The sequence below is a fragment of the Schistocerca nitens genome, chromosome 4 (assembly GCF_023898315.1).
Source record: "Schistocerca nitens isolate TAMUIC-IGC-003100 chromosome 4, iqSchNite1.1, whole genome shotgun sequence".
NCBI classification, from domain to species: Eukaryota; Metazoa; Arthropoda; class Insecta; order Orthoptera; family Acrididae; genus Schistocerca; species Schistocerca nitens.
This window is the reverse complement of record NC_064617.1, coordinates 91,924,276-91,996,364: the sequence shown is the minus strand read 5'-3', so window position 1 is coordinate 91,996,364 and position 72,089 is coordinate 91,924,276.

Sequence of the window (72,089 nt, the reverse complement as noted above, 5' to 3'; positions counted from 1 at the left end):
TGGAAAAGCGATCTTTCTCTGTAACTATTATTCTGCCAACGGTTGTCACACGGGTGTTGTCTGTTTTGATCACGATTTACGTTGTAAGAATAGCCTTGTCGTGTCCATTTATTATTACTGTCATCGCGGAACTGCGACGGATGTGACCTGTAATTGTTGTGTTCCTGTTTTCGCGTTCCGCGATTGTCAGTGTCAATTTCTAATTCTTGTAAGAATCCCTGAAAAGCTTCAATGTCGTCTTTGCAACGTCCTGCCAAAGTAATATGTCGTAAATGTTCAGGTAGTTTGATTAAGCAATGCGGATGAGTTCTGAGGGGCTGTATGGGTTTGACAGATACTGATTCCTGTGCAACATGTCTCAAAATATTCACAAGACTGGAAAATTCAGATTGTTCGAAATGTTTCATCATTATGATGCTATGTTTTACTCGGTCTTGTGTAGCTTGAGACCAATATGCTGAGAGGAAGGCATGATAAAATTCTCCTTCACTGTGACAATCGTGAATGACCGATCGCATTCTTACAGCTGGTTCATTCTCTAAATAGCCACACATAACTTCTAATCTGTGCTCTAATGACCAGTTGGGGGGGAAACAATGAGAGAATTGATGGAGCCACGCTTGTGGATGAATGTCGTTGCCGGAATTCTTAAATGTTTTGAATTTACGTTTAGTAATAAACAGCTTATAGTCAAAATCATCGTGTCGGCGAGTCTCATGTCGGTCATTGTTGCGTCGTTTCGGCGGTTCCATTTCAAAATTCTGTGCACCTTGCTAATTTCTCGCATAATTTCCGAAATGCGCTGTGTTATTATTTTGCGGCTTTTACGTATTTCTAAGTCCCTCTGCCCGTGTTGGAGCGCGAGTGTCCTCTGAAATACGTAATTCTTGTATTACCTGTGTCAGCTGATCTTGTACTTCCCGGATTTCTCTTTGGTGTTGTGTATTAATTTGATTCTGATTTTGTTTGAAATTCCTAATTTGTTCGTACTCTTCTGTGTCATTAAGGGCTACCGGTCTTGCGTCATTCAGATTATCATCTACATTCGTAGATAAATTATTTAGCTGATCCGAAAGTTCAACTACTTTCTCTGATAATGAACTAATTTCCTCCGTGTGTCTTTCTGAACCAATTTTCAGAGCATCTACTGTGTCCTTAAAGTTTTCCTGAGTTTTTGCAAGTTGCGTAACCGAATCGGTAGATGCAACTGAGTCAATTTTAGCTTGCAAGGTCTCGTGATTTTCATGAACAATAGTTTGCAGTTCTTTTATGGCTGCTTCGTGATTCTGTAATGCATTTTCATGCCGCGAAAAAATAGGTTGAAAATGCTCACAAATTTGTGTTTTTACGTCATTACAAACTATTTGACATTTCGATTCAATGTTATGTAACTCAGTAGTTAAATCTTCACGTGTTTGTTCAAGTGTAGTGTCTAACTTTTGAAGCTTTTGCTGTGTTTGTCTCTGGTGTTGTTCCATTGTGTCTAACTTTTGAAGCTTTTGCTGTGTTTGTCTCTGATTTTGTTCCATTGTGTCTAACTGTTGTTGTGTTTGTCTCTGATTTTGTTTCATTTGCTGCATTAATTGCAATAATAATGTATTAGTGTCTGCAATCTGTTCCTCTATGCTTTTCGGCAGTGCATTTGCACCGGCAACATTTACATTTTGACGAGCAGAAAATGTGTCTTGACTTATTTGAGAAAACGGTGAGGACCCAAAACCTGAGTCTACAGTATTTGCAATATTGTGTTCTGTCATTTCGGATTCCTGAGGCGAGCTGTTGCCGACCGATCGATCGATAATGCTTCCCTGTTCACTACTTGTTTCACTGTCTACACCATTATTTGCCTCCCGCTCCATTTCCCTATGCACAATTACCAAATTACTAGTTTGAACATTAGTTAATTCACTACACGGTGGCGCTAACACACTGCTTTCGTCTTCACTGTCATTTCTCAGTTTACTTTGGAGCCTAGTATTACGTTTTTCACACGCCATTATTGTCACAATATTTCACACAACAACACAGAAAAGCACAATTTGAAGAGCAAAATAAGAAAACACATTAACATAGCACTGAAAATAATATCTAGTTAATTGCAAGCGCAGCTGCGAAATACTTGGTGCAAATCTACATGCATGCCACAAATGTTTTACTGTACAACAATGAAAAACTGCAACTACAAAGAAGATTCTCTCTACAATTACGCGCTAGCAATAAACTAAAGCTACACTAATTACACAAACTACAAGAAAAAATCAGAAGATTCCAGTGAGGTATCCTCGGCTAAGGGTCAACATATGAAACGTCCCCTTAGAAAAATTATACATAACTGTGCTTAAACTGACACACTATATTTTTAGCGAAACGCAATCTGACTTTCAGTAATCGCTACAAAGAATGGCCCTGACTAACATTAACCTATACCTTTCACAAATCACTTACTTCACCAAAAATCTTCGTTACTCGAAGTACTGCAATACAGCGAGCGCCACTACTGCCAGCTAAATACAAGATTCTAACTACGGAAGGCACTAACTACTGATAGGCACAGTTAGCAAATGAAAGATTTTGATAGAGAACAAACAATGTATTTACCTTACTAGTGTTCAAAAGTCTTAATTTATATACACTCCTGGAAATGGAAAAAAGAACACATTGACACCGGTGTGTCAGACCCACCAAACTTGCTCCGGACACTGCGAGAGGGCTGTACAAGCAATGATCACACGCACGGCACAGCGGACACACCAGGAACCGCGGTGTTGGCCGTCGAATGGCGCTAGCTGCGCAGCATTTGTGCACCGCCGCCGTCAGTGTCAGCCAGTTTGCCGTGGCATACGGAGCTCCATCGCAGTCTTTAACACTGGTAGCATGCCGCGACAGCGTGGACGTGAACCGTATGTGCAGTTGACGGACTTTGAGCGAGGGCGTATAGTGGGCATGCGGGAGGCCGGGTGGACGTACCGCCGAATTGCTCAACACGTGGGGCGTGAGGTCTCCACAGTACATCGATGTAGTCGCCAGTGGTCGGCGGAAGGTGCACGTGCCCGTCGACCTGGGACCGGACCGCAGCGACGCACGGATGCACGCCAAGACCGTAGGATCCTACGCAGTGCCGTAGGGGACCGCACCGCCACTTCCCAGCAAATTAGGGACACTGTTGCTCCTGGGGTATCGGCGAGGACCATTCGCAACCGTCTCCATGAAGCTGGGCTACGGTCCCGCACACCGTTAGGCCGTCTTCCGCTCACGCCCCAACATCGTGCAGCCCGCCTCCAGTGGTGTCGCGACAGGCGTGAATGGAGGGACGAATGGAGACGTGTCGTCTTCAGCGATGATAGTCGCTTCTGCCTTGGTGCCAATGATGGTCGTATGCGTGTTTGGCGCCGTGCAGGTGAGCGCCACAATCAGGACTGCATACGACCGAGGCACACAGGGCCAACACCCGGCATCATGGTGTGGGGAGCGATCTCCTACACTGGCCGTACACCACTGGTGATCGTCGAGGGGACACTGAATAGTGCACGGTACATCCAAACCGTCATCGAACCCATCGTTCTACCATTCCTAGACCGGCAAGGGAACTTGCTGTTCCAACAGGACAATGCACGTCCGCATGTATCCCGTGCCACCCAACGTGCTCTAGAAGGTGTACGTCAACTACCCTGGCCAGCAAGATATCGGGTCCCCCATTGAGCATGTTTGGGACTGGATGAAGCGTCGTCTCACGCGGTCTGCACGTCCAGCACGAACGCTGGTCCAACTGAGGCGCCAGGTGGAAACGGCATGGCAAGCCGTTCCACAGGACTACATCCAGCATCTCTACGATCGTCTCCATGGGAGAATAGCAGCCTGCATTGCTGCGAAAGGTGGATATACACAGTACTAGTGCCGACATTGTGCATGCTCTGTTGCCTGTGTCTATGTGCCTGTGGTTCTGTCAGTGTGATCATGTGATGTATCTGACCCCAGGAATGTGTCAATAAAGTTTCCCCTTCCTGGGACAATGAATTCACGGTGTTCTTATTTCAATTTCCAGGAGTGTAGCAGTTCATGACATCCAGACTTACAAATTTCAGAACTACGCCATTTCTCTCCCCACATCCACCACTGCTGGCGGCTCACCTCCAACTGCGCAACGCTACACGCTGTTAACAGCCAACTGCCCAACACTACAATGGCCAACAACAAAGCACACCAGCCACAGACTGCACATAGCACAGCCAGTGATTTTCATACAGAGCGCTACGTGGCGTTACCAATATAAAAACCTAAACAGCCTACTTACAAGTCGCCTTTCGTCCTCGATGCAGAATTAAATGTCTCAGCCTGTGGTTCGAGCTACTCAACGACCTAACAACTTGGAATTCCATACTGGACTTGTGTTTTTCCATTCATCTGCAGTTGGACATGACAAATTAGAATTTTCTTTTAAATAAAAATAAAAAAAATAAAAAAAAATAAAAAATAAAATAAAAAATAAAATAAAAAAAATATTAATCAATGGATTTCTTTGTTGAAAACTTCAGCTGCTGATATTACAGTCGTACATTATTTTAGTTTTAAAGAAAACTGTATTTTCATTACTCTTTCTAGCTCTTAGATAGCTACTTATTAACAGTTATTTATCAATAATATCTGATATTACTATGGAAATGTTACTACATAAAGTTAATAGCATGCACATACAATAATGTGACAGCAAGTTTTTCTTTTCGACTGAAGTTAGGCTGACCAGTTATGTCTTATAAGCTTTCAAGAATGTGGTCCATCGTTACTTTGGTCATAAGGTGCTAAATGGTTATTAGTGGGTGAATGGTTATCTGGAAGGTGATCTGCATACACGAACTGGGGAAAATTAGCCATTGTGGAACTCCGCAGTCTATTGTAGGTTTCGTGTGTCACAACATTTTTCTGGGTCGCCATCCAGTTTCATTAAAACTGGAAAAATTGATATAAGAACTGAATTAATTACTGAATTGGTAAGCATAACTAACGTGTTAGTATTAATAAAAAGATCCAAGGTGAATGTATGGAATGAGCATATGCGAACAATGTGAGTACAAACTTTAAATCAAATAATTCAGAACAAGCAGGAGCTTAAGCCTCAACGAAATGAAAAAGATAATCAGACAAAAGTTTACAAATACAAGACGTACCTTTTGCGCTTCAGAAACGCCAGCTGCGATGTATTAGAAATAACCTTACGAAAGGGGACGGATTTGTCTAAGAAACAGTCATCACAATTTAACATAGTATATTAAAATAAAATATCGCATTATAAATTAACGAAATAATTCTAAACTATGATCTGCCGTCGCTTGTTATTTACTTAATTAACTCACTCATGTTCGAATCCTGCCTCGGGCATAGATGTGCGTGATGTCCTTAGGTTAGTTAGGTTTAAGTAGTTCTCAGTTCTAGGGGACTGACAACCTCAGATGTTAAGTCCCATAGTGGTCAGAGCCATAACTCACACCTATTGTTATTATAAATTAACGAAATAATTCTAAACTATGATTTGCCGTCGCTTGTTATTTACTTAATTAACTCACTAAGGTTCGAATCCTGCCTCGGGCATTGATGTGTGTGATGTCCTTAGGTTAGTTAGGTTTAAGTAGTTCTCAGTTCTAGGGGACTGACAACCTCAGATGTTAAGTCCCATAGTGCTCAGAGCCATAACTCACACCTATTGTTATTATATTGAGTGCTGAGATGCATTGCGGTGATAAACGAAAATGAAATCTTAGTCGCGCATGGGGAAAGTTCACACAAACATACACGATTCACATGTACAAGAATAGAGATAAAAAGAATTTTGCCCATCACAAGAAGTCAGAGGTTCATCCCTATCGCTGTGTTTCAGTTATTGTGAATAATAATACTATGGAACACTTCCCGACAAAAAAATTTATCTGCATCACCTTCCCCATGAAACTAAGACACGCTGGCGTGAAACACGCGAAAATCCGTCAATATTCATGAACAAAGCAAAACTGCTAAGACTCGTGAAAATTTGAAGAACATAAATGTAATCCGTATAGACACAAGAAAAAAGAAAATATCACGCGGAATAAAGAATAAAACTTATTTAAATGGTACTGAAATTACACACGGTGGAATCACAACCACGTGCTATGAAAAAAGCCACAAATCTTAAAATTAAAACTTAATGAAAAGTACAAGAAATTAAACACCTACACGATTATTCTGCGAAAAAATTAATATCCAGGTCAGCATTCGTGATACTTCAATTCCTCTCTCTCAAACCCCACCCTATGAGCAGACAGGGAGAATTTTAGTTTTAGCGAATCAAAATTTGCAAAGTAGGTAAGTATTTTTTATTTATCTGTAACCATTTTCCACGCAAAAATGGGAACATGGATTTTCTTGAATTACAGCGCCAACTACCAAGAATCAAAACAAATGTTTAAGAGAAAATATACGTAATTTCTTATGTAGAATCTGATTCTGCAATAAAAATTGGGGTTCCCATTTGAAATTTTAAAGTTGCCTCCCGCCCCACCCCTATGGGGCTGGGGTGGCGAGCTAATTTTAGCACCAGCAGATGTCCCCTTCGAAAATAATCAACTTTGGATTCTACACATTTTTTCGTGTGAAACCTATTTTGAGAGTGATTCTGGTTTGTCAACTTAAAATTTACACCATGTATATTTTCAATTTCATGACCGTTGTCCAATTACTGTTTTTAATTATGTCATATTTGCATGTTGTCACTTCAAGTAATATTTTAAAAATATGTGAAGCCATAATGGTACCAACACTAATCAAGAGTATTTCATGGTATGCATTCTGTAATTGATTCGTGTATATACTCTACAACCCTGCTACTATATTATGTGCAATTCTGTAAGACGTTTTATGATGCTAACAAGAGAAAAAATCTTTTTTATGTCTCACATCTCAGAAGATGGCTCGGTTGTTAGTCGGAACTAGTTATCAACCCAAATAAATGAGATTTTTTTGCAATCATGACAGCCGTGGTAAAAATTGCTGTTTTGAAGAGCACGCCGCAGCGCGTAGTGTGAAGCAGTCGCCCTCCGTTTCTGGCGGTGGCGCCGCTGTGGCAATTACAGCTTTGGTGTCTCCCTGTGGTGGGAAAGGGGAAAGGTTGCCTGTTCACGTGCATTTAAGGGGCGCTATGAGCTCGCTAGGCACCACCGTGCCAATTGGGATGCCTACCGGGAATCCATTGCCTTACAGGTCGAAAGCCACCCCCTCACCGTTCACCACCATGATGACATCACCCATGCCTCTTCCTTCACTGACGCTGTGGAGGCTCATGTCCCTACCAAACTCATCCACCTTCACTGCCCTACGCTTCCTCCACAGCCCATCCTTCTTCTGCGTGAATGTCGCAGGCTCTACCGCTCCTTCCTCCGCACTCGTGATCGGGATACTCTCACCCGCTACCGACATATCTGGAACCTCCTTAGAGCAAAGAAACGCCGGGACTGGCGCCAGACATGCACATGCCTCAACTCCACCCTCCCTGTCAACTCCTCCAGGTACTGGTCAGCCTTCCACCGCCTTACTGGTAGCCATCCCACTCCGCATTACCCCATCCTCCGTGACGATTGACCCTCTCCTGACAACCTCAGTAAGGCTAACCATTTTGCTTCCCACCTATCCGAGGTCTTCTCCATTCCTGACGATCCCCATTTTGATTACTCCCTCTTCCCCACCGTCCTTGACCGCACTGACACCTCTGTCCCCCTGCTCGCCCCTAGCTTCCAGTACTTGGATCGGTTACCCCCCTCAGACATCAACACTCCCATCACCACGCAAGACATCACACTCGTCCTCTGCTCCAAACGCAACACCGCCCCTGGTCATGATGGCGTCACCTACCATCACCTCAAGGAATCCCCTCCATCCTTCCTGTCTGTCCTTGCTGCCCTGCACAATGTCCTCCTCTCCACGGGATTTTACCCTGACCTGCGGAAGACTTCCCTTGTCCTGCTGTTCCCTAAACCTAACAAACCCCCTCTCTGATACCTCTTCCTATCGTCCAATCTGCCTCACCTCGGTGTTCAGTAAGGTCTTCGAGACCATCCTCTCTCGCCGTATTCACCGCCACCTTAACCAGCACCGCCTCCTTCCTCTTACCCAATGTGGCTTCCGGCCTTCCTTCTCTGCCGACGACCAGCTCCTTAACCTTACCAATCTTCTTTCCCTCCAACTTACCTCCCGTCGCTCCACTATCTTTGTTTCCCTTGATCTACAGAACGCCTATGACTGTGTCTGGCATCCCGGGCTCCTCTTCGAACTCCAGACCTATGCTCTCCCCATCAACATCGTCCGTCTCGTTGCTTCCTTCCTCTCCCATCGTCCCTCCTATGTGACTATCCACAATCCCAACTCCCATACTTTCTACCCCTCTGCCGGCGTGCCCCAAGGTTCTGTCCTTTCCCCTCTCCTCTATCTCCTGTACACTGATCATATGCCCAGACCTCCCCCTCCTGTTCATCTTCTCCAGTTCGTTGATGACACCGCCTTCCTAGCCCTTTATCCTACCCTTCAACGGTCCCAACGTACCCTCCAAACCCACGTTGACCAATTCACCGCTTGGTGCAACCAGTGGTTCCTCTGTGTTAATCCCTCCAAGACCCAGGCGATCATCATAGGCAGCACCACCCGCTCCTTCCGCCTCCATGATTTCTACCTCACCATTTATGGCCATCCTATCCACCTCACTCCTACCCTCAAATACCTTGGCCTCACACTCGACTGCCACCTCACCTGGGCTCCCCATCTCCTTACCATCCAAAACAAAGCTCACAACCGCCTCCACCTCCTGAAACTCCTGTCCGGCCGGATGTGGGGTCTGCATCCTTCCACCATCCTTCACACCTACAAATCCATGATCAGCCCCATCCTTTGTTATGCCAGCGTCGCTTGGATTTCGACCCCTCCGTGGTTCTATAAAGCCCTCCAAATCCTCGAACGCCATACACTCCGCCTCACCTTCCGCATCCGCCTTCCGTCCCCCACGCGCATCCTCTATGACCTCATCCGCTTCCCCCACCTCCTTTTCCTTGAACATATCCGCACACTATATATTGTCCGCCGCCTTGATCCCCCTCACCCCCTGGTGTCTCCCTTGCTCTCCGCACCCAACCAGCTGCCCCACCTTTACCGTTGTGTCCCTCCCTATCTCCATCTCCACACCCTGAATCTCCTTTCCCAACACAACTTCCACCGTCTACCCCTCCCGGATGATGAGCTTCGCCCTGACATCTACCCTTCCTACCAACTCTAACACCCTCTTCCTGCCTCCTCCTCAGGGCTCCCTCTCCTCCCCCCTCCCTCCTCCTGAGCGGCTTCCCCCTCCTACTCCCCCTCCATCTCTTGTGCCTCCTTTCAGTGTCTCTGTGCTCCCTCCTGCCCTGTCTTCCCTTTTCCTCTCCCACCCCACATGTCTCCTGCCTCTTCGTGAACTCATGGATGCCCCTCTTCATCCTGCCACTTCCCCAGCTGCCCCATGCTCTCCCCTCCTTTTCCATCCTCTCTGCCCTTTCCCTCGGCAGGTCCCACCTGGTAGTTCTATTCTTCGTCGTGTGTGCTCCAAATGGGTTTTAAGTGTGTTGTTTTCGAGTGTTTTTAATACTGTGGCCGACTTTTAAACTGCGCATGTGCATTCAGTGTCTTCTCTGTGTTTTAAAGATCGCCAACTGTGTTTTTTAACTTTCTGGTGACTTTTTTGTCCCCCATGAACGTCTTCATGTCAGTGTATTTTTACCTCCATTTTCTCCCCTTACTCTGTTTTATGTTCCCCTTTTTTATCTCCTTATGTATGTATCATTTTATTCTTGTTTTAGTTGTAGTATCACTCAGCTGAAGAGCGGCGGATTGTGCCGCTGACAGCCCTCCCCTGCCTATATGGGGCAGGGGAATGAAATCACAGTAAAGAAAAAAAAACTGGCTAGGCGGCGGTGGGGTCTGGCCAGTTAATCAACCGGGTCAGTGTGGGGCAGTCAGTGTCTGTCTGTCGTCGGGAGTGCTAGTATGTGTTAGTTCGCCAGTGATCGGTTGCTCGGTTGTGCAGTGGGACACAAGATGAGTTAACCGTCTTGAGTGTCAGCGCATGTGAAGTTGCCATGTCAGTCCAGTGGGCCGCGCAGTATATCGAGGGGTAGTGGCTTCGCGGACGACACGAGAGTAACAGGAGTCAACCCACGACATCAGTCTGGCCGGCGCGAGCTGTGACGTCGTGAGATGGGAGATCAGCGCCTTCCTGAGTCCGTTGAAGTGGCTGGCAGCGGACGGTTTGGGAGAGCGTTTTCGGGGGTGCTGCGCCAGGTCTTCGCCAGACATCGTTGTTTATTAGAAGTTAAGGGATTCGTTATATGTTGTTCCATTTACTTGCTAAATTCTACTTGTTTTCTTGGTCAGTCTTTCGTCCCCAGCTTGCTCGTTGGTCTCCCGTCCACATTTGATAGGCAGTTAGTGTCTGTCTGTCTGTCTGTCTGTCGGTCTACCGTATGTTAATAGCTGCCTGTGTCATGTTTGTCGGATTCAGTGTTAACGAATTTATTCCTTGAAGTGTAACGGCTGAATTCCTGAAATATGTTTTTATCTTGCGTATCATCTTGAGAGGCGGTATATGTGTAATGTAGAGCATGTTTGTATATTTTATGTAAGACTGCATTTCATGGGTTTTATTTAAATGGTCATTTTAGTTGCCACCCTTCCACCGTAAGAGTTTTCTTTTAAAAACAAGTTGCGCTTTCGGTGGCAAGTAATTTTTTTGTCTATTAATGTGAGTGTTTTGCACCATTTCCATCCCTCCTACGGGGTGCATAGTTTATGTGTTTGTGTGAGTTGTTAAAATTTTTAGTTTAAAGTAATCTGGTGTGTTGCAGATTTGCACCAGTGTAGACTTTCAGAGGTTGTTGTGAGCGGTTGTGACTACGGCGGTGTTTAAAAAGGAGTGGCAAGTTTCTCAGCCCGAAAGCTCATATTGTAAAAAAAAAATTGTTGTTATTTCTGCCTCTGATTAAATTGTAACTTGATATTTAGAGGGTGCTTCCTGATTATAATTTCCAAATATTTTATTTTATTTTTTTTTAAAAAAGAAAGGGTTTTTAGGTTAAAATTTCCATTTGCTTAAAGAAATTTCTTTTCATCAGTTACCAATTGGCAACTATTTCCACGCTGACATAGTGTGAGTAAATGTGCTAATGTTCTTGATGAATCGATAGTAAATAAAGTAAATTCTTTAAGAAAAGATTTTGAAGGTAAATCCACGGTTCATTGACTTCATGGGTTTTCAGACCCTAACATAAATAAGAATTTAATTGAGCAGTACAAGAAAATATTATCAGAGTGCAGTACGAGTTATTAATTAGAGTGGCTGGGTGAAGTGTGCAGAACGTGGTACGGTGAACGTCGGCGGTGTAGAGGTGAGAGTGGGGCAGGTCCCGCACAGTTTGCAGTGGCGTGGCCGGCCATTGTTAGCGGCTCCGGCTCAGCGCCTGCTCGGCTGCCGCTCTCTCGGAGCTGCCCCTGGCGGTGCGTTAATTACCCTCCGCCACTCTGCGGCCGGCCTCTTTGTTTCGCCCCGGGCTCCCGCGGCGCCCCGGCGCAGCTGATGGACGCCGCTGCTCCGTGGAGCTCGTGCGGTCCGAGGCGCCTGCCACTGCGCGAGTTCTCTCGCACACGCTGGGGAAATCAGCAGCAGAGCGGCGGTTCCGCTCGTGTGGCCAACTTCCCAGTCCCCGGCGACCGGGACAGCTGTCGATCAGGGACAGCAAGTTGCGCGCTTAGTTAACCAAGTTGCTGAACCTCCAAAGCTGACAGTGTGTCGAGCTCAGTACATCATCATCCGTTTGTCTACCATTTCTGGATTAGAGGTCTCTTCCAGAATCGTTCATACATTACAATCTCCAGCTTTCGCCTCTAATTTTGACTTCCTTCTTTGTCAGCAATCCATCTTCCATCAGGGGTAATTCATTTCACGAGTCAATCTCCCATGATTTCCGATCACTCCATGTCCAACCGATTTCTACATCTGCATCTACGTGATTAATCTGCTATTCACAATAAATTGCCTGGCAGAGGGTTCAATGAACCACCTTCAAGCTGTCTCCCTATCGTTCCACTCTCGAACGGCAAGCGGGAAAAACGAGCACTTAAATTTTTCTGTGCACGTCCTGATTTCTCTTATTTTATCGTCATGATCATATCTCCATATGTAGGTGGGTGCCAACACAATGTTTTCGCAATCGGAGGAGAAAACTGGTGATTGGAATTTCATGAGAAGATCCCGTCGCAACGTAAAACGCCTTTGTTTTAATGATTGCCACGCCAATTCACGTATCCTGTCTGTGGCACTATCTCCCCTATTTCGCGATAATACAAAACGAGCTGCCCTTCTTTGTACTTTTTCGATGTCATCCGTCAGTCCCACCTGATGCAGATCCCAAACCGCACAGCAATACTCCAGAATAGGGTGGACAAGCGTGGTGTAAGCAGTCTCTTTAGTAGACCTGTTGCACCTTCTAAGTGTTCTGCCAATGAATCGCAGTCTTTGGTCTGCTCTACCCACAATATTATCTATGTGATTGTTCCAATTTAGATTATTTGTAATTTTAATTGAATTTACAGCCTTCAGATTTGTGTGACTTATCGCGTAATCGAAATTTAGCTGATTTCTTTTAGTACTCATGTGAATAACTTCACACTTTTCCTTATTCAGGGTCAACTGCCACTTTTCGCACGATACAGATATCTTATCTAAACCATTTTGTAAGTCGTTTTGATCATCTGATGACTACAAGACAGCATCATCTATAAACAATCTAAGACGACTACTCAGATTGTCTCCTAAGTCGTTGATATAGATAAGGAACAATAGAGGGCCTATAACACTTCCTTGGGCGACGCCGCATATTACTTCCGTTTTCCCGGCCGAAGTGGCCGTGCAGTTGTAGGCGCTACAGTCTCGAACCGCGCGACCGCTACGGTCGCAGGTTCGAATTCTGCCTCGGCCATGGATGTGTGTGATGTCCTTAGGTTAGTTAGGTTTAAGTAGTTCTAGGTTCTAGGGGACTGATGACCTCAGAAGTTAAGTCCCATAGAGCTCAGAGCCATTTGAACCAGCTTCCATTTTACTCGATGACTTTCCGTCTTTTACTCCGAACTGTGACCTTTCTGACAGGAAATCACGAATCCAGTCGCACAACTGAAGCGATACTCCGTACGCACGCAGTTTGGTTAGAAGACGATTGTGAGGAACGGTGTCGAAAGCCATCTGGAAATCTAAAAATATGGAATAAATTTGACATCCCCTGTCGATAGCACTTATTACGTCATGAGTATAAAGAGCTCGTTGTGTTTCACAAGAACGATATTTTCTGAAACCGTGCTATGTGTCAATAAATCGTTTTCTTCGGGGTACTTCATAATGTTTGAATACAGTATATGTTCCAAAACCCTACTGCAAATCGACGTTAGTGATATAGGCCTGTAATTTCAATTTCCTTACTGTCAACACCATGTCTTCAGCTCTTATCCTGTTGGTTTTTCTGTCCCATTTTGTTACCCCCCCCCCCCCTTATCCTAATCCCTGTTGCTCGTTGAGAAAACTTCAGTTATATGGTTTCGTACGTCAGTTAGTAAAAACGGAACCCTTCTACACTGAAGAGTCAAAGAAACTGGTACACCGGCCTAATATAGCCTAGGGCCCCTCCGAGCACTAATGTTCAAGTCTGGGGAGTTTGGTGGCCACTGGAAGTGTTTAAACTCAAAGGGTGTTCCAGGAGCCGCTCTGTAGCAGTTACGGACGTGTGGGGGGGTCACATCGTTCTGTTGGAATTTCGCAAGTCCATTGGAACGCACAATGGACATGAATGGATGCAGGTGATCAGATAGTATGCTTACGTACGTGTCACCAGTGAGAGCCGTATCTAGACGTGTCAGCGGCCTCATATCACTCAGACTGCACACGTCCCACACCATTGCAGAGCCTCCACCAGCTTGAACAGTCCGCTGCTGACATGCAGGGTCCACGGATTCGTGACGTTGTTTCCATATCCGTACGCGTCCATCCGCTCGATAGAATTTGAAACGAAACTCGTCCGACCAGGCAATATGTTTCCAGTCCGGTGTCGGTGTTGACGGACCCAGACGAGGCGTAAAGCCTTGCGTCGTGCAGTCATCAAGGGTACACGAGTGGGCCTTCGGCTACCAACGCCCATATCGATGATGTTTCGCACACTGACACTTGTTGATGGCCTAGAATTGAAATCTGCAGCAATTTGCCGAAGGGTTGCACTTCTGTCACGTTGAACGATTCTCTGCAGTCGTCATCCGTCCAGTTCTTGTAGGATCTTTTCCCGGCCGCAGCGATGTCGGAGATTTGTTGTTTTCAGGATTCCTGATATTCACGGTGGACCCGTGAAATGGTCGTACAGAAAAAACCCCACTTCGTTACCTCGGAGATGCTGTGTCCTATCACTCGTGCGCCGACTATAGCACCACGTTCAGGCTCGCTTAAATCTTGATAACCTGCCATTGTAGCAGAAGCAACCGATCTAACAACTGCGCCAGACAAATGTCTTAGATAGGCGTGTGGCCCGAGTAAAATGGGCTTTGGAAGTCAAGAAATGGTAATGATGTGCCATAAAGCTGCATAGCAAAAGTCAATCAGCTAATATTCCATCGTAGTCTCAGAGTTCTTGAAAGTTAACAGCCAGGTCAGGAATCCTGAATTATACAATCATTCGTAATTCTTAATTTATTGTGGACCGAGGTTGTTCATTTTCTTTTAAGTACTGCTGACTAATGTGGTAATTTCGTAGAGGTTAACCACCATCATTGTATCGATGGCCAAGAACGTATATTTCGTATGAAAATTAAAACAACTGCTAAGATTTTTAATTGCATTTATGCAGCTCATGTACCTAATACTTCATTAATGTTCATATATGTATATATACGAAAGTTTAATTATAATAACTATCAAGCTGCTTCAGAAATAACACCACTTGTCAGAATGACGTCAAATTGCAACGGAACATTATCGGAGAAGGGGGGAAACGTATGGTAGAAGAAAAATAAATAGTTACAAAATATAGTAGCAGATGGCGCTGTAAGCATCATAATTTAATAGTGGTCGACTACAAATGAGAAACGAATCATACACAATCCAAAAGGTGTACATTTGACGTTAAATAAACTGTGTACAGCTCTGATACTGCTATTTGCATAAGCCCGTCCACCACGGCAACATCATATCACTTCGGATGGGAAAAATTGGTTTTTAATTGTCCTGAGGCCAAAAACCGCGTACAAAGCATCAATCAAAATCAAATCACATTATTAATTTCCGTGTCACTGGCGCAAAATATCTTCAATATGCTGTCCATGGTTTTCTGCAACAAGCTGAAATCGAGAAACAGCATGTTCCATAACTGATCGAAGTGTTTCCGGGGTCACGTTCAGAATGTGTTGCGCAATGCATGCCTTCAATGCAGCTAAGTTAGCAATCGGAACACTGAACACAGCATCTTCCAGATAGCCCCACAGCCAGAAGTCACACGGATTAAGATCAGGTGAGCGGGACGGCCAGGCTGTAAGGAAATGGCGGCTGATAATTCTATCATATCCGAACTGGCGCTTCAGCAGCTGCTTAACTGGATTTGCAACGTGCGGAGGTGCGCCATCTTGCATTAAAAATGATCCCATCCACACAACGACGCTGTTGGAGAGCTGGAATGACGTGGTTGCGCAAAAGATACTCATAGCGCTTACCAGTGGCGGTACAGGTAACAGGACCGGAAGCACCTGTCTCTTCGAAAAAATATGGCCTTATGATAAATGATGCCGTAAACCCGCACCACACGGTGACCTTTTCAGGATGAAGTGGTACTGGTTGATTTGCGTGTGGATTTTACGTTGCCTGTATTTGACGATTCTGTACATCCACATGCCTTGTCAGATAAAAGTGGGCTTCGCCTGTCCACAAAATATTCCACGGCCTATCATTGTCCACTTCCATGCGAGCAAGAAATTCTAAAGCAAAGGTCTCTCCTGCTGGCAGGTTAACAGGAAGCAACTCGTGCACATGGGTAAGTTTGAATGGATAGCAAAGAAGGATGTTTCGTAGGATTTTACGCACCATGATCACGGGTATTTCCAATGTTCGGGCAATTCTCCGTGCACTACACGTCTGCACAGCACCACTCGTCTCCTCCTGCATTGCTGTGGCCGCTGCTCCTACTGATGTCGAACCAATTCGTTTCCTCCCTCTACCAGGTTGCACACCAAAAGAATCCGTCTTTTAGAATTTCCGATTCATTTTCTCCTGACCTATGGCAGTCATCGGACCAACACCTTTCTTCAAACCCTTCAGTGTTCGGAACTTCTGCAGAGCGACGAGTGCCCATTCATCATTCTTGTAATACAGCTTTAAAAGCAGAGCAGGGACCTGCATTGAGACAGTCATGGCGAACGTCGCAGACACGAAAAAAGGAAAAGCCGTGTACCCGGGTATTTATACCAACTTCAGTGGGACGTGCACATGACAGGTGTCTTCATTTACGTATTCTGACACACACAACGCGATCTATTGGTCAATTTTCACACAATTTTTTTCTTCTGCCATATGTTTTCCCCCTTCTCCGATAATATTCCGTTGCAATTAGACGTCATTCTGGCCAGTGGTGTTATTTCTACAGCGTTTTGAAAATTTAACTTCAATTATAATCACCCTGTACAAAGCCACTACGTGGTACATGTCGGAGGGCAACTTGTATTACAACTAGTCATTTCCTTTGCTTTTTGACTCGGAAGTGGAGTGGGGGAAAACTACTATCCATGTGCTTTCACACGAGCAATAGTTTCTCGTATCTTGTCTTCGCGGTCGTTACGGGAGGTGTATGGTGGCATGAATAGGAGCGTTCTGTGTGTACCAAATCCGTTTCTCTGAAATTTCTCAGCGTTGTTCCGTGAAAAGAACGTCTTCTTCCTTCTAGGAATTCACGTAGAAATACTAGTTTTCTTATCTAATCTACTGGTAACAAATCTAGAAGCAAGGCTCCCATTGCTTCCATGTCTTCATTTAATCCGGTCGGTCTGGGATCCTAGAATTGTGCAGTACGCAATAATAGGTCGCGGGAGGGTTCTGTATGCGGTCTGCTTTACGCACAGTAATCCGAAGAAGACCAATCGCATTCCCCACAACCGTTCCATTTCATGTTGACTTCCAACTTACGTCTAGATATTTAACTGACGCGACCATATCAATCGGTACACCACTGATGCAGTATTTGATCATTAATGAACTTGTTTTCCGCAGCCGTCTTACATGGACTGAAACGCCATACGACATTACTGTACATTAATCAGTCCTGTTGCAACTTCCTAGCCTATATACATTCATTTCAACTAAGAACTGCCAGTAACATAACGTTATAAAGCTCTATAAATGGACTACAACATATATAACGTAACCAAAGTCTCATTTACGAAGAACACCGAACTAAACAGCAACATAACGTTAAAATAAAAAGAACAAAAATACTCTACAGTTAACAGTGAGATGTGTGAACATTATGAGCCACTTACCGTTTGAAATTCTCTGCAATACCAAGACACAGTGGGGACTTCAGGGAATTTTCGCCTAAACCTTTGTAGAAAGCTCCGATCATCAAGAACTGTAAACTACGTAATCCTCTGCCATGCTGATCAAATGTTGATGATGGAAATCGCGTGCCCCATCATGACTACAACGACTACTTCATGATGGTATACAATAGCGGCCGAGGCTACGAAGGCCAATGGAAGCGACATGAAAGAGACGAAATATTAACGAGAACCAAGCGAGTAAATATCATGTCATTGGAGTCAATTTCTACGACATAGTACAATTTTACGAAAGCGATTGGAGTTTAGTGTCAAGCAAGCATCCATTGCTGCAGCCCGCATTGTGTTCCTCGTTCTCTGGTCATTAGCACTATTCACAGTGGCGTGTGATAAAGTAGCAAGGCTTGCAGGAACTCAGTCAGTTGCATACGTTTGCCGTGTTGCCTGGTGTTCATGATGATAGCTGCTCGTGCTGGAGAGGTAACGTCTGCGGAAGATGGTAGTCGGAGCTCTGCAAAACATCGGGGAGCGTATTTGCTGGAAATTCTAAAAGGTAAGTACGCACGCCGTGTAGTGTTTCTGGTCCTAGACGTATTAGTCATTGTAACGTTTCCGTTATCGCGTGCGCATCGGCGCAACGTACAGTATTCTGTTAGAATACTGTATGTATGCCAGAGGAACATGACAAGTGACTACGCTCATTTGGCAGCAGAAATATGGACAACATGAGGGTGCAGCGTGACGTTAACAAAGAACTGCGACGATGGGAGTTTTCAATGTTGATTTTCCAATAGAAAAAGTTTTCGTGTTTACTCCTTCGTACATTCGATTCCATGATGATCTACGTTCTTTCACACATGACATACAAGCTACTCTTTCTTACTTATTAGGAAGAAAAAACCTTTTGTAATATTTTCAGTCTTCCTTTTTCCATAGTGAGTTTTTTTTCCATTTTCGTTGGAACACATGTTTTTTTTTTTTTTTATTCGCAGTCTTGTTATTCTGGTTGTGGATGGATACATTTTCGAACGATCCAACTGATCTTCACCCTAAATTTAGTTGTCCGCCACATTTTCGTAATGTTTACGCTTTTTTGGTATTACAAATCAACTCTGCTACGAATTCCAATCATTCGAAACTGATGGACGATTCGCACTATGAACACCGTTTACACATGTACGTTGTCGGTCATTATACTCGAGTCGATGGCGTTATCTTAGAGATAATATACCCGGATATTCTCATATTTTGACTGTACACACTTCCGGCGAGTTCAGTTTCTGTAGTAGAATCTTTAGTCTTAAGGCTGTCGAACAGCTTTTCTGGCAGATTCAGCAAATGCGAAGACTCAATACGAAAGATTGCACTTTTATTTTCATCGATAGTTGTATCGAGCGAAGTGTGTACTTGCCATGTAACAGGAATCAGCTCTTAGACTCCCTGTTGGTATCATTGACAATTTCGTTTTACTAGCGTAGAATGGCTCTGTTGCGTAAGTATTCTGAGTAGATGTTTGGGTATATTTATGGAATAGTTGTTCGGGTCTCTCAACTATCTTGAAAAAATAGGACATCAGTAAGCGTTTATGAAAATATTTCTGTACAAGACTGTTTCCTTTCCCCAATTTGCAGTAGTTTTTCGACAAATAAGTGCACTCGTTACCACTCGAGACTTGCTGCATCGTACCTGTTGTTTGACTTTTTTCTGCTTGCGATTCCAGATGTTCAATTGTTTCACGCACTCATTTATATCTTCGACGTGTCAATCTGGGTATGACTGGCACAATTTGGCGAAAATCACCCGATGATATTAGCAAGGCGCCTCCGATCATAACCGCGTAGGAAGTCGTGGAGCGTTTTAGTGCATTGCATCACACAGATTAGCCAACCTTGCCCATCTTTATATATATATATATATATATATATATATATATATATATATATATATATATATATATATTTGATGTGGTTTACGAAATATATCCAGCGGTAACGTTAGGTGACTCACCCTATATATATATATATATATATATATATATATATATATATATATATATATATATAGGGTGAGTCACCTAACGTTACCGCTGGATATATTTCGTAAACCACATCAAATACTGACGAACCGATTCCACAAACCGAACATGAGGAGAGGGGCTAGTGTAATTGTTTAACACGTGCCATACAAAAATGCACGGAAGTATGTTTTTTAACACAAACCTACGTTTTTTTAAATGGAACCACGTTATTTTTGTTAGCACATCTGAACATATAAACGAATACGTAATCAGTGCCGTTTGTAGCATTGTAAAATGTTAATTACATCCGGAGATATTGTAACCTAAAGTTGACGCTTGAAACCTCCGACGTTCAGTTGCGTGTTGTAACAAACACGGGCCACGGTCTGCGAGCAGCATCTGCAGGGACATGTTTACGATGACGACCGTGTTTACGAGTGTGGCTGTAGTGCACTGTTGTGGTTTGGTCTGGCTGTCGCAGTGTCCGCATGTAGCGCTTGCTGCTATTGTTATTCTGCATTCGTCTCCGCACGCAGACCAACTGTAGTACACCGTGTTACCAGACGTCTGTGATAGTGTAGTGTTGTAGGAACTGTGACCATGGTGTATTCGAACTCTGAAAAGGCGGAGATGATACTCATCTATGGCGAGTGTCGACGAAATGTAGCTGAAGCCTGCAGGGTGTATGCAGAATGGTACCCGGACAGAGAGCATCCAACGGCCCGCACATTGCAAAACATCTACCGCCAACTGTATGCAACGGGTATGGTCGTAGCACGCAATCGGGTTCGTAACAGGCCCGTCGCAGGAGAAGCGGGTGCAGTTGGTGTGTTACCTGCTGTTGCCATGAACCCACACATGAGTACACGGGACATTGCGAGAGCCGGTGGACTGAGTCAAAGTAGTGTCATGCGCATAATGCATCGTCACCGCTTTCACCCGTTTCATGTGTCGCTACATCAACAATTACATGGTGATGACTTTAATCATCGAGTGCAATTCTGTCAATGGGCATTAACAGAGAATGCGTTGCAGCTCTACCTGTTTACCGGTGAAGCGGGTTTCACAAACCACGGGGCAGTGAATCTACGGAACATGCATTACTGGTCCGGGGACAATCCTCGCTGGCTCAGACAGGTAGAGCGACAGCGACCGTGGACTGTAAATGTATGCTGCGGAATCATTGGCGACCACCTCATTGGTCCTCACTTCATTGCAGAGGCCCAAACAGCTGCAACATACATCGCGTTTCTACAGAATGATCTGCCAACGTTGCTCGAAAATGTCACACTGGAAACGCGTCGACGTATGTGGTATCAGCATGATGGTGCACCTGCACATTCCGCAATTAACACTAGGCTGATCTTTGACAGGATGTTCGACGAGCGTTTCATAGGACGTGGAGGACGCATAAATTGGCCAGCCCGTTCTGCTGATCTTACACCTCTGGACTTCTTTGTGTGGGGAACGTTAAAGGAGAATGTGTACCGTGATGTGCCTACAACCCAAGAGGATATGAAACAATGTATTGTGGCAGCTTGCGGCGACATTACACCAGATGTACGGCGGCGTGTACGACATTCATTACGCCAGAGATTGAAATTGTGTGCAGCAAATGAAGGCCACCACATTGAACATCTATTGGACTGACATGTCGGGACACACTCTATTCCACTCCGTAATTGAAAACGGAAACCACGTGTGTATGTGTACCTCACCCCCCATGGAAATGTACATGTGCGTCAGTGAAAAAGACCAATAAAAAGGTGTCAGCATGTGGACGTAATGTGCTGTTGCACTCTCTTCTGTACCTAAGGTCCATCACCGTTCCTTTTGGATCCCTACGTAATTCGGTGCTCTCCGATACACACGATCGAAGAGCGGAGGACTGGTACTCAAGCGTCAACTTTAGGTTACAATATCTCCGGATGTAATTAACATTTTACAATGCAACAAACGGCACTGATTACGTATTTGTTTATTTGTTCAGATGTGCTAACAAAACTAACGGGGTTTCATTTAAAAAAACGCAGGTTTGTGTTAAAAAACATACTTCCGTGCATTTTTGTATGGTTTGTATTAACCAGTTACACTAGCCCCTCTCCTCACGTTCGGTCTGTGGAATCGATTCGTCAGTATTTGATGTGGTTTACGAAATATATCCAGCGGTAATGTTAGGTGACTCACCCTATATATATATATATATATATATATATATATATTGTACAGCCTCAAGAGTGTATTACATGTTTTTCTTAAGTAAAAAAAAACTTGCACCCAGAGGATACAGCATGACATCGACGAAAGGCCTTTCGCGGAGTGGGAGGCCGTTGGTGAGAGCTCTGAAGGCCACAATTTTCAGCCTTGAATTAAATTTCAAAAACTGGTTTGAAACTGACATTGTCTAACGTAGTATGTACAGATACTAAAAAAATTCTTTTTAATAAAATCACGGCACTGAAATAAAAGTCAATGTTTTCCCATAAGAAAGTCGTAAAAATGTGCACAATAACTCGGAATTAAAATATATTGCAGAAATCGTTAGTACAGAAGTCGAAAAAACGCCAACTCTTGAGTTATGGCTCCTGTCAACATGAAAAAAATATTGTTGTGGAAGTCGCCGATCCGGCTTAGACGTTTGGCGTGGCGTTGTACCAAGTTTCCAATACCATCGTTATAGAAGGCAGCCGCCAGTGCTTTCCGCCAATTCTCCACGCTGGTCTACAGCTCGTTGTCTGTGCCAAAATGTTGTCTTCATAGCTAGCGGGTCATGTGAGCAGAGATGAAACTCAGAGGGAGACAATTACGAGCTGTATTGTGGGTAATCAAACATTTCCAATTGAAAACAATGCAAGGAGCATCTTCATTGCCCCTGCAGAATGCGGCTGAGAATTGTCTTAAAGAAGAAAATGCACGACAGTCATGTAATGTTGGCTGCAGAGCTTCAGGCGAAGTTTCTCACCAGACCCTCGTACATGGCGGGAGACAGTATTGTTCTAGGTATCTTTATGCGCTCCCTGTGTGCTCAGAACTAAGAAGAACGACGTAATGCGATCGACTGGCATACTACAGACACTGTGCAAAACGTCATCGGATTTTCACTGTGGTTTCCATTTCGTGAGCGATCGTTCCTTACTTTCCGAATAAGCCTCGTACTTCATATAAAAATTTAGCGAAATATGTTAAGCACACACGAGACGAGCAGGTACTTTCAGACTGTTTACCATAAACCAATCATGTTACTACGAGAAATCTTGTTGAGAAGGGTATTTTAGTTGATACTAACGCCCTCTGTTATCTTCTGAAACTAAAAGGACCTCTGTTCCATCAGTTACTATTATAGTATTACATCTGTTGTATTCAAGCGCTCGATGTGTCAGACCCTGCCCCCCCCCCCCCCCTTTTCAACCAAGCAGTAAATCGCGCTTTTAATTTATTTTAAAGTTTATGGAACAATTTATGTGAAAAATGGTTCAAATGGCTCTGAGCACTATGGGACTCAACATCTTAGGTCATAAGTCACCTAGAACTTAGAACTACTTAAACCTAACTAACCTAAGGACACCACACACACCCATGCCCGAAGCAGGATTCGAACCTGCAACCGTAGCAGTCCCGCGGTTCCGGACTGCAGCGCCAGAACCGCACGGCCACCGCGGCCGGCAATTTATGTGAATGAATCTTAAAATCAGAGTCTCCAAGGAATAATTTAGGCCAATAAAAAATTAGGCTCAAAACGAAAAATTTTGCACACTGGTCTACCAACTTACTTAGTGAACGTTGATTACTAAGGCACATACACTCACCAACTAGAACTTTATGACCGCCTACGTAATAGGCACAGATAACATTGACGACTTCGTAACTTAGAAGCAATGAGGCCTTTGTAGGTTGCTGCAGGGAGCTGGCACCACATCTCCACACACGTATCACCTAATTCCCATAAATTCTGGGGAGTGGGGCGATGAGATCTGACGCCACGTTCAATTAAATCCCAGATGTGTTCGATCGGGTTCAGATCTGGTGAGTTGGGGGCCAACACATCTAATGAAACTCACCACTGTATTCGTCAAATCACTCCATCACACTCCTGGACTTGTAAAATGGCTCATTATACGAGGTGTGGCTAGAAAAAAACCGGACTAGTACTGGTGAAACGATAAAACGAATGCAATAAGGCTGAAAGTCGCGTGGCCTGTCACGTGACTCTCGCTCCGCCTACTGCTCGAGTTTCATCTGCCTCCTGCACTCAGTCTGCCCGTGGCGTCTGTTTTAAGTAGTTGACGTTTTGTCTGTGCGTCGGAAAATGTTGAGTGTACAGAAAGAACAGCGTGTTAACATCAAATTTTGTTTCAAACTAGGAAAATCTGCAAGTGAAACGTTAGTAATGTTACAACAAGTGTACGGCGATGATTGTTTATCGCGAACACAAGTGTTTGAGTGGTTTAAACGATTTAAAGATGGCCGCGAAGACACCAGTGATGACACTCGCACTGGCAGACCATTGTCAGCAAAAACTGATGCAAACATTGAAAAAATCGGTAAACTTGTTCGACACTTTCCTTGTCAACTCCTGTTAACTCAGACACTGCTCTGATTGTTAAACGGCGATCTTGTCGAACAAGTTTACCGATTTTTTTCAATGTTTGCATCAGTTTTTGCTGACAATGGTCTGCCAGTGCGAGTGTCATCACTGGTGTCTTCGCGGCCATCTTTAAATCGTTTAAACCACTCAAACACTTGTGTTCGCGATAAACAATCATCGCCGTACACTTGTTGTAACATTACAAACGTTTCACTTGCAGATTTTCCTAGTTTGAAACAAAATTTGATGTTAACACGCTGTTCTTTCTGTACACTCAACATTTTCCGACGCACAGACAAAACGTCAACTACTTAAAACGGACGCCACGGGCAGACTGAGTGCAGGAGGCAGATGAAACTCGAGCAGTAGGCGGAGCGAGAGTCACGTGACAGGCCACGCGACTTTCAGCCTTATTGCATTCGTTTTATTGTTTCACCAGTACTAGTCCGGTTTTTTTCTAGCCACACCTCGTATTGCTGATAAACGCTATATGATCGTCATGAAGGGACGTTTCTGGTCTGCATCCTTGGCCGTCATGGTACTTTCTACTTCGCTGGATCCACAGATGCTCATGTGAAGGTTCCCCAGAGCATAATGGAGCCGCCGCCATCTTGTTTCCGCGCCACATCACAGGTGTCAAGGAGCTGTTCCCCCGGAAGACGATGGGTACACGCCACCCCCGCCCCCCTCTCCCCTCTTCACCCCCCACCCTCCTTCGGCATTATGAATAAGGTATCGGGATTCGTAAGACCATGGAATGCTCTACCACTGAGCCAATGTCGAGTGCCGGTGATCACGTGCCCATTTCAGTCGTAGTGGCGTTAACGTTGCAGAGGCCTGTCGTTAGGAGAGTACGGTGCACTGTGCGTTCATGCACGCTTCTACTTCGCCTAGTATTAACTTCTGATGTTAGTTCTGCCACAGCTCGTCTCCTGTCTTGTTTCACCAGTCGGCCAAGCATACGACGTCCGACATCTGCATTGAGGGGTGGCCTCCCAACCGCACAACATCTGGACGTGGTCTCATTTTAATCGTGGTTTCGCCACGTGTTGAAGACACTCACCACAGTACTTCTCGAACATACGACAAGTCATGCTGTTTCCGAAATGCCCGTACTGAGGCTCTGACAAGGGAACCTACCCATCGCCCCCCTCAGATTTAGTTATACTCTGGCACAGTGGATAGGCCTTGAAAAACTGAACACAGATCAATCGAGAAAACAGGAAGGAGTTGTGTGGAACTATGAAAAAAATAAGCAAAATATACAAACTGAGTAGTGCATGCGCAGGATAAGCAACATCAAGGATAATGTGAGCTTAGGAGCGCTGTGGTCCCGTTGTTAGCGTGAGCACCTGTGGAACGAGAGGTCCTTGGTTCAAGTCTACCCTCGACTGAAAAGTTTAATTTTTTGTTTTCAGACAATTATCAAAGTTCAGGCACTCACACATAATCAACTTCGCTCTCCAAAATTCTAGGACATGTTCAGATTTGCTTGGACATATGCAGGATTTGACGGTCTACACACGGAAAAATTTGAAAACGTTAAAAACATATGTTTTGATGGAGCACAGGCAAAACTGTGCGACTGTGAAACTGTTGCATTCATTTGTTGCAGTTTATGTGGCAAACTCTTATGTTTTCATCACTTTTTTGGGAGTGATTATCACATCCACAAGAAAACCTAAATCGGGAAAGGTAGAAGAATCTTTTTACCCATTCGCCAAGTGTACAAAAAAAGGTGGGTCGACAATATATTCCTGTCATGTGAAGCACATGCCGTCACCAGTGTCGTATAGAATATATCAGACGTGTTTTCCTGTGGAGGAATCGGTTGACCTATGACCTTGCGAACAAATGTTTTCGGTTCCCATTGGAGAGGCACGTCCTTTCGTCTACTAATCGCACGGTTTTGCGGTGCGGTCGCAAAACATAGACACTAAACTTATTACAGTGAATAGAGACGTCAGTGAATGAACGGACAGATCATAACTTCGCGAAAATAAAGAAATTAAAATTTTCACTCGAGGGAAGACTTGAACCAAGGACCTCTCGTTCCGCAGGTGCTCACGCTAACCAAGGGACCACGGCCCTCCTGAGCACACACTATCCTTGATGTTGCCTATCTTTCACATGGACTACTCAGTTTGTATGTTTTGCTTATTTTTTTCATAGTTCCACACAACTTCTTCCTGTTTAGTCGATTAATCTGTGTTCAGTTTTTCAAGGCCTATCCACTGTGCCAACTTATAACTAAATCTGAGGGGGGTGCGATGGGGAGGTTCCCTTGTGAGTCATCACAATCTGCTCTTGGCCAAACTCAGATAGATCGTGCGCCTTCCCCATTCTACACACGGAGAGCACGGCCACTGATACTACGAACACAGTGCGTGTGTCAGGCGAGCAGTCATTCCTCGCCAGGTGACGCTGCTTTCGCCTGGACGGGTTAATAACGCTAGTTCTGGCCGATCAGTTTAATGACTACACGTAGCACGCGTTGGCTGTAGCACTGGGTTCAGCATTTGGATGTGACGACGTCGAGTTTGGAAGCGGTTCCAATGCCGGATGAATTGGTTGAGCGTGTGCTTTTAGAGGAAAAGTATGTAATGATCGTATTAAAAAGTTTCCAACATTTGGTTACAGTTATTCAAAACACCTATTTCATCATGAACGACTAAAACGCGAAAGGAAACAAACAGTAGAATACTGTGTCCAGTTTACTCGTTTCTTACCGCTGAATTTACCGTCTTGTAAAGTCACCAGATGATCAAAACGACTTGCAAAATGAATGAGATAAGATATCTTTATGGTGCGAAAAGTGGTAGTTGACTCTGAATAAGGAGAAGTGTGAAATTATTCATATTAGTAGTAAAAGAAATCAGCTAAATTTCGATTACGCGGTAAGTCATACAAAGCTGAAGGCTGTAAATTCTACACTCCTGGAAATTGAAATAAGAACACCGTGAATTCATTGTCCCAGGAAGGGGAAACTTTATTGACACATTCCTGGGGTCAGATACATCACATGATCACACTGACAGAACCACAGGCACATAGTCACAGGCAACAGAGCATGCACAATGTCGGCACTAGTACAGTGTATATCCACCTTTCGCAGCAATGCAGGCTGCTATTCTCCCATGGAGACGATCGTAGAGATGCTGGATGTAGTCCTGTGGAACGGCTTGCCATGCCATTTCCACCTGGCGCCTCAGTTGGACCAGCGTTCGTGCTGGACGTGCAGACCGCGTGAGACGACGCTTCATCCAGTCCCAAACATGCTCAATGGGGGACAGATCCGGAGATCTTGCTGGCCAGGGTAGTTGACTTACACCTTCTAGAGCACGTTGGGTGGCACGGGATACATGCGGACGTGCATTGTCCTGTTGGAACAGCAAGTTCCCTTGCCGGTCTAGGAATGGTAGAACGATGGGTTCGATGACGGTTTGGATGTACCGTGCACTATTCAGTGTCCCCTCGACGATCACCAGTGGTGTACGGCCAGTGTAGGAGATCGCTCCCCACACCATGATGCCGGGTGTTGGCCCTGTGTGCCTCGGTCGTATGCAGTCCTGATTGTGGCGCTCACCTGCAAGGCGCCAAACACGCATACGACCATCATTGGCACCAAGGCAGAAGCGACTCTCATCGCTGAAGACGACACGTCTCCATTCGACCCTCCATTCACGCCTGTCGCGACACCACTGGAGGCGGGCTGCACGAAGTTGGGGCGTGAGCGGAAGACGGCCTAACGGTGTGCGGGACCGTAGCCCAGCTTCATGGAGACGGTTGCGAATGGTCCTCGCCGATACCCCAGGAGCAACAGTGTCCCTAATTTGCTGGAAAGTGGCGGTGCGGTCCCCTACGGCACTGCGTAGGATCCTACGGTCTTGGCGTGCATCCGTGCGTCGCTGTGGTCCGGTCCCAGGTCGACGGGCACGTGCACCTTCCGCCGACCACTGGCGACAACATCGATGTACTGTGGAGACCTCACGCCCCACGTGTTGAGCAATTCGGCGGTACGTCCACCCGGCCTCCCGCATGCCCACTATACGCCCTCGCTCAAAGTCCGTCAACTGCACATACGGTTCACGTCCACGCTGTCGCGGCATGCTACCAGTGTTAAAGACTGCGATGGAGCTCCGTATGCCACGGCAAAGTGGCTGACACTGACGGCGGCGGTGCACAAATGCTGCGCAGCTAGCGCGATTCGACGGCCAACACCGCGGTTCCTGGTGTGTCCGCTGTGCCGTGCGTGTGATCATTGCTTGTACAGCCCTCTCGCAGTGTCCGGAGCAAGTATGGTGGGTCTGACACACCGGTGTCAATGTGTTCTTTTTTCCATTTCCAGGAGTGTACTAAATACATAAGTATTACTATTACAAATAACCTAAATTGGAACGATCACAAAGATAATATTGAGGGTAGAGCAAACCAAAGACTGCGATTCATTGGCAGAACCCTTCGAAGGTGCAACAGGTTTACTAAAGAGACTGCTTACACCACGCTTGTCCGCCATATTCTGGAGTATTGCTGTGCGGTGTGGGATCTGCATCAAGTGAGACTGACGGGTGACATCGAAAAAGTACAAAGAAGGGCAGCTCGTTTTGTATTATCACGATGTAGAGGAGATAGTGTCACAGACATGATACGTGAATTGGAGTGGCAATCATTAAAACAAAGGCGTTTTTCGTTACGACGGGATCTGCTCATGAAATTTCAATCACCAGTTTTCTCCTCAGACTGGGAAAACATTCTGTTGACACCCACCTACATAGGGAGAAATGATCATCACGATAAAATAAGAGAAATCAGGACCTGCACAGAAAAATTTAAGTGCTCGTATTTCCCGCGTGCCGTTCGAGAGTGGAACGGTAGAGACACAGCTTGAACCATATGCCAGGCACTTTATTGTGAATAGCAGAGTAATCACGTAGATGCAGATGTAGATGTATTTATATTCTGTTGATCATAACGTCGTAAACTGCAGCTACATTCAACTTCACAAGTATTTCTACATGATCACCTTGCAGCTCTGAGTCGTACATTTCAGGTCCACACGCTTAATATGGTATGACACGCATCTCTAGATTTTAGAGTAATCCTCGAATGGTGAAAATTGGAGAATTAATTCGTGAATTATGTAGAGAAAGAATGAAAAAGAACGCCGTACTTAGGAAGTACATGGTATCAACTGAAGGCGTGTTTTCTCGTCGCTTGAAGCGCGAGTACACTTCAGCACTCAAACGGTACAAAATTTCACAGCAGAGCGTGTCACGGCGTTACGTGCTACACTGTGAAATTAGATACGTGCGCTAGCTCTGGATTCCGATCAAAATGAACAGAGCAAATAAAATATTTGTTGTTGCGATTTGCTGTCTAGCATCAGCACGATTAGGGATTTTTGCGGAATAACTCTCAACGAGTATTCGAGTACTTCGTGTTGCGTATACATCACCCTGCTTTGCCTTGCGTTACGGTGGATGATAACAAAAGGAGGTGACAGCCTTTAGCTCTGCGGGGAAGAACACGTAAGCATTACATTCAACCGAGCAGCTTAGTTATTATTCTAGTTGGTCTTCGTATAGCTACGTTCCTCCCTCAGTAGCATGCAACTCACTTTTGTTCCGGAAGAGAGGTGTTAAAATTACTGTCTGACAATGCGTTCTTCAATTTTCCCACACCGTCCCTCAATCGGTTCAAGTGCAGGTCGAGATAACAGTGGAAACATTGGTGAGTCCAGTGCTTCCTGAAAACAAGTTCAGTGGCGCACGAGAACGCATACTTAAATGTTCGAATTCGCGAGCGTGATCGGCGGAGATGCGAACACTGTGAACATAGACACAAACCCCGGATGCGGACTGCGTCAGAAAGTGACTACAGCACCTACCATGCGGAGACCCACTTGGAGTAGTCAAACTCTTCGTTTGCCAGGCGCAGCGCTCCAGTAGTAAACTACAAGAAAAACCGAAATGGCTCTAAGCACTATGGGACTTATCATCTGAGGTCATCAGTCCCCTATACTTAGAACTACTTAAACCTAACTAACCTAAGGACATCACACACATCCATGCCCGAGACAGGATTCGAACCTGCGACCGTAGCAGCAAGAAAAACCGAGAGAGCTAGTATTTCGATGTAAGATGTCTGATACGGTGCTTAACCATTAGCTTCATGCCGAGTATACTGACTTCAGCAACCGGCGTTATATCGTGTTTTCTGGCAGGGATTGTCGCTTGCGCCTCCTTGAAGTAAGGGCATCAACCGTAGATCGCTGTAGCTTGTTTCCTAGTAACCACAGTATATGCATACCAAATATCAGGATATGTGGTTGTAATTAAGATTTAACAATGAACAGAAGTCACTATGGTTCTCAGAATTCATTCTTCATTGTGAGGAATCATCTTAACAGACATTAGCGCCTGACATCCTTTGAAGTCGTTTAATAAGGCCGCATTTAAATATTTTTATGGCTTCTTTGGACAGTAATTTTCAGGTCATTTTCTCTGACAAGTGCATGTTTCTTTCATTACGAACGGCTCATTATCTACTTATTCGTTCTGATCTACCTTTGGTGTCTTTCCTCATCTGTAAATACCCTTTTCACTGCGTCTCATTTGCCTATTTTTGGTTTAAGCCTTATTTTATCGTTTTTCAGTTTATTTTCATTTTCAGTTTTGGTTTGCAGATCATCCCAGATTCTTTCTCGTTCTTCTATATCCTCTCTAATTTCCTCGTTCAACCCAATTACTGCTTCAGATTCCAGAACTTCTGTGTAATTCTTCTTGTCAATCTGGTTTCTGATGTCCGCATGATACAGAAAAAGAAAGAAAATCTCTTCTTAAGTATTGTATCTGTAACAGGCTCGATTTTGCTGTGGATCACTTCATTTTCAACTACCCACCGCTGTCCTTCTTTTTGATAATTTTTACACTGGTCAGCCAGAAAATTATGACCACCGACCTACTGCTGATATAAACCCGTCCAGGCGACAGCAGCATCACCTGCCAAGGGATGACTGCTAGTCCGACACACGCATGGTGCGGGTACTATCAGTGAGCGGACTGCCCGCGTGTCGAATGGGGAAGGCGCGCAATCTGTCTGACAAGGGGAGGCCGTCAATTGTGAAATTCAGATTCGATTCATATTGCGCATAATAAAAGCTCATAGCCAGAGGTTTAATGTGGCAAAGCACCAAGATGCACTTCTCAGCCGTTGTCGAGAAAATCGACAGTTAAAAGAAACCGTTGAGGGGAAATACTCTCTACTAGTTATAACGTCCTGCAGCGTCGTGGCGCAGCGGTAAGCGCTTGGGTTCGTAACCCGAAGGACGCCGGATCGAATCTCGCGCCATGCAACTTTTTTTTTTAGTATTTGTTATTTGTAATTAAATATATATATATTTTAATTACAAATAACAAATACTAAAAAAAAGTTGCATGGCGCGATATATATATATATATATATATATATATATATATATATATATATATATATATATATAAAATTTGCGGCAATCAGTTGCAACAATTATGCATATAATAAGTTGTTGAAAGTCGTTTGTCGTGGAAAAACTGGCGACTTCGAACATGATTATGTTTTCTGCAAACAAAGTTGTATTTCACAAATGTTATTAATTGTCTTCATAATGTTTACACGTGTGGTTAACGGAAGACGTAGAAACGATATTCCGAAACGAATACGTATATATATATATATATATATATATATATATATATATATATATATATATATATATATATATAATATTTGAATTACAAAAAACAAATACTAAAAAAAAATTGCATGGCGCGAGATTCGATCCGGCGACCTTTGGAGTACGAACCCTAGCGCTTACCGCAGCGCCACAACGCTATAGGAAGTTGTATATCGTAGAGAGCATTTCACCGCAACGGTTTCTATTAACAGTCGATTTTCTCGACAACGGCTGAGAAGTGCATCTTGGTGCATTGCCACATTACACCTCTGGCCATTAGCTTTTATTATGCGCAGTATGAATCGAATCTGAATTTCACAATTGGCGGCCTCCCCTTGTGAGTGTGATCGAGGGCAAACTGTGATGGCCCGGAGGCTGGGCACGAACATTTCGGAAACTGCGCGACTTGTTGGGTGTTCGAGGTGTGCTGTAGCGAGTGTCTTCAACACGTGGCGAAACCGAGGTGAAACCACGTCTAGACGTCGTGGGCTTGGGTAGCTACACCTCATTACAGATGTCGGAAGTCGCAGGCTGGGCAGATTGGTAAAACATGAAAGGCGGCGAATTGTGGAAGAACTAACATCAGAGTTTGATGCTCGGCAGAGTGCAAGTGTGCCTGAACACACGGTGCACCGAACACTGCTAAGGACGAGCCTCCGCGACCGGCAACCCATGCATGTACCAATGTTAACACCGCGACGTCGGCAGCTGTGTCTGAAATGAGCACGTGACCTTCGCTACTGGACGTTGGCGCCGTGGCAGAGAGTTGTATGGGCTGATGGATCCGATGCCTTCTTCATCTTGCCCATGGGATGCTGCGAATCTGTTTTCGTCCAGGGGAACAGCTCCTTGACACCTGAACAGCAGGGCGGAGACAAGCTCCATTACCCTGTGGGAAACATCCACATGGGCGTCCATGGGTGTCTAGTGCAGCTCGTGCAAGGCTCTGTGATGGCCAAAGAGAGTCATATGCTGGTTTCAGACCACGTACACCACTTATGACGATCATATTTCCCGACACCAGTGGCATTTTTGAAGGGAGTCATATGCTGGTTTCAGACCACGTACACCACTTGTGACGATCATATTTCCCGACACCAGTGGCATTTTTGAAGGGAGTCATATGCTGGTTTCAGACCACGTACACCACTTGTGACGATCATATTTCCCGACACCAGTGGCATTTTTGAAGGGAGTCATATGCTGGTTTCAGACCACGTACACCACTTGTGACGATCATATTTCCCGACACCAGTGGCATTTTTGAAGGGAGTCATATGCTGGTTTCAGACCACGTACACCACTTATGACGATCGTATTTCCCGACACCAGTGGCATTTTTGAAGGGAGTCATATGCTGGTTTCAGACCACGTACACCACTTGTGACGATCATATTTCCCGACACCAGTGGCATTTTTGTAGGGAGTCATATGCTGGTTTCAGACCACGTACACCACTTGTGACGATCATATTTCCCGACACCAGTGGCATTTTTGAAGGGAGTCATATGCTGGTTTCAGACCACGTACACCACTTGTGACGATCATATTTCCCGACACCAGTGGCATTTTTGAAGGGAGTCATATGCTGGTTTCAGACCACGTACACCACTTGTGACGATCATATTTCCCGACACCAGTGGCATTTTTGAAGGGAGTCATATGCTGGTTTCAGACCACGTACACCACTTATGACGATCATATTTCCCGACACCAGTGGCATTTTTGAAGGGAGTCATATGCTGGTTTCAGACCACGTACACCACTTATGACGATCATATTTCCCGACACCCGTGGCATTTTTGAAGGGAGTCATATGCTGGTTTCAGACCACGTACACCACTTGTGACGATCATATTTCCCGACACCAGTGGCATTTTTGAAGGGAGTCATATGCTGGTTTCAGACCACGTACACCACTTGTGACGATCATATTTCCCGACACCAGTGGCAATTTTGAAGGGAGTCATATGCTGGTTTCAGACCACGTACACCACTTGTGACGATCATATTTCCCGACATAAGTGGCATTTTTGAAGAACATAATGAGCCATGTCACAAGACCAGGAGTGTGATGGAGAGGCCCTAGGAACACAGCGGCAAGTTCTAATTGTTGTGCTGGCCCTCCAACACACTAGATCTGAACCCGACCGCACACATATGGCATCTGATTCAACGTGTCGTTAGAAAAATGTTTGTGGTAAGTTCCTATGGGACCAAGCTGCTGAGGTCATCGGTCCCTAGGCTTACACAGTATTTAATGTTACTTAAACTAACATACGCTAAGGACAACACAAAAACCCATGGTGGACTCGAACCTCCGACGGGGACAGCCGCGCGATCCGTGGCAAGGTGCCCTTGACCACTCGGCCACCCTACGCGGCGTGTCGTCAGAACTCATCGCACTTGTCGCTGGTATTTACTAGAATTAGGTGACTCTTGAGTGCAGAAATGGTGCCAAACCGCGCCAGCAACCTACCTAGGCCTTATTGCTTCCGTGACACGACACGTCGCCGTTGTTATCCGTGCCAAAGGTGGACTGCCGGCTACTACGTAGGTGGTCATAACGTCTTCGTGCATGTTCTAGCGATTTTTCTCTCTACTTTTAGGATAATGCCAATTCTGTTACTCTGAGTATCTTTAAGAAAACTGTCACTTGCGTGTGTTACCTCTGGGTGCACCACCGTCTTGTAGTGCGTTAATTTTCTGTTGCTTGACAACGCTTTTCCAATTGCAAATACACCGTGTTTAACATATTGTTAGTTTTTGTTGCCAAGCAGGTTTTCATTAAAGTTGTGTCTGATAATTTCTCAGAGGTTTTCAAATCGTTTCACTCTTTTTATTTTTGCCGGCCGCTGTGGCCGTGCGGTTCTAGGCGCTTCAGTCTGGAACCGCGTGACCGCTGCGGTCGCAGGTTCGAATCCTGCCTCGGGCATGGATGTGTGTGATGTCCTTCGGCTGGTTAGGTTTAAGTGGTTCTAAGTTCTAGGGGACTGATGACCACAGATGTCAAGTCCCATAGTGCTCAGAGCCATTTGAAACATTTTTTTAATTTTTATGTTATTTACTATTTAGTCATTTACTTCTAATGGGTCGCTTAACGTTATTTCAGTCTTGTCGAATAATACCGGAAGTATCATATTTGTGCTGTGATATCTCTCTTTTTCTATGTTATTACCCAGTAACGCTAATTCGTCTGCGAATACTGAAGAATTTAACTTTACTTCACTTTTCTGAGTTCCAACTTGCATTTCCTTAAGACTTCCCTCGAACTATTCTCTCAACAGGTGTTCCAAAACTCAGTTGAAGGGTAGTGGTCGCCTGTTTTAGTCGTGAACGGCCCAGACAGTTTTCCACTGGATTTTAACTTTTGATTTTGGATTTTATCATTTCTCTTAATTTGGGCTGAAGTGCGCAATTCCTTAATATGTCCGATACTGAAGATCTGGGTATACAGTCACAACATTTTTTGAATTCTAAAACAGTTACGACTTGTTTTTATGTTGTGTTTTGGACATCAATTACGAATTTTAAAGTGATTATCTGTTCCTAGCAGCTTCTCCAGGGTCTATATTCTCCATAGTAGTCTCCTAGTTGCTAGTAGTCGACAGCGACAGTACAGAATTCTTGACCGGACTTCACATGTGAAAACCAACAGCAAAATCCCTCTGTAGTTATCCAGATTTGTTTTTACCCTTTTTATGTAACTGGTGTATTATAGCCTACATGTAGTCAAATGTTTTGATACTTCATCTTACTTCCAGATTTCCATCACCCAGGTTTCCAGAGATAGTCAAATGTCTGATCCTCATCATATGCATTGTGATTCTTGAACTCTCTGTAAGCTTCGTAGACTTCATGGATTCCCGGTGGGTGGTGTGTTTATTGGGGTTCTTGTATTTATTTGAATAAGTTGTGAGAGACGTTCGCAGCTTAGCGGTTTGTTAAATATACCCGCAACAATTTATATATTTCCTTTATTGCTATGTGCCATCTGATTGTTATATTTTCAGCACTAATGTTGAGGATCGTATCTTTGGAGTTGTCTGTTAAATATTTTGTGACAAAATGATGGGTTTGTTTTCCCGCTATTTGTGTGTCTCGTTAAAAGTACGTCATTTTCGTACTAATGTTTAACCCTCGCTGTTATTTCTTGGGTTGTCTTTCCTTGATTTGTGTGCTCCACTTGTGATTATTTTGGCTTTTGGTTCTTATTTCTTAATCATGCTTTGTGTCTACCTTCCACTAATTCATCACATTCATCGTTCCACCAACCAAGTTTCTTTCCTTGGCTTTATTGGGGCTACTTATTCAACTATTTCTTTCAACTGCGAAATTATTTCTTCTAGATTGTTTGTTAATTTTATATTCCTAGCTCGTTCTTCATATTCGTCTTTATTTATCAGTTTGTGGGGGTCCTAGTTTATATTCTTTTGGGGTGGGATTCTTTCTCAGTGGGGTGCATTTAATTTTCCTTTAATGAAATAGTGTTCCGAACAGGTGTCTGTTCCTCTCAGGACTTTCACATTGTACATTTCTCAGTGGTAGTTCTTATCCAAGCAAACATGATCCACCTCCTTTTTTGCATTTTCCCAGTCTGAGTGTTCCCAGGTTTTGAGTCTACTTGGTTTTCTCATGAAGTACCGAGACTTCGAGATCATGTCATACTTTATGCAGAATGCCATGAGTATTGTGTCAAACTTGTTCGTTATTCCTGGTACTGGCCATTTCCCTATAACATCTCTATATTCCATTTCCGTACCTAACTAAGTATTAAAGTCCCCAAACACAGTGTTGGTGTAGTTTTTATTGACAGTTGTTGCTGCCTGATCCAGAAGCATCCAAAACCAACCCGCAGTGTCTCTGTATTTGTTCCTTTTACCGTATATTTCCGGAAGTAAGACAATAGTTAGAAGCATAAAAAAAGGCACCCAAAATCGGGATCATCTTACACGACAGATATAAAACATAGTCAAATTTATATAATTTAAAACCATTGTAAAATAAAGTAAATCACACACCAGTGTATTTAAAACGCTACATAATCCTCATTGCCAGCATACAAGGAAAGCAGTTCCTCAAGTACATGCTCACTTCCGTTGAGAAGCTCGTCACATGGATCCCATTCTGTACCTTATGAATCGACTTCCTCCTCTTCATCAGTATCCCGTAAGAAATCGTCCTCAGTGACATCCACAGCATTGGAAATCCCACACTTCTTGAAGCATTTGCCACTCATCATTCAGTTGTTCCGTTCTCCACGCCTAGTTTATTCAGGTTGGCGTCTAAAGGTTGCAACGTCGAAGTCAAACCATCCGGCGTAACGGCAGTCTTGGCGCTATGTGACTTTTGGTATTCTCAGTTATGTGCCTGTGAAACATGTTTCATCCATATTTCTAATATGAGACAATGGAAAGTTGTATTTTTGGCTCCTCAGTGACATCCACAGCATTGGAAATCCCACACTTCTTGAAGCATTTGCCACTCATCATTCAGTCGTTCCGTTCTCCACGCCTAGTTTATTCAGGTTGGCGTCTAAAGGTTGCAACGTCGAAGTCAAACCATCCGGCGTAACGGCAGTCTTCGCGCTATGTGACTTTTGGTATTCTCAGTTATGTGCCTGTGAAACATGTTTCATCCATATTTCTAATATGAGACAATGGAAAGTTGTATTTTTGGCTCATACGAATAAAAAACTTACAAAAACTCCTAACATTATGGTCAAGATCCTTATGTAGTTTCTGCGCAATTTTTGTTTCCTGCCGTATTACCAGATTTTTTCTGGTCGTGAAACGATTGCACAACCTGCTATTTCGTTAAATTCTTTGCCGTGCTCTGGACTGGCTCGTGCCCCTTTCATTGCACAAGCTCTACTCATATTTCCTGTAACAACATGATTAGTCTGCCTCTGTTTATGTATCCCGTCTGCAATGCTATTTTCTAAATATGGCAAGCAAGCTATTCCTCTCTTCATACAACACTTTTTCATTGGCATCTGTTTGATAATATTTTCATTGGTTCGCCTATCTCTTACCATCTTGTCTGTTATGTCGAAGGCGCTTGCTGCAGACAGCGCTTGCTTTAGCCCTTTTTATGACTTTTTTTTGAAAAATATGTAAAAATCTGCCAACCGGTTGCATAGGTTTTCTATATACCTTGACCCGGTTTCGTCACCTCTAAGGGTGACTTCATCAGAAGGTAAGATAATTACATGAAGAACATATCGTCAAAGATGTATGTTCTTCATGTAATTAGCTTACCTTCTGATGAAGTCACCCTTAGAGGTGACGAAACCTGGTCAAGGTGTATAGAAAACCTATGCAACCGGTTGGCAGATTTTTACATATTTTTCATATTTGTTTATACGGTTGCTGCAAACGTTTGCCATGTTCAAAGTTGTCCTTTTTATGACCTTAACTTTACTCTTGCTTCGTATTTCTTCCTTCTTCTTGGTTCCATCGTTTGGCACACGCTTTACAAATTTTACGCCGATTAACGTTACAGTAAACACTGTTTGAACACACAAAACAACCTAAAACAATACATGTTAGCTGTACATATGATTTCGTTATTCGGCAGGTGCTTCTACATGCAAAACCGTAACAATGTTGACGGAGGATTTTGCTTTATGACGTGTGCGATCGTACCAGTTGTTCAGTAGTACAGAGCGAAATTTTGTCTAAGTCGTCTTGTACTCGCCGTCGAGGACAAAATACTGGGTTCTATTATTGAAGAAGTCTTCAAAGCAGTCACATATCTGTGAACTTGTTCCATATGCTGGTACGTCAGTTAATAGCGTGCAATAGGGCACCGTGTAAAACGGTTTCCCTTTCGTATCCCGCCTGGAAAGCGGCGCGTGGGTAGGAGCAGGAAAGGGTAATACATGTCGGTGCTGCTAGTGGGTAAAAGTGGTTCACTGCTGCATGAATATTTACAGAGGCATACATAACTTTGTACGTAGGTGCGTCTGCTCCTGATGAAATGTGCAGAGCCAGCAGTGGAGCTCGTGGAACTGCACAGCGCCTGCTAGAGGACGCTATCGTGGGTGTCGGTCGTTGTGCCAACTTAAGTACTTGAAATTAAGCCGTGGCATCTTAGCTATCGATACCACATTCCGGAAATCTAGAAATTCGGAATCTGCCTGTTGCCCTTCATCCATAGTTCTCAGTGTATCATGTGAGAAAGCGACAAGCTGAGTTTCGCACCTCTTTGGATAGCCTTACCAAGATTCATAAGCTCACGTTTGAAAATGATTGCTTCCGCGAGTAATGACGACAGAGCTAAAACAAAAGAAATTCCGGCACAAACTTCCCGCTTCAGAACGTGATACGGCAAACTCCTTTCCTTCTGCTAGTCCCCCAGCCTACCTCGATCCACCTTGCAGCCGGACCGGTGCTCCTTCACTAATGGTTGTCGGTGTCGACCAGACGTTCGGCTCATCCCGCCCTTCCGCGGCGCGTCGTGCAAGAGTTTCGCGTCGGCTCGCCGCCCCCGCCTCCGGTGAGTGGGAGCCAATTCATTACGGACTGTTTAACGCGTCATTCTCGCGCCGCCGCCGCGTTAAATGAGCTGGGGGTAACGCCGTGGCTGTTTCGCCCCGGACCCGCATTACCCGAGGGTGGGGCCGCACCGCCCGCCGGCCCCCGGGGTAACACGACACCGGGGGCGGCGGTGGCGCCGCCTCCGCGTCGCCTTATAAACCTGGCCCAGCACGGCCCCCCCTGTCTGCACAGGGCGGTAATTGTGCGCCGCGCCCCCAGCTAATGGACGCCATTGTTCCTGCACGGCCGCTAAGAGCGCCTAATAGAATGACTCGGCGGCCGTAATGGATTGCAGGGGATCCTCCGACGATTACGGCCACGGCCAGATGCCCGCGGCGCTTATGAATATTTAGCGTGTCGTGTGATGGGGCTGCAACGAAATTATACACCAATGAAGATGTGTAGTAACACCTCCGCAGCATAACGTGCGAAGGTTCACCCAACACTAAATACAATTTTTGACTTCCGTTATAATTTCGGTGCAAAGAGGCTGTGGTAGGTACATAAAATGTTTCGACCTGCCCCTGGGGAACATTCGCAAAATTGAAACAGTAGCTACCACGTAGAAAAGTTGAGGAACCACGAACTTGTGAGGCGTTATGAGCTGTTGAGGATCTTACGGCGCAGTCGTAGGCCGTCAGTACTATCATCATTGACGATTGTTGTATCATGTGTGCTAGCTCTGTTCGCTTTTGTATTCGGACCGGCTAGTTTCCAGCTATGCGTGGCGATTTTTTCCTAATTGTCCTATATAGCTGTTGGCTGGAGCCAAGCAGGCGGATTTCGGAGCTAGCAGTTCCCCAGAACAGTCGGCGTAACCAGCACTCTTTGCAGAGTAATCTCTAAAGAACGCGTCAGATCTTACGGGAGCTTTATTGTTGGGAGCAGGAAATGGTCAAAAAATGTGTTGAAACGTCCCCTTAGAAATATTAACGAATTACTGTGGTGGTAAACCCCTTACGTTATTTGATTTTCAAACAGCTGAACAAATCTGAACGTACTCAGACATTTCGCTCTTCACTTATTATGATCAACACTAAACTGACGCACAATACTTTTAGCAATCTGACTTTCAGTAATCCCTAAAAAGAATGGCCCTAACTAACAATAACCTATACATTTCATGAATCACTTACCTCACAAAAATCTTCGTTACTCGAACTACTGCAATACAGCGAGCGCCACTACTGCCAGCTAAATAAAAGATTCTAAGTACTGAAGGCACTAACTACTGATAGGCATAGTCAGCAAATGAAAGATTTTGATATAGAACAAACACTGTATTTACCTTAATAGTGTTCAAAAGTCATTATATATATCAGTTCATGACATCCAGTCTTACAAATTTACTTTCTCTGATGGACACACATCCAGATCATCCGCTCTCAAAAGTCCGCCATCTCACTCCCCACATCCACCACTGCTGGCGGCTCACCTCCAACTGCCCAACACTACAATAGCGAATATTCCAACAATGTCAACCAGCCACAGACTGCACACTGCACAGCCAGTGATTTTCATACAGAGCGCTACGTGGCGCTACCAACATAAAAACCTAAACAGCCTACTTACAGTGTGTGAAATCTTATGGGACTTAACTGCTAAGGTCATCAGTCCCTAAGCTTACACACTACTTAACCTAAACGATCTTAAGGAGAAACACACACACAGCCATGCCCGAGGGAGGACTCGAACTTCCGCCGGAACCAGCCACACAGTCCATGACTGCAGCGCCTTAGACGAAAATGCTCAACGAATGCTTACATCCTGCTCCAGATTCGTACTGGCTGGAACGGGATAAACGCGAAATAATGTCTTGGAGCAGTCTGGCAGCGCTATAGGAGATTTGTCGCGATCAACTAAGTTACTGCGTCCAGTACGGGAGATTCTTGAAAGTCGGGTTCCGTGGCATGGGGGAGGCTGTCTGCTCAGGCACCCTCCCGTCTAGTAAAAAGAGGGAAGATCGGATTTTAACGTCCCGTCGGCAGTGTGGTCATTAGACACGGTACGCAAGCCCAGTTTACGAAATGATGGGGAAGGAAATCAGCCACACCCTTTACGAAGGGACCACCCCGGCGTTTGCCTGGAGCGATTTAGGGCACTCAGATAAAACCGAAATTTCGATAGCTGGATGGGAATTTGAATCGTCGTCCTGAATCCGACTCCACTGTGCCACACCTCGTTCAGTTTGTTCGATAAGAAACCGACACATCTGAGCATAGTGGGGAGCTGCCTACCTAGAGATGATGATGGGTAGAAGTCCAAGGTTAAGCTGGTACAGTTATGTTCCTCGGAAATATTTAGTTCCACCTTTATCTACGTCAAAGATGTAGATTGAAGCAATGAATTAAAATTTTTAGCAGTGCCTTGATTCAAACCCGCGTCTCCTGTTTACAACGCAGATGAGCTATCCGTTGCACCATATTGGCACTCCAGCCCTCACAGTTCCACGGAATACCTCAGTACCCTTCCCTCCGAGCGGTTCTAGGCGCTAAGGCCGCAATCGCGCTGCTGCTACGGTCGCAGGTTCGAATCCTGCCTCGGGCATGGATGTGTGTGCTGTCCTTTGGTTAGTTAGGTTTAAGTAATTCTAGGGGACTGATGACCTCAGATGTTAAGTCCCATAGTGCTTAGAGCCATTTGAACCATTTTTGAACGCCTACCTCACCGAAAAAAAAATTCCATTTCACACCTCAGACAGTTGCTGTTCCCATTTGAAACTCGCATCAGTGTTGACGAGCTCGGTATTGGAATAGCAACTTATCAATGAGCAAAATGGGATCAGTCCTGCCTGTACCTCAGGCGTGAATTTGAATTAGAGCACTCCCGCTTCGCGCGTTGGCGACTAGGTTGTGCTATTAGTTCCGCCTCTACCGTAGCGCTGCGTGTTTTGCTCGTGTCCGTTTAGTGTCGTGCTGGTCTCCGTGCGCGCCGCATCACTGGTGGTCGGCTAGTGTTTGGTGTTCGTGCGGCCCTTGATGTCGTCACGCGCCGTGATGCCCACCATGGTTCCCACAAAAATTCCGCGTACAGGTACTGTCAGCTTCACCTTCGACAAATCCACGCGTCTCGCCCAGCCCGGTTCTTTGGAGATACATGACTGGTTAGTCGATACCATTAAAGTCACTACTGATCAGGTGCATACTGCATACGTATTTTGACAGTTAATTATATGTGTTTTCTGTTGAGTTTCTTGACCCACTTCAGGTTGATAGGATACTTTCTCGTCACGGTTCGCAGGTACCCTTTATGCACCGTGATGGTTCTACTAGTATGGTTCTCTTGGCAAATGTCCGGGTGCTTAACCTTCCGCCCGAGGTAAACGACTGTTTTCTGAGGCCCGTTTTGCTTCCTTATGGGGAAATATGTCATATTAGAAAGGAACGCTGGTCTCCTCAGCACCGCTTACAAGTCAATAGTGGTCTTCGATCGTTGCAAATAGTGGTCAAGAAACATATTCCTTCTCATCTACAGGTATGTGGTTATAGGATCCACATTAAGTACAGTGGCCAAGAAGGAACATGCTGTTTGAACCGTGATTTACTTTCAAAGAATATTCTTAAGAATTTATTTTATTTACTAGCGATTCATCAAGAACATTAACACGTTTAATCACACTATGTAAGCATGGAAGTAGTTGCCAGGGAGCAACTGATGAAATCCTAACCATATTCCTTTTAACAAATGGGAATTTTATTAACTTTAATAGTGACTAAAAGCATTTTTTTAAAAGAAACAGATTTAAAATTATAATCAGAAAGCACCCTCTAAATATCAAAGTTACAATTTGTTCGGAGGCAGAAAGGAACAAGTTTTGACTGTATGAACTTTCAGGTAGAGAACCTTGCCGCTCCCTTTTGACACGGCCGTAGTTACGACCGCCCACAACAGCCTCTGAAAGACTACACTGGTGCAAATCAGCAACACACCAGATAACTTTAAACTAAGAGTTTTAACAATTTACACAAGCACACAAACTATGCATCTCCCGTAGGAGGGATGGAAATGGTACAAAACACTAACAATTAAAATATTAACCTTGCCACCGAAGGTGCAACTTGATTTTAACTTACGGTGGAGGGGTGGCAACTTTATATACTAAAATGATCATTTCAATAAAAGCCCATGAAATGCAATCTCATATAATTTTCTACAAGGTTGGCCAAAGAATAGTTAGGATGCTCTACAGTACACAGATACCGCCTCTCAAGATCAAAGACAATAATATCAAAGTTTCCAAAGATCAAAACATATTTCAGGTATTAGGCCGTTACACTCCAAGCAATAAATTCGTTAACACACAATATCCGACAAACGTGACAGAGGCAACTACTAACGTACGGTAGATTGATAGGGAGATTACCGAACAACCCGAACCGCAGGTTGCTCTAACCCGCCCCTACTTCACAAGGGAAAAACGGACCACCCAATTTATAAACAACCACCTTGCCGCGGGTGGGCAAACGGAGAAGAATGGTGGGACGACCTCAAAGCAAAACGGCTGATGATCTCACCAAGAAAACAAGTAGAATATAACAAGAGTAAATCAAACAAGATGTCACCAATCACTTAACTTCTAATAAACTGCGATTTCTGGAGAAGACCTGGCGCAGCACCCCAAAATCGCTCTCCCGAACCGTCCGCTGCCAGCCGCTTCAACGGACGCACGAAGGCGCGCCGATCTCCCGTCTCACGGCGTCGCAGCTCGCACCGGCGAGACTGATGTCGTGGGTTGACTCCTGTTGCTCTCGTGTCGACCGCGAAGTCACTACCCGTCGCTATACGGCGCGGCCCACTGGACTCACGTGGAGACCTCAGATGCGCCGACGCTCAAGACGAACAAGTCATCTTCTGTCTCAATGCGCGACCGACCAACCGATCGATCCAACCGCCAATGACCATTGCCTGAGCAAACTCGAACAGGCTGTCAGCCTATCAGATGCAGGAACTAAGCCCCGACCGGGAGAGCACTCGCTGAGTTCTCTTACTGGTGGAGTGGAAAGACTCTCATTTGGCCGGCTTTAAGGTTTGATCCGAACGACAGACATACTAGCACTCCGAACGACAGACAGACACTAACTGCCTAACAAATGCGGACGAGAGACAGACTAGCAAACTGTGGACGAGAGATTGACCCAGACTGACCCCATGGCGAGCTCATAGCGCCCCTTAAATGCACGTGAACAGGTAACCTTTCCCCTTTCCCACAAGAGGGAGACACCAAAGCTGCGATTACCACAGCGGCGCCACCGCCAGAAACGGAGGGCGACTGCTTCACTCTACGCGCTGCTGCGCGCTCTTCAAAACAGCATTTTTACCACGGCTCACTGTTATTTTAGTCAAACCGGTCATTTCCGTACTAATTGTCCGCGGTGTGTGGTGGTATTTAGACCTACATACGAACAGCGTAAAAATTGACTTTAGCTGATCTTCTCCCGCAGGGTTCTCAGACTGAATCGCTCCCTGTTGCTGAGGGACGCAGTGATCCGTTGACCCACACGGCCCATGATTTTACCCCGCTGTCCTTGCGTAGGGATGTTGATACCGTTAATACCGATGTGCCCGCCATGATTTCTCACAACAAGCGTCGCCGAACACGAGATGATGCGCCAGATGAACCTTCCCCATTGGCTCGCTCTTCCGATGCGCCTTCAGTAACGGACCCTCCTTCTGGAATCGTGGATGAGGACGCCACAGGTCGTTTCGCGCCTGTGCAGAAGATCCCTGACGCCTTATCTGGCGTTGTTTCTGTTGTCGAGGCCACCCTTTCGGAGACGCCCGTGAAGGAACCTGCTTCCGATTCCCACGTGTCTTCTCCGGTTTTCTCGGACACTTCTCCTGTCGACTCTGTTTCCCATGCCCCTGTGACTTCTGTCGCCCCCTCTGGGCCACAACCTTTTCCCATGAAACAACTGATCGATTCTCAAGAGCCAGTGGATCCCGCTGTTATTCACGAACCGTCCCTCCGTGAACACATGTCTGAGGACGAGTGGGATGTAGAGCCCTTTCCCTCGCAATCTGAAACGGAATACCTATATGATGCTCCCACGCCATCGAACTCGGCAGCGTCGGCGCCGCGGAGCCGCAATAGACTCCGTAAACAGCTACAGAGAGCCGCATCACGGCCGAAGAAAAAGCAGTGGGGAGATGAGGGTTCTTTGGACAACATGGTTGTGGAGAGAAGCAGCGATTAGTATGATTAATAAATAATTCAAGAACAGTCTTAAACGCATTTATTATTGTTATAGTACCGCCAACCGGTTTCAACCCGACGTAGGGGTCATCTTCTGGGCGTTTACACCATTGGTCGACTGCTGGTGGTGCTGCATAACGGCAGGAAACTATCCAGGAGTGACACCACCAGCAGTCGACCAATGGTGTAAACGCCCAGAAGATGACCCCTACGTCGAGTTGAAACCGGTTGGCGGTACTATAACAATAATAAATGCGATTAAGACTGTTCTTGAATTATAGATGAGGGATCTGTTCGTAGTTCTTCTCTCTCTGGTTCAGCGATTGATTCTAGTATGGTTACTTGCATGTTGCTCCGTCAATTGACGGATCTCTACCGTTCTTTGTTCTTTTTTCTGGGCTTGAAATTCCGTACAGGCATACACATTTCTTTGAATATTACCAGAATATGTTCGCTTCGGCTCACCGCTTTGCTGCAGTTTATATATCAATTGGGGCAGATTTTTTTTTCTCAATAAGTCTTATTTGACCAGTTTTCCATTCCTGGGTTTTACAACTTTTTTCATGAAGCTTCATAACTGTCTACGAGCACTGCCATGTTTTATAGGGACAGCATTCCGTTGATGGATTTCGAAGTACTCGACAGTGGAAGGGGGATCGGGTGCACGTTTTGTGACAGTTCACTCCTGCTTTACGCCCCTTCTGGCACAGTTCGTACTACCGCACGTTCGAGAAATCATTTACCTGCTTCGTAAATCCCCGACGAAAATTATCTGAAGTGGGGACCTAAATTGTGTTCTACGACCGGTGGATCAGTCTCCTAATTTTAATTTCACTAAAGAACTCGACGACCTGGTGCGTTCCTTCGGCCTGCGTGATGTTTGGATTTCTCGCTATCCCACACTTGTGCGACATACATACTTTACTCCCACGTCTAGCAGTCGCCTCGATCGGTTTTAGCTTTCCGATTCCTTGCGTGAGCAACTTCTGGATGTTGATGTGATACCAGCCTGTTTTACTGATCATTGCTCCGTAGCCGTCATATTTAATTACGAGCAGCAACCGGTGCAATTCTTTCGTCCTCCCTGGATGCTCAATATAGCCTGTTTGCATGATACATCCCTGGAGGACGTATGGGTTCGTTGTTCTCGTACTATGGACCGATACTCGTCTATTGTCGCATGGTTGACACTGCATTGTTGTTGTTGTTGTATTCAGTCCTGAGACTGGTTTAATGCAGCTCTCCATGCTACTCTATCCTGTGCAAGCTCCTTCATCTCCCAGTACTTACTGCAACGTACGTCCTTCTGAATCTGCTTAGTGTATTTATCTCTTGGTCTCCCTCTACGATTTTTACCCTCCACGCTGCCCTCCACCGCTAAATTTGTGATCCCTTGATGCCTCAGAAGATGTCCTACCAACCGGTCCCTTCTTCTTGTCAAGTTTTGCCACAAACTGCTCTTTTCCCCAGTTCTATTCAATATACCTCCTCATTAGTTATGTGATCTACCCATCTAATCTTCAGCATTCTTCTGTACCACCACATTTCGAAAGCTTCTATTCTCTTCTTGTCCAAAATATTTATCGTCCATGTTTCACTTCCATACATGGCTACACTCCATACAAATACTTTCAGAAACGACTTCCTGACATACTCGATGTTAACACATTTTTCTTCTTCAGAAACGCTTTCCTTGCCATTGCCAGTCTACATTTTATATCCTCTCTACTTCGACCATCATATTTTACTCCCCAAATAGCAAAACTCCTTTACTACTTTAAGTGTCTCATTTCCTAAACTAATTTCCTCAGCATCATCCGACTTAATTCGACTACATTCCATTATCCTCGTTTTCCTTTTGTTGATGTTCATCTTATATCCTCCTTTCAAGACACTGTCCATTCCGTTCGACTGCTCTTCCAAGTCCTTTGCTGTCTCTGACAGAATTACAATGTCATCGGCGAACCTCAACGTTTTTATTTCTTCTCCATGGACTTTAATACTTGGAATTTTTCTTTTGTTTCCTTTACTACTTGCTCAATATACAGATTGAATAGCATCGGGGAGAGGCTACAACCCTGTCTCACTCCCTTCCCAACCACTGCTGCCCTTTCATGCCCCTCAACTCTTATAACTGCCACATGGTTTCTGTACAAATTGTAAATAGCCTTTCGCTCCCTGTATTTTACCCATGCCACCTTCAGAATTTGAAAGAGAGTATTCCAGTCAACATTGTCAAAAGCTTTCTCTAAGTCTACAAATGCTAGAAACGTAGTTTTGCCTTTCCTTAATCTATTTTCTAAGATAAGTCGTAGGGTCAGTATTGCCTCACGTGTTCCAAAATTTCTGCGGAATCCAAACTGATCCTCGCCGAGATCGGCTTCTACCAGTTTTTCCATTCGTCTGTGAAGAATTCGCGTTAGTATTTTGCAGGTGTGACTTATTAAACTGATAGTTCGGTAATTTTCACATCTGTCAACACCTGCTTTCTTTGGGATTGAAATTATTATATTCTTCTTTAAGTCTGAGGGTATTTCACCTGTCTCATACATCTTGCTCACCAGATGGTAGAGTTTTGTCAGGACTGGCTCTCACAGGGCTGTCAGTAGTTCCAATGGAATGTTGTCTACTCCCGGGGCCTTGTTTCGACTCATGTCTTTCAGTGGTCTGTCAAACTCTTCACGCAGTATCATATCTCCCATTTCATCTTCATCTACATCCTCTTCCATTTCCATAATATTGTCCTCAGGTACATCGCCCTTGTATAGACCCTCTTTATACTCCTTCCACCTTTCTGCTTTCCCTTCTTTGCTTAGAACTGGGTTTCCATCTGAGCTCTTGATATTCATACAAGTGGCTCTCTTTTCTTCAGAGGTCTCTTTAATTTTCCTGTAGGCAGTATCTATCTTACCCCTAGTGAGATAAGCCTCTACATCCTTACATTTGTCCTCTAGCCGTCCCTGCTTAGCCATTATGCACTTCCTGTCGATCTCATTTTTGAGAAGTTTATATTCCTTTTTGCCTGCTTCATTTACTGAGTTTTTATATATTCTCCTTTCATCAATTAAATTCAATATTTCTTCCGTTACCCAAGGATTTATACTAGCTTTCGTCTTTTTACCTACTTGATCCTCTGCTGCCTTCACTACCTCATCTCTCAGAGCTACCCATTCTTCTTCTACTGTATTTCTTTCCCCCATTCCTGTTAATTGTTCCCTTATGCTCTCCCTGAAACTCTGTAGAACCTCTGGTTTAGTCAGTTTATCCAGGTCCTCCTCCTTAAATTCCCACTTTTTTACAGTTCCTTCAGTTTTAATCTACAGTTCATAACCTATAGATTGTGGTCAGAGTCCACATCTGCCCCTGGAAATGTCTTACAATTTAAAACCTGGTTCCTAAATCTCTGTCTTACCATTATATAATCTATCTGATACCTTCTAGTATCTCCAGGATTCTTCCATGTATACAACCTTCTTTTAAGTTTCTTGAACCAAGTGTTAGCTATGATTAAGTTATGCTCTGTGCAAAATTCTACCAGACGGCTTCCTCTTTCATTTCTGTCCCCCAATCCATATTCACCTACTATGTTTCCTTCTCTCCCTTTTCCTACTCTCGAATTCCAGTCACCCATGACTATTAAATTTCCGTTTCACTTCACTACCTGAATGATTTCTTTTATCTCGTCATACATTTCATCAATTTCTTCAGCATCTGCAAAGCTAGTTGGCATACAAACTTGTACTACTATAGTAGGCGTGGGCTTCGTGTCTATCTTGGCCACAATAATGCGTTCACTATGCTGTTGGTAGTAGCTTACCCGCACTTCTATTTGTTTATTCATTATTAAACCTACTCCTGCATTACCTCTATTTGATTTTGTATTCATAACCCTGTATTCACCTGACCAAAATTCGTGTTCCTCCTGCCACCGAACTTCACTGATTCCCACTATATCTAACTTCAACCTATTCATTTCCCTTTTTAAATTTTCTAACCTACCTGCCCGATTAAGGGATCTCACATTCCACGCTCCGATCCGTAGAACGCCAGTTTTCTTTGTCCTGATAACGACGTCCTCCTGAGTAGTCCCCGCCCGGAGATCCGAATGGGGGACTATTTTACCTCCGGAATATTTTACCCATGAGGACGCGATCATCATTTAACGATACAGTAAAGCTGCATGCCCTCGGGAAAAACTACGGCTCTAGTTTCCCCTTGCTTTCAGCCGTTCGCAGTACCAGCACAGCAAGGCTGTTTCGCTTAGTGTTGCAAGGCCAGACTGTTGCCCCTGCAACTACTGAAAAGGCTGCTGCCCCTCTTCAGGAACCACACGTTTGTCTGGCCTCTCGACAGATACCCCTCCGTTGTGGTTGTACCTACGGTACGGCCATCTGTATCGCTGAGGCACGCAAGCCTCCCCACCAACGGCAAGGTCCATGGTTCATGGGGGTAGGTGACACTGCATGCTAAACCACAAATGCGTAGGGCTGTCATGCGTTTTGGAGCTGCGAAGGTGGCAGACGATCGACGAACGCAGGTATTTTACTACTCAGTCTTACGTCAACTGTACGGTAGTGCTAAGGATGCTCCCCTAAGGGTTACTGACATACAGCGCATCAAAGCCAAATTGCTGCAGCTCAAGCGCATTCAAATGGAGAGACTGCGGACGAGGTCTCAACCACGTTCCCTTTTACAAGACGAATGGACGTCACTAAACCATCTCGTCCGTTTACGGGCGCGCCGGGAACGTGTGCGCCTTGCCTCCCTCACAACCGCCGACGGCCGCATGTTCACCTCTCACCGTGACATTTCCAACTTTATTTACACCTCTTTTACTGATCTGTACGATACCCATGTCCCGGCTGAAAACTCTCTCGACGACTTTACATCCTTGCTGCATCGCGTAGTCACTCCTCAGTTAAATGACGCCTTTCTGCGTCCCTTTCACAAGGATGATATATAGGATGTTGTTACATGATCTCAGGCCCGCAAATTACCTGGATTAGACGGTACTCCTGAGGAGTACTATATTCAGTTTTGGCCACTCATTGGCGACACCTTAACGTCAATGGTAAATGAAGTGATGCGGGGAGTCTCACTTCATGCTCCTTTTCAGGAAGGTAAACTGGTCGTCCTCCCGAAATCCACAGGTCGACCTGCCATTGATTCCCTCCATCCTATCACTCTCCTTAACTTCGATTATAAAATTGTTGCTCGAGCAATTAATATCCGTCTCTCTAAGCTGCTCGATACCATTATTGCCGCCCACCAAAGCCGTATGCCTGGACGCACGATACTGACTTGTGTTCTCGAATGTCGCGATGTAATTTCGGTGGCGGCTGCCGCTAATATCCCAGGGGCTTTGCTTTTTATTGACTTCCAAAACGCATTTGATCGTGTCAGCCATGATTTTATAACGAGAGCGCTCACCGCTGTCAGCTTTAATAGTGATGCTCGACATGTCTTAACTCGCCTTTTTACCGGTTTCAGTGTCTCGGTGATTGTGAACGGTCACCCTAACCCCCGGATATCAACCCGACGGGGTTTATCCCAGGGAAGCCCCTTATCCATGTCACTCTTTGTCTTGTCCTTAGAGTCCTTACTTCGCCGCCTCGCCATGTAATTACGTGGCTGCACTATACTGGTGGAGCTTGTTTCGGTCCGTGCATACGCCGATGACGTCATGTTTTTAGTACGACATGTCGAGGACATACCGGGGCTTAAGGGATACCTGGGATTCATTTTGTCGTCTTGCTGGTGCTCGCATTAATGATCGTAAATGCACGTCCCTACTACTGAGAGACTTCGATGATGTCGTCATTCCTTGGGCGACGGTCGTCAATCGCCATAAGACCTTAGGCATCTTAGTGGATCGCAGTCCGATCAAAATGGCGACACTGCATTGGCGTGAGGTTACTAGTCGTGTTCACGGGATGATCCTTGAACATGAACTCCGTTCCCTTAGCCTTCTTCACAGGGTGCGGGTTTTAGAGACCTATGTCTTCAGTAAAGTACGAGGGCTATCCACAAAGTACATTATGTTTTCGTTTGTGTCCGTTAGGGGCGGGGCTAGCGCGGCCATCTTTGTGTCATGGCATTCCGCCGCTCAGTCGGCATCCTGCCGTGCTAGTGAGAGGTTCGTGCTGTACTCCGTTGAGTTACTGTGACAGTTTGAAATGTCAGCGTTAATTGAAAATGCCGCGAAGTGTGAAGTGCGTGCTGTAATAAGGTTTATGACTGCAAAAAACTGTACACCGATAGAAATCTAACGGCAGCTTTGTGAAGTTTATGGGGACAACATAATCACTGGAGGTGGAGTGCGTCAATGGGTCATAAAATTTAAAAATGGCTGAACTGACGTTCACGACGAAGAGCGAAGTGGAAGACCCAGCATAGTGATTGCCCAACTTGTCGAAAAAGTCGATGCCGCGGTCCTTGAAAACCGTAATTTCACAATAACTGAACTCTCTGTGAGTTTTCCACAAAATTCACGAATTGCACGAAATCATTACCGAAAAGCTTGGTTACCACAAGTCTTGTGCAAGATGGATACCAAAAATCTTGTCAGAGATTCACAAAAATCAGCGAATGGCTGCAACGTTATAGTTTTTGGACGCTTACGAGAAAGATGGCGACTCATTACTCGATCGCATCGTTACTGGTGACGAAACATGGGTTAAGCATGCGAACTGCGAGACAAAATTGCAGTCAATGCAGTGGGGGCACACAAATTCCCCCCAAAAACCCAAGAAATGCATGCAGACAATGTCAGCAAGGAAGGTGATGGCGACTGTCTTTTGGGACATAAAAGGTGTGATTTTTGTGGATTTCCTGGAAAGAGTCACTACAATAAACTCTCAAAGGTATTGCCAAACTCTGCACAACCTCAGAAGAGCAATACAAAACAAGCGCGGGGGAAAGTTGGGCTCAAAGACCTTGCTGATTCACGACAACGCCCGGGCCCACACGGCAAATGCCACTCGTGAAGTTCTCGAATCTTTTAAGTGGGAGTTGTTCCCTCATCCGCCGTACAGTCCCGACCTGGCACCGAGCGACTTCCGCTTATTCTCAGCAATGAAGAAGTGGTTGGCTATGCAGCGTTTTGATGGCGCAGGCGGCCGAATTTTACGACGAAGGAATTTCGAAGCTCGTCCATCGCTACGATAAGTGCCTTAACTTAAATGGCAACTATGTAGAAAAGTAGTATTTAAGTGTGGCTTTCATTTGTATATAATACAAAAAATTTCCAATACTTTATTTACTTTTAATTCCAAAACGTGATGTACTTTGTGGATAGCCCTCTTATGCTACGTTGCGCAGGTCTTCCCGCTTCCCACGATGATGGCCCGCAGACTGAATCAGCTGTCTGGTCGATTCCTGTGGTGCCGCTATATCTTTCGTGTCCGGTATGAAGTCGTGGCCAGGCTTCGAAAGCTTGGAGGATTAGGTCTTTCCGATATCAAAGTGAAGACATCCATCTTATTTGTCCGCCGCAATGTTTTAACCTGTACGCGGGCTCCGCATTCAGTTACCTCTCGTTTACTTTCCCGCCTGCGGCCGGTCAGTCTGACCCCTCCTATTGATATTGGACGGATTAATCCCAACTGCGGCACGTTCGTGAATACTTTATAATTATCGGTATGCTAGGTGCTGATATACTTTCTATGACGCATATTACTACCAACATGTTATCACCCCGTTGGGATGCACCATGTCCCCTTTCTTCTGTTGAACTTGCTTCCCCGTCAACGTCTTGGAAAACGGTCTGGTCTCGCCTTAGTCTTCCTATATTGCCGATCAAGATTGCTTCAACGTGGTATAAGGTCATTCACCGTCTGATGCCTAGTGGTGATCGTCTTTTCCGTAACGGCCTCGTTCGACTGATCAGTGTGAGGAATGCCATCAGACTGACACCTTACTTCACAGGCTTGCTGCTTACGGACGGGGTCATTAGCTCTGCGTCCGCTGTGAATTAGCTTTTCTTACTCGAGAACCTGAAACCGTTTTCCCAGACGACATTTTCCTACATCCAGACATATCCTTTCTTCCCCAGACGAAAACAAATACGATTGTCTGGCTCTTGGGTTGAAGGTTGGAATGACCCAGATCCCCGCGTTTTTCACCATTATCTGACAACTGCGCATTGGAAATGGCAGCGGTTGCCACGATAGCGAACGCTTTTTGCGAATATGCTTTTTCTTGTATTTAACCTTCAGGGTGTTGGTTAAGTTCCCCTGTGATCCCTGTTTCTTTTTCGGTGAAAGTGCAGCTTAAAGTCCAACTTAAAGATATCACTGTAGCAGTTCGAAATGGTCACCATTAATATCCACACACAAACGATGCCGCCGAACTGCATCGCGCACTACTGACTGCAACGTGTTCAGTTGGATATTTGCACATGAATGTACGATGGATTCTCGAAGTTCATCCAATGTGCTTGGCTTTTGTCGATAAACGACGTCCTTTAGTGTTCCCCACAGGTAAAAGTCCACAGGTCTGGGGAACGTGGTGCATACTCCACAGCACCGGCCTATCCATCTTCCTGGTAGATTTTCGTCCAGATACGCCCTAACACGATTTTGGTAGTGGGCTTGGGCACCATACTGTTGAAAGTAAACTATTCCGTCTCCATACAAGTCTCGGATGGCAGATGAAATGGATGTCTGAAGCTTCTGAACGTACACCTCATCGGTAACTGTGCCGTCAAAGAAGAATGGCCCAATCGAGCCCCGGTAAGACAACCCACACCACACATTTACTACTGGCAAATTCACGGCTTTGTCTACATGGACGTTCGGATTTTCGGCGGCCCAGTAGATGCAATTGTGGCGATTTACTGCGCCATTGAGGTTGAACTGTACCTCATCAGACCACACAATCATCTCGGCAAACTTTTCATCGTTGAGCACCATGTTAGTAAAGCACTCGTAATACTCCATTCTACGATCTGGGTCGTCCTCGTTCATTGCGTGTAGCAATCGTCGGATGTAGCATTTCCTCTTTGCTATCTTCAAAACACTAAAGATGTCATTTATCGACAACAGCCACGCACATTGGATGAACTTCCAGAACCCATCGTACATTCATGTGCGAATATCCAACTGAACACGTTGCAGTTAGTAGTTCGTGATGCAGTTCGGTGGCATCGTTTGTGTGTGGATGTTAACGGTCACCAATTCGAACACCTACAGTGATATCCTTAAGTTGTACTTTAAGCTACACTTCCACCAAAAATGAGACAACTCCGGCAATTAGTTTGCAAGTTATGAACTTTTAAACAGTGGATACATTTTTTGGACCACAAGAAGGGTGGGATAATGGGTTAGTCCTCCCGTTCAGAATTTAATAATTGTTTGTGAACAAAAAACAGTGGGGAGAGAGACATGCAGACATGCTAGGGTAGTCCATTAGTTTTTGTGTGCCAATGCGACACAACGGATAGCGCATCTGCCTAAAAACCGGTGGTCCAGTTTCGAATCATAATTCATTGCTGTAGCAAACATCATTATTGTAGATACAGGTGAGACTCACTGTGTCTCACGAACATCAACTGTATGTGATTAATATGTCACCTACACGTGATGTACAGGCAGAATTAACCCCATTTCTCTCATTACTAAGGTGATATTCCAATATCGGAGAATCTCACCAATACTGATGAGAGTTTAGAATTAGAAAAGCAAAGGACTGAGGCGTGAACTGGAATTTGTATCGGGCAGGAAGACGTATTAGGATAGCCTGTGCAGCTCTCCGGACCGAAGTGCAAGTGTGGTGCCACGGATAGCGCTTCAGCCGGCCCGGTAGCTCAGCGTGTTCAGTCAGAGGATTAGTTGGCCTCTGTAATTAAAAAAAAAAAATAAAAATAAAAAAAAACAAAAAAACTGAGTGAACGGATCAACGATGAACTTTAACAAAAAAATCGTGTCACGGCTATACATTTTGAATCATCCTTTAAGCGTATATCATTATTGCAGGTATGTCAGAGTTGGCTATGATTCATTGACACAAAACGTATTTCATTTGTTTCTGTGGAAACTGAAGAGTGGTAGCTTTGTGGGCGTTTTTCCCTATTCGTGTAGAACTGTACTCCCGTTTTGTTCTTGTGATATTCAGCGATAGTTTTTAGTGGTCGGTTGAAGGCAGAATATGAACTGTTAGCAGCATACATAGTCGATTCCACTGTTCGGAGTTAAATTTCAGAGTGCATTTTACAACAATTTATGCACGAATTCAGGTATTGTAGTGCAGAGAAAAGCATTTTTAGTGTGCATATAGCGTCATAGTTACAGCTTTTTTAGTAATCAAATTATACCGAAATACGTCACATTTTGACCTTCTTTTGTCAAAAATGCATATTACGTATATTTGTTGTACTTTTAACGATGCAACAACAAAAAAACGTTAAATTGTTGCTCACATGACAGTGTCTCAGGTGATATTGTCACAGAAAAACACGGCGGTCATTAGAAAGCATTATTTAGCGGGAGTACAGTATACAACAGGGTGCACATAGCCCTTGTGAGACAAACTGAGGAGCTACTTGATTGAGAAGTAGCGGCTCCGGTCTCGGAAACTGACATACGGCCAGGAGAGCGGTATGCTGACCACAAGCCTCCCCCCCTCCCCCCCCCCCCCCCGCCCCATATCCGCATCCAGTGACGCCTGTGGGCTGAGGATGACACGGCGGCCGGTCGGTACCGTTGGGCCTTCATGGCCTGTGAGGGACGAGTTTATGTTAGTTTTGTAGTAGACAAGCAGCTTAAGAAACTACTCGGTTCGCTGATGTATGACATTTTTAAGCGGGGCGATAAAACGCTCTCAAAGCCAACAAAGGAGACTTCCGATGTAATAAAAGTCGCACACTTGGTCACACTATTCAGCTTGATTACTAACAGTCTGGTTCGACATACCGGCAGTAAATTGCTCCAACACCTTGAAGTTGCGAGATTTTTGTTCGTGATTTTAGAGAAAAGTTCTTTGGTACTGATGGGGAAATATTATTGTATAAGCAATGTCAAGTTAAAGTTAGTACAGAATAGTACTTTAATGTGCAACAGCACTGTAATACTGCCAAACACAGCAGCTGTGTGAAGAGAGGTGCTGGAAATGACAGCAGACAAACGCTGCTTTTTGAGCAGACGGAGCCATCTTGAACCGTGCAATCGTTCTTCGCGGACTTGTGTGATATTTGCTGCAACACCCCACTTACGAAGCTCAGGAATCCACGCATCAAACAGTTATTGGACAAGGACACAAAAATCCAGCTCCAGATGAAACTACACTGAGAAAGAACTGTTTACCCATGTGCTACGAGTAGCTGCCCAACAAAATACGAATAAGTGTTTCTGACCGAAAGGTTTTGGTTCCGACAGATGAAAGTACCGATGTGGGTTGGCCGTTGTGTTGTAAACGTTGTTGTTGGTGTTCTAAAAGTTGACTGCCCAGAGTAATGTCCCTCCTAACCTGTGAAGCTATCGAGAGAGTAAACAACCGGACAACTGCCATTTTATCTGACAACTCTATGAAGCTGCTAAGGCAGGATTGTGTGAACAGACTATGTACCTGTTAACGAATAATGCTTCACTCATGGCTAAAGCAGTTAACAGGCTTCAAATTCTCTACCCCAGTGTAGTGTGCGACACTTGCCTTGCACGTGCGTTACAGAGCTGCAAAAGACCTGCAAGAGCGGTTCTGGGCGCTTCAGTCTGGAACCGCGCGACCGTTACGGTAGCAGGTTCGAATCCTGCCTCGGGCATGGATGTGTGTGATGTCCTTAGGTTGGTTAGGTTTAAGTAGTTCTAAGTTCTAGGGGACTGATGACCTCAGATGTTAAGTCCCATAGTGCTCAGAGCCACGTGAACCACTTTTTTTTGTAATCACATTACCTTGATCTGGACAAATTAATTTCCTGTGGCAAGAAAATCTATATGAAAGCGCCACAAAGGGGGTAGAAATTCAAGGAACAAGCACCTTTACTGCCCCTTCCCTCTCGTCCCCTTCTTACGCAGTGGGATTCTTGGCTTAATGTTGCCCAGTATTACTTCACCAACCACACAAAAACAAAGACAATATTTAGCAAGCTTCATAGCGATGAATCAAGTGCTACCAAAACTGTGAAAGAGGTCTTTACAGAGACAGTGTGTAGAAACATGGCATATATCAACTTCAACTTTACAGTGATGCCAAAAGCCACCACACGACTAGAAGCTGCTGGTACTCAGCTGTGTGATGCCCTAAATACTATGCTGAGTCGATCTCGTGGTCATGTGGCTGAATCCTGGGTATTCTACAATATCCAAATTAGTGACGGTCTTTCTGGAAATAGCACACCATTTGAAGACAATAAACCGAAACTGTGTAGTGAGCTCGCCGCCTCAGATAAATTCCTATGAAGTGGAGAGGAGTTTTTCCAGGTGCAAAACTATCCTTAGCGACAGTTGTGGATCTCTGAAAACAGAAAACCTGGAAATCTGTCTTCTGATCCAGTGTAACACTACACAAACCGAAGATTGACATGACGTGCTAACTAATTTTGAATACTTTAAACAAGTAGTGTCCAATAGCAAAACATGGTTTTATTATTTAGATGGGTGTTATTGTTTCCACTACGTCGTGTTCTTTTCAGACAAAAGCAGACATCAAAAAGGTACTAGTTAGTTTCAACATTGCAAAAATTATGGTTGTTCAGACGTGACTTTTGTATTGCACGGTATATACAAAAATGAAAAAGAATGTTTTTAAATAAACTATCATAAAATCATATTTTAGTTATTAACGTCATATTTAGTTTTACGTCTCTAAATGTCTCCATATTTCGCTGTCACAAAATCCAGATCCTAACGATAATTAATTAAGTTTCGCCACAGACAGAATCTAAAATATAAGGAGTTATCAGAAAGTTTCTGTTCGAAGGACGAACTAACCCCTTGCCTACACGTCTGTGTTTGTAATACCCACATCGGCGTAGCGCTGGGTTGCATACACGTTGTAGCAATGCCCTCAAACGGAAACTTTACGATCACCCCTAATATGTCCACAAAGTTCTTCAGATATTTTTATGATGAAATATCACAAAAACGCAGAAGGACTTTTTGCAATTGGAAGAAGCTCAAAAAGCTTTCCGCTACGGAAGGCCCCTAATGGCTCCTTTAACACAACTCTGACTGATCTATCTTCTCATTATAACTTAAAAGGGGTAATGTTTCATCTTTAACAACCCTGTTGTCACTGGAACGTTGAGTTCTTCACAGGAGGAAGAAAGAATTCATAAAAGTTGGCGCGTTTCTCAAATAGGCGAAATACGGAGTGAACCAGAACTCCACCGACAAACTTTCAGAGGTTGTTCAGGGTGAAGTGTTTTGACCCTCTTCTTACGTGTTTGAAGCCGTGTCGGAACACAAACGTTTGATCTGTCACTCGAAGTATCGTGTGTTAATTTACCTTTAATGTAGCTCGGTCGCCATAAATTATCTTCTTTATGTTGAGGTCCTGCAAAGCAATATCTCCGTACAACAGTGTGTAGCCTTAGAAACACTTTAACTATCCTCCTTTGCAGCTGTTATTGGTACCTACTCTAATTACGAAATGACGTCAACATTTCTTCGTTGGCTGTCTTGTATTTGTTTCATTGGGTATACTTAGTGACTTGGAGCCGAAGCAATATAAATTAAATACAACATCCGCCTTGAAGGCCCGTCAAGAAGTGACATTTCACATTAGAGATTCCTTCGTTCGTTGCTGTTTACATTCTTGGAGAGGGTGTCTACTACTTGACAGTAAAACATAAAATGCCCTGCCCACAGCCGGTGGAGACGTTTCCTCATTGTTGCGCCTTGCTGGTTACTCGAACCGCACACCTCTCTGTTCAACTCTACACAAACGTGAAACAAAACGACCGCGTACAGTATATGTTTCGCGACTTACTTCCTACATAACACTAGTTTACTATTTTGTCACGGTCATCTTTCCTTGTCGTAAATAAGGAGTGAGAAAAGTCGTTTGCCCGAACGGCACGTAACACTACAGATACACCCATTTAAAGGAAAGGTCTGGACAGCTCTTTACTCTGTTCATTACAAGTGAAGTCTCATAATATAAAGTATAAAACACATTATTACTTATTGTTAAGTGACGTTTTGTTAAGGATGAAATACTCCATGTGTAATAACAACACATATGTATAATCCCATCGATTTACAGTTCTCAGCACTATTTTTAGTATTGATCTTTAAATTTTAACGATTTAAGAAAATGAAAAGTCTTTCATTCAATTTTAGGCAGATTCGGCTATACAGCACTAACGTACATGTATTTTATTTTATTTTATTTTTACTGTATTTCAGTGCAGCAGCATATGCGGGGCTCTTCAGCCGAAAGACATTAATCAGACAATAGAAGACATTTAAAATAACATAAAGGAGAGAATATGACGTACAGAGATATAAAAAGGGGCAACATCATGGAAGAGAACAGACAAAAAGTGGACGACTGTGAAAGGAAGATAAAAACAGTAAAAAATTAGTGCTCACAAAACAAAGCCACACACTGGAACATGAAAGTATAGAAAAAAGGTTCAAATGGTTCTGAGCACTATGGGACTTAACGTCTGAGGTCATCAGTCCCGTAGAACTTAGAACAAACCTAACTAACCTAACGACATCACACACAACAATGCCTAGGACAGAATTCGAACCTGTGACATAAAAGTATCGACGGACGGCGTAGCATATAACAATCACTGAGAATAACACTATGTACAAGTCCACCACACAATTAAAATGACAGCTCTTGACGCACAGGAGAACAGCCCCAAACACAACACAGTACACACAGAGGATACTCCAGTGGCATACAGATGAGGGAGGAGGGAAGGAAGAGGGGAGGAGAGGGAGGTGGAGGGAAGAAAGGGAGGGAAGAGGGGGGAGAAGGGAAGAAGGAAGGGAGGGTAGGAGATGGGGGAGACGGGTGCGAGGACGTGCTGAAGAGAGCTGGGGAGAGAAGGATGTGCGAGGGAAGCAGTTGAGGAGGGGGGTGCAAGGACTGATGGAGGGAAGGAGAAAAACCTGCTCTGGGAGAAGGTGGGGATAGGAAAAAGGGGGTCCTGTGGAGCGGGGAACAAGACCAGGTTACAGTTGGAAGTAAGGGTAGATGTCATGGCGAAGTTCAACATCTGGGAGTGGGAGGTGCTGGAAATTGCCCTGATGAAGGAGGTGGAGGTGGAGAGAGGGAGGGATACAGTGGTAGAGGCGCGGCAACAGGCAGGGGGTGGAGAGGAAGGAGGAAATCAGGGGGTGGGGGGATCAAGCCTACAGACAGTTGGAGGAAAAGGAGAAGGTGGGGGATGGGGATGAGGTCATACAGGAGCTGTGTGGGTGAAGGAAGGCGGATATGGAAGGGAAGGCAGAGCGCATGGCCTTCGAGGATTTGGAGGGTCTTGTAAAAGCGGGTAGGTTAGGAGATTCAGGCAACACTGGCATAACAGAGGATAGGATGGGGGAGATATTTGTAGGTGAGGAGGATGGTGGAAGGATGCAATCCCCATGTCTGGCCACACAGGAGTTGCAGGAGGCGGAGGTGGGAATGGGCTTTCCGCTGGATGGTCGGGAGGTGAGGGGTCCAGGTGAGATGACGGTCAAGCGTGAGGCAAAGGTATCTCAGAGTGGGGGTGATCTGGATGGGACAACCATGAATGGTAAGGTAGAAATCATGGAGACAGGAGGAGCGAGTGGTGCAGCTTATCATGATTTCCTGGGTTTTAGAGGGATTGGGACGAAGGAACCACTTGTTACACAAAGTGATGAACTGGTCAAGGTGGGTTTGGAGGGTGCATTGGAACCGGTGAAGGGTAGGATAGAGAGCCAGGAAGGCAGTGTCATCAGCATATTGGACAAGGTGGACAGATGGGGGTGGCTTCGGCATATCGGCGGTGTACAGGAGATACAGGAAAGGGGAGAGGACGAAGCCCTGGGGAACGCCAGCAGTGGGATAAAAGATACAGGTGTTGTGGAGTGTGACATAGGAAGGACAGCGTGAGAGGAAGGAAGCGACCAGACAGACAAAAATGATAGGTAGGGCCTAGGGTTGGAGTTTGAAGAGGAGACTGGGATGCCATAGGCGATCATAGGCATTTTGGAGGTCGAGGGAAACAAAAATGGCGGAGCTACGGTAGTTACGCTGGAGCGAGAGAAGGTGAGTGTGGTTAAGGAGATGGTCTTCAGCGGAGAAGGAGGGTCAGAATCCACACTGGGTAAGGGGGAGGAGGTGGTGTTAAGGTGCTGATGGGTGCGATGGGAGAGAATGGACCTTACTGAAGATGGAGATGTGGCACATGGGACAATAGGAAGAGGTCACTGAAGGGGTTTTGTTTTGGTTTGAGGAATAAGAGGACATGGGAAGTCTTCCACAGGTCGTGGTAGAAGCCAGTAGAGAGGATAACATTATAGAGATTGGCAAGGACAGTTAGGAAGGGGGCGGTAGGTGACACAGTTGTGACCAGGGGCTGTGTTGCGTTGAACTGAAGGATAAGTTTAATGTCTTGTGCTGTGATTGGAGCGATGATGTCAGAGGGGGGGCAACTGCCCCAAGTACTGTAGACTAGGAGCAAGTGGAGCGACCGAGGTCTCGGCGCGTTCCATGACGGTGGGGAAAAGAGAATAATCAAAGTGGGGATCATCAGGGATGGAGAAGACCTCGGAAAGGTGGGAAGCGAAGTGTTTGGCCTTACTGAGGTTTTTGGGAAGGTGTCGGTCGTTATGGAGAAGGAGGTAATGGGGTGCAGAATGGAACCAGTAATGCGATGGAAGACGGACCAGTACTTGGAGGAGTTGATAGTAAGTGTGGCGTTGAGTCGTATATAGGTCTGGCGCCAGTCCCTGCGTTTCTTTGCTATAATAAGGTTCCGTACGTGTTGCTGTATTTTCCGGTGGCATTGGAGTGTATCCCTGTCACGAGTGCACAGGAAGGAGCGATAGAGGCGGCGGGATTCGCGGAGGAGGAAGACAGCCCATGGAGGGAGAGTGGGACGGTGGAGGTGGATGGTTTTAGTAGAAACATGTGCCTGCACGGCGTCAGTAATTACCTTATGAAGGAAGGACGAGGCATGGATGATGTCTTCAGGGTGATGATAGGTAAGAAGGTGGCTTTTGACGTGGATGGCGATGGATATCCAGTAGGCATCCCAGTTGGCACGATGGTAGTCATGGACGACCTTGGGAGGGTGTGTAGGGTGGGGAGGCAGAGGGGTGTGGTGAGCAGATGTTATGGTGAGAAGGACAGGGAGGTGGTGGCTACATGTGGGGTCAAGGATGTCGACAGCGATATGCTCAAGGAGGTTGACAGAGGCAATGACAACATCGGGGGTTGTGTCGGTTTCGGGATAGGTGTGCTGGGGGAGGGGAACAAGATCACCCTGGATCGTGGAGAGGAACTGATGCCATCGCCGAAGGGCGGCAGGGGAGCGGCTAAGGATGTTGGTGTCGGCGGCAATCACATTGGTGGAGAAGGTGTAGTCAGTGTGGGAGACGAAGTCATAGGGAAGAGGAGCTGTGGAGCAGACAAAGATGGTGGCGAACTTACGAATATTCGTCTTATACACTTTACATTCTATTTATCTAATACAATAAACTGTAATTTAATTACCAGTCTTTCTACAAAGACAGACATGTATTTTAATATACAGGGTTATTCTAAATGACGGACCCATTTTCAAAAATTCGTATATATTCACATACAAATCCAAAACTGACAAGCTTTACGCCAATGAAAACATGAAGTTTCAAAGATTTTGGTGGGCGGCGGCGGGCGGGCGGTGATGGCTTCACACGTGGCCAGTAGAGTTCGCGCGGCAATAGGGCCGTCATTCCGTTTCACCGTCAGTTGTGAGTGAGATGGCGACTGTGGAGAACAAGGTTTCTTGCGTTCTTGTGTTCGCGAAAAGTGAGTCGCAAATTGTAGTTCGTATCAAATTAGGTATTCAACCACCAACTCAGAAAAGCATTAGTCGTTGGTTTCAGCAATGTAAACAGACTGGGAGTGTGTGCAAAGGAAAATACACACGTCGACCGCGTATGTCAGAGGATGATGTGTGACAGATTCAAGAAAGTACGCAGTCCCAGTAAACCTACCAATAGAGCCAATCCAGAACTTAAAATACCCAAACCAACTGTGTGCAAAGTTCTGAGACGGCGTTTGCTGTACATGACCTACCGATTACAACTTGTGCATGCTCTCAATCCCAAAGACTAAGAGAAGCGTCTCGCACTTTGTGGTTATGTGCTAACAAAGGTGGAAGATGACGCATTTCTACAGCGTGTAATTTTTACCGATGAAGCGACGTTCCACCTTAGTGGAAAAGACAACAGACAAAATGTTCGCGTATGGGGTTTGGAAAATCCACATTCACCAATGCAAGAGGAAAGACACCGAAGATTAATGTGTTCTGTGCCGTATCCTGTAAAGGTTTATGGACCATTTTTCTTTCCGGAAATAGCTGTAACGGGAATCACGTGCCTGGACATGTTGGAACAATGATTGTTCTCTGTAGTTATGGAGGATTCTCAGGACTTCATTTTCCAACAGGATGGAGCTCCGCCCCATTGGCACCGTGATGGACGAGGCTTTTTGAATGACTCCCTTCCTCAGCGTTGGATCGGTCCCAGGGGACTTGAGGACCTGGCTCTGCACTTCGGGGCAATGAGATCTCCTGATCTCACACCCTGCGACTATTTCTTATGGGGTTATATGAAGGAAGCTGTTTACGTCACACCTCTACTAAGCGCGCTGCTGCTGTGGTCGCAGGGTCGAATCCTGCCTCGGGAATGCATGTGTGTGATGTCCATAGGTTACTTAGTTTTAAGTAGTTAAACCTCAGGGACTGATGACCTGAGCTGTGAAGTCCCATAGTGCTCAGAGCCATTTGATCCATTTTTTTAACCTCTACTAACCACTCTGAACTATCTGCGGAACCGGGTCGCTGCTGCCGAACACTCAGTAACAGAAGACACGCTTTCGCGTGTCTGGGACGAGTTTGGGTTCTGCGTCGATGTTTGCCGTGCAGCTAACGGTGAGAACAATGAACATTTATAACGTTTATCGCCTTTCAAGTTATTAAATAATTATGAAAAACTAATTGATTACAAATTATTATAGTTATTAAACTGATATCAAGCATTACGAAAAACCTTTGAAACTTCCTCTTTTCATTGGTATACAGCTTGTACATTTTGGATTTGTACTTGAATAAATACAAAGTTTTGAACATGGGTCCACCATTTAGAGTAATCCTGCCGGTTCTGGATCTCAATGGTCCTCTGTAACGAGAGAAAACCTTTTTTTGTCTCCTCCTTTAAAATATGATGAAAATCACGAACTAATACCAGATATCTATTTGAAAGCTAGGTGTAACATTTTTATCATTAAAGGTCTTGTGTCTTTTCTGTGCCCGTGTACGCAGATTCTCTTGCAGCTTCTCTTGAAGGTTTTATAAGTCAGTATCTGGCGTTAATGGCCAGGTAACCATATTCAACAAGGGATGCCCTATAAATCTTTCATTTTTAATCTCTACCCGAGCTAATTCTGTTGGCATATGCAGTAGCTCATTTAGGATTACCTGAACTTCTGGGACAAATTGTGCCCATGTAGTATGTTTCGTAAAACAGTAAGTCCTACACAGTTCTCCAGATTCCTTAGTAAGCGTTCTTATGTGTTAGTTTGTGGATTATGTTTGGATATACACTACTGGCCATTAAAATTGCTACACCATGAAGAAATGCAGATGATAAACGGGTATTCATTGGACAAATATATTACACTAGAACTGACATGCGATTACATTTTCACGCAATTTGGGTGCATAGATCCTGAGAAATCAGTACCCAGAACAACCACCTCTGCCCGTAATAACAAACTTGATACGCCTGGGCATTGAGTCAAACAGAGCTTGGATGGCGTGTACAGGTACAGCGGCCCATGCAGCTTCAACACGATACCACATTTCATCAAGAGTAGTGACTGGCGTATTGTGACGAGACAGTTGCTTGGCCAGCATTAACCAGACGGCTTCAGTTGGTGAGAGATCTGGAGAATGTGCTGGCCAGAGTCGCAGTCGAACATTTTCTGTATCCAGAAAGGCCCGTACAGGATCTACAACATGCGGTCTTGCATTATCCTGCTGAAATGTAGGGTTTCGCAGGGATCGAATGAAGGTTAGAGCCACGGGTCGTAACACATCTGAAATGTAACGTCCACTGTTCAAAGTGCCGTCAATGCGAACAAGAGGTGACAGAGACGTGTAACCAATGGTACACCACACCATCACGCCGGGTGATACGCCAGTATGGCGTCGACGAATACACGCTTCCAATGTGCGTTCACCGCGATGTCGCCAAACACAGATGCGACCATCATGATGCTGTAAACAGAACCTGGATTCATCCGAAACAATGACGTTTTGCCATTCGTGCTCCCAGGTTCGTCGTTGAGTACACTACCGCAGGCGCTCCTGTCTGTGATGCAGCGTCAAGGGTTACCGCAGCTATGCTCTCCGAGCTGATAGTCCATGCTGCTGCAAACGTCGTCGAACTGTTCGTGCCGGTGGTTGTTGTCTCGCAAACGTCCCCGTCTGTTGACTCAGGGATCGAGACGTGGCTGCACGATCCGTTACAGCCATGCGGATGCCTGTCATCTCGACTGCTAGTGATACGAGGCCGTTGGGATCCAGCACGGCGTTCCGTATTATCCTCCTAAACCCACCGATTCTATATTCTGCTAACAGTCAGTGGATCTTGACCAACTCGAGCAGCAATGTCGAGATACGATAAACCGCAATCGCGATAGGCTACAGTCCGACCTTTATCGGAGTCGCAAACGTGATGGTACGCATTTCTCCTCCTTACACGAGGCATCACAACAACGTTTCACCAGGCAAAGCCGGTCAACTGCTGTTTGTGTATGAGAAATCGGTTGGAAACTTTCCTCATGTCAGCACGTTGTAGGTGTCACCACCGGTGCCAACCCTGTGTGAATGCCCTGAAAAGCTGATCATTTGCATATCACATTATCGTCTTCCTGTCCGTTAAATTTCGCGTCTGTAGCACGTCATCTTCGTGGTGTAGGAATTTTAATGGCCAGTAGTGTAATTACGTGTCTTACCCGTTCCCATCCCAAGAATTCATTAAAATTGTAACCGGTACACTGCAGGCCATTATCCGTTAATAGGCGTTGTGGTCTTCCTACATCTTGAAAATAGTTTTGTAAACAATACATTTAAATTGGTATATGCTCATTTAACGGGATGAAGTTTAACATACTTTGATCAACATTCGACTAACACTAATATGAAGCTAACTCCTCCCCTGGCTAGGGGCAACTGGCTAAAGACATCCGCAGCAGTTAGATCATGCAAGCCTTCAGGTATTAGGGGATATAGTTTATGGTACGTATGGCTGTTATACTCTTTGACATGTTGTACATGACCTCAACAAAGCGACAATTTTCCGACTCATATTTTTAAAATAGTAGAATTTACACATTTGTTTAATACACTTTCTACCTGCAAAGTGACCATATCCTTGGTGTACGAACCATATCAGATTGGTTTCTACACTATGTGAAATACACAGCTTCCATCTCGTCTGATCTGACCGTGCTCTCTAAAATAATATATCTTATATTATCACCTACTGAGATTGCTCCGCCTGGTGTAACGGTAGTTCTTTACATCTGTTATACTTATTATTAAAATAATGATCGACCTTCACTTCTTGTTTTGTTATTAAAGCTAAATTTCTTACATAGTTGTCGGTGTAGCTTAAACCCAAAAGCCGGCCGCGGTGGTCTCGCGGTTCTAGGCGCGCAGTCCGGAACCGTGCGACTGCTACGGTCGCAGGTTCGAATCCTGCCTCGGGCATGGATGTGTGTGATGTCCTTAGGTTAGATAGGTTTAAGTAGTTCTAAGTTCTAGGGGTCTGATGACCACAGCAGTTGAGTCCCATAGTGCTCAGAGCCATTTGAACCATTTTTTTTAAACCCAAAAAATGTATTCCAAAAATTACTCCCGTTTCTTCAGATCCTTTTACTTTACTCATACCTAGAGTTAATCGTGATAATGCATTGGGTACTACGTTCTGTGATCCCTTTATATAATTAATTTCGTCGTAGTATGCACGTAAGAGTACAGCCCAACGCATGAGTCGTCCCGAGCGAGGTGGCGCAGTGGTTGGCACACTGGACTCGCATTCGGGAGGACGACGGTTCAATCCCGTCTCCGGCCATCCTGATTTGGGTTTCCCGTGATTTCCCTAAATCGCTTCAGGCAAATGCCGGGATGGTTCCTTTGAAAGGGCACGGCCGATTTCCTTCCCCATCCTTCCCTCACCCGAGCTTGCGCTCCGTCTCTAATGACCTCGTTGTCGACGGGACGTTAAACACTAATCTCCTCCTCCTCCTCCATGAGTCGTCGATACCATGATCGGCCCTCCATCAACAATGACAATGCTTGCTGGTCCGTACAGACAATAATCTGTAAACCCCTTATCAGTGTTTTAAATTTTCGGAGACTCCATACAATCTTTAACAAATCTTTCTCTGTGGCCTTGTAATTTATTTTGTACTTCGTTAGGCTTCTACTAGCGAAAGCTGTTGGCCTGTGTTCCCCTACTTCGGGATTCCATTCCCTTCGGAATAATTCTGCAGTGATTTCGTTTTCCGACGTTTCTGTTGTTACGTTAAACGGCTCAGTTGTTACAGGATGCTTCAAAATGGGTGCATATATTAGCAACTGTTTAATATTTGAAAATGCTCCAGCTGTACCTTCATCACATTGCCACAGAGACCGTTGTTTTAAGAGATTTTGTAACCGTGTATCGTTTAAGGCTTGCAACTTTACCTGTCGTAAATAGGGAGGGGGAGAATGTCGTTTACCTAAACAGCATATAATACTACAAGGGATGCCTTCTGAGTATTTTCGTATAACGGACCCACAGTCCCCGGCTGCTCGTTACAGAGTTATCGCATTTTTTTTCGGCCGACAATGGACTGGTCCCGGTAGTCCTATTCCATGACAAACTCGGTTACCAGACATGTCACCAATGGACTTCCTGTCAGGACATGTAAAGAGCCTAGTTTACGAGACCCCACTCGATACTGGCACGAACCTGGTTGTTAGAATTATAGCAGTTGCGGAAGTAGTACGCCAAACTACTGGAATTCTTGAAGTTACAAGACAATCGATGATGTACTGCTGTGCACTCTGGCGGATCATGGTGGTCGAAATTTTGTACAATACCTGTAAGGGAACAGTTCTCCAATTGTTGCGCGCTGTCCGCTGACCGAACAAACATCCTGTGATAAATGTAAGATCGGGTGTTTCAAAAAATGGTTCAAATGGCTCTGAGCACTATGGGACTTAGCATCTATGGTCATCAGTCCCCTAGAACTTAGAACTGCTTAAACCTAACTAACCTAAGGACATCACACAACACCCAGTCATCACGTCGGGGGTTTCATCTGGGCGTTATTGCATTACTCTGTATTGTGTGTTTCGTGTTTCACGTTTTGATTGTTTTATATTACAGGCGTCTTCACTGTTGTGGAAGCATTTTCACAGAAACAAGGGTGAACGCGGTAACAAATCGAATAAATCACAATTGCATTATTAGTCTGTAACGAGCTGCCAGACGCCGTTGGTCACTTATACAAAAATACTCGGAAGATATCCCTGAAAAATCTTTGAAAGTTTGTCGGTGAAGTTCTGGTTCACACTGCATTGCTTCGATGCCGATGTCTGACACAATCTTCGTCATTTCTATGTGAGGTGTGACGCAAGGCAAAAGTTTCGTGCAGCAGATAAGAATGCGTTTAGCTCACTACCTTCAGGAATTCGCGACCAGTTGAGCATACACGTATATTATTTCACAAGTCAACATATCTTTTTCTCAACACATGCTAATCGTGCAGGGATGAATGAGGTGTCGTTAGAAAGGTTTTTCTAACCGTCCTCTGACATTGCATACCCATTTTCCGTTAAAACTGCTATTTGTCGAAAATTTTAACATATTAACTATCACAGGGAAAAGGGAACATCGATACGCAGCTTCATACGTATATTTTACGAAGGTAACTTACGAATCACGAATAAGATACTCGCTTTTTTACATTATTTTGTTTGTTTTAAAATACTTATTAACTGGATAATTTGTGTTCAGAATTGTCATAGATAATAACTGTGACCACTGCAGTAGTCCATTATCTCTGCTCGTCTCATAAGCTGAAATCTCTAAACGAATATAGTTTCCGAAAGCCGGCCGTGGTGGCCAAGCGGTTAAAGGCGCTACAGTCTGGAACCGCGCGACCGCTACGGTCGCAGGTTCGAATCCTGCCTCGGGCATGTATGTGTGTGATGTCCTTAGGTTAGTTAGGTTTAAGTAGTTCTAAGTTCTAGGGGACTGATGACCTTAGAAGTTAAGTCCCATAGTGCTCAGAGCCATTTGAACCATTTAGTTTCCGAAGCCACAAACATATTTGTCATTATCGCCTTGAATTGTGATTTACCTATTCCTGTTAGGGCCTAACGTGCTTTAACTCGATTTGTTCAAAATTATGTAAGTGGAAAAGTATATGCAACGCTATATCATACATTTTTGATCATTATTTCACTTCGTTCGATTCATTTTTAAAGGTGTTTTCTGTTCGTTCCCACAACTGCCCTTACCCCAAGGACTACGCTTATTCCACATACCCTCATTATTTTTAACTATAAAAGGCGAACATTTCGCACAGGTCGCCTGTTTGCAATTGATGCTCAGCCGATTTACACCGGGAAAGCTGTTGTAATACTACAGATAACAGCATTTGATCCAAGCATGCATTTCAATTGCCTATTAAAATTGCATATGCGATCACCATATAGCCTACACGGCGCAGGGACAAACTATTCAAAGAGCAGTATTGCATTCACCAAATCATGTCTTTACACACGGACGATTTTATGCAGCCTTTTCAACGGTAGCTAAATCCATTAACATTTTTGTATCCCTTAAAGAAAATGAAAAACAAAAAGTTCGCGGAGATTACTTTGTTAGGTCAAATATCGTCCACACCGAGGTACTGTAATATACTGTAAAGAATTTTATTCAAAATTATGTTCTAAGAAATATATATACAAGGCTGTATGATAAATCATGATTGTTATTTCACGTCGTTCGATTTATTTTTAAAGATATTTTCTCTTCATTATCCTAACGATTACGTTTATTCCAAATACTGTCTTCGTGTAAAACTATTAAACTGCGCAAGTTTCGCGCGGGTCCCCTGGTTCAGATTTGTTCTGAATATTTGCAGTTGCATCTGTTCTATTAGCGAAATAATGTTTAACAGCATTTTGCTCCACTGAAGAAGGAAGGCCTTGTGAATGAAAAACGGATAATGAAATATCGTAAATTAATTTACGCAATAATTATGTGACTCCCGTAAATAGTAAATAATTTGTTTGTGCCTCTGAACTAAATTACATAAAACAATAATGCAATCTCTGGCAGTTGCAAATGCAGTTGGGAAGATATTGAAATAACATAGTTCCACTTTGAACTTTGTGGCATCCTTCCAAAGGGTAGCAAAATGTGAAACTGCATTTTATAACTTGCTGTTCAGGAAGGATGATATTTGGAACGGATGTCGCTGTTATAAAACCAGAAACAATTACCGTAACTATCAAGTTCCACGACCAGCCGCCTCTGTTGCTGAGGTGTCCTCATAAGCTGTTATTATTTATCGCATAGTTTTACGGTTGGTATTACATTTTGGAAATTGTTTATTTTGCAAGGTCTTGTTACAAATGTATCTTAGCCAGGAGATCTTTGACATCATCTGGTTGCTCTGCTTCTAGGCTTTACTTTTATGTCTTGTGACTCTTTTTAAGCACCACCCAGAGGGCACGTGTGACTTAAGAACGTCACGGACGCGAGCGGTCGTGTTAGCTGGAAGGACATTTACAGCAACTACAGAAAAAGACGTTAGCTGTTCTGTTCAATCGTTGCCTATAGCTCCATCTGAAACTCTCAGCAACATAAGGTTCTTTCATCTTATCCAAGTTCCATCTCCTTAGTTTCCTACCGTTTTCCAATTTCTTCAGTTTCAGTCTACAGTTCATAACCAATATATTGTGGTCAGAGCCCACATCTACCACTGGAAGAGTCTTAAAATTTAAAATGTTGTTCCTAAATCTCGTCTAACCATTATATAATCAATTTGAAACCTTCCGGTATCTTCCATGTAGACAGTCTTCTTTTACGATTCTCCCGGCATTTACCTGGAGCGATTTAGGGAAATCATGGAAAACCTAAATCAAGATGGCCGGACGCGGGATTGAATAAGACAACAAGTGTCTGGCGCAGTTGTTAGATCGGTTACTGCTGCTACAATGGCAAGTTATC